At 38.1% G+C, this 51,450-nt stretch overlaps 1 protein-coding gene and 1 non-coding gene across 2 annotated transcripts; both read right to left on the bottom strand.

Annotated features, from left to right (window-relative positions):
• Positions 1-1,052: 1,052 nt before the first annotated feature.
• GTF2A1 (general transcription factor IIA subunit 1) lies at positions 1,053-46,347 on the bottom strand. The gene is made up of 9 exons (XM_053602812.1): positions 45,903-46,347; positions 42,012-42,113; positions 29,455-29,659; positions 27,426-27,490; positions 24,257-24,332; positions 22,914-23,047; positions 17,958-18,281; positions 10,481-10,570; positions 1,053-5,388 (listed from the first exon to the last, which is right to left on the bottom strand). The coding sequence occupies exons 1-9, from the start codon at positions 45,930-45,932 to the stop codon at positions 5,281-5,283; spliced, it is 1,134 nt and encodes a 377-aa protein (XP_053458787.1). The 5' UTR covers positions 45,933-46,347; the 3' UTR covers positions 1,053-5,280.
• Positions 28,099-28,242, bottom strand: LOC128595238 (small nucleolar RNA SNORA79). Its single transcript, XR_008382883.1, has one exon. It is a non-coding gene; the product is annotated as a small nucleolar RNA SNORA79 (small nucleolar RNA).
• Positions 46,348-51,450: the final 5,103 nt, after the last annotated feature.

The following is a 51,450-nucleotide window of genomic DNA, read 5'->3' as shown; positions in this document are numbered from 1 at the left end:
GTAAGGCCATTCAAACCCATTCAGGAGGCCAGAAAGACCTCATGACCTAATCACCACCCACAAGCTCCACTTTCTAAACTATCACTTTGGGTTAGAATTTCAGCATATGAACTTTGGTGGAAACAAACATCCAGACCATGGCAGTAATCCCAGGACATTTGCCTCTGGGTTTCTATATCCTCTGTTCCAGAAACAAAAAGGTTTTTGGGTTTTTTGGAGGGTTTTGGTTGTTTTTTTTTCCCCCAACTCCACTATTTTAAATTAAGCAAATAATTATAGAATTTAGCTAATAATTGTAACATCTGAGTGCTTACCACTACCAAGCACCACCCAAAGAGCTTTACGTGTATTACTTCATTTAAACCTCAAAATCTTATCCTTGTCATTTTACAGATGAGAAGTAAAGCCAAAAAGCTTACAATCAAAGTAGAAACTTGAATTAAACTGCAAAGATACAAGATTAGCTGGCAGTTAATAAGAAATCTTTATTATGATTATTTTAATAGTCAAAATTTCCAAGTTTCCTAAAGTAGTCTGTAACAGGATAAAAAAATTATAAAAATGCTTTTTATTAATGATTCAGTTGGATTAACTATAAAATTAAAATACCTGCTAATTATTTAATCCTTTCTAAAATAACACAAAATATATTCAATATGTAATACAAACCTCAATAATTCAATTTTTCTAATATGCAATTATTTACAAACTCTGAACTAAGAGAAAAAGATTAAGCTAACCACAGAAATAAGAAAAAAAATTATGTTCTCAAATAATTTTCCCCTAAATAACGTATACTTTGAGTAGAAATACTGATTTATTACAATGTATTAATTATATCAATTTTAGTTACACTTTGTTGGTGTAAATGTAGCCTAATCAAAATTTCTATGTGCCTGGAAAATACAACTAAAAGCTATTATTAAGAATTTGTAACAGTTTAATAATTGACACTGACATCCCAAGCTACTTATCTTAAAGGCACAGAATTTAATTATACCTTTTTGTTGCTGTTGCTGTTATTAAATGGTACGTATTAACAATGTAAAGCATTTTCCTTTCTAAACTGTTATGCTTTTATTCAATTATCTGTAACGATGTCATATGCTAGTAAGCAAAGCAAGCAACATTACTTTTTTTTTAAATAACATCTTTAATTAAAGTTTTGCAAAGGTAAAATATTAAACTTAAAATAGGTCTTAGTACAACAAAATACTAAGTTCTCTAATTGTATTCCAAGATGGTCTTTAAAACATAATATCCCGTATATCACAGAAGAGCAACCTTGATCTGCAATTGTACAGAATGAATTTTACAAACATAATAAATATATTTACGCCCTTACACATAACAGTATGTACAACAGCAGTTGACAATAGTAGCTCAGAACAGCAAAAAGGATTAGCCCCTCCCCAAAAACTGTAGCCCTGATGCATACTGGACTGATTTAAGGAACGCTGACTGGAAGAGTAGTTACTAACTCAATGTAGTTCTTCCCAATAAGAGAAGAGAAAAAATTCTTTTGTTCCTGAAACAAAAATATGCAGTTTGGTGTCTTTTTCCTTAAACCATAGAAAATGACAAAAAGAGTAAGGCAGGCTTAAAAAGGGAAGAATATAAACCTCAGAATAATTTCCATAGCATAATATAAGATTAAAATGCAAAACTACTTAACATAAACCCATGAGGAAACATGTGAAACAACTTTTTAACCAACAAATTCAAAATCTGATATAGCTGTTTTAGACAGGTAGGTGGAGAAAAGACATGAAATAAAATGTACAAAGATGGAGCAATAAAATAGTACATTGCACAAAAGCTCAAAAAGTTCAAGATGCAATAATCTGAAAATCCAGCTGAGTAATTCTCTCAGGTGGAAGAAAATGCTAAGTTATAAAGGGAACCCCCCAAAATGAAATTATGTCTGTTTTCCTATACAAGGCATATATACCCTCTGATAATAATGGTGACATTATTGCTACGAGATAATAAAATAAAAAATTATTCTTAGAGGGAGATAATTCTTTTCATTCCTCCATAAAAGGTAGGAAAAAAAACAACACCCTAATCTTTCTTTGACTTTCACTATAGCAAAAGAAAATCTTTATACAAAAGCTATTATATTTTTATGTTGTTTTCTAAAACCAGAATCTATTATGCTCATCAAGAACATTTCAATCACTACACACACTGCTCAGACCTTGATGTAATCCTATTAGAATAACATGAGAGTGGCTCTGATTTTATAAGAGGCAACAGTGTAAATGTGACATTATGATGGCATTTAATTAACAGAAAGAAATGTGAACATTTAAAAAATATAAAAGCCCAATATAAAGATAACCCTCTCATAACATTCATTTTACTCTAGAAACAAATTGCACGTAAAGAGTTGTTTTAGCCGTATGTGGCACTTAAAGAAATTAAATGTGCTCTCAGGCATTCAAGTGGTCCGATTATCCAAATGACCACTACGCAAGAGTTTGCGCAAGAGTTCATATACTGAAAGGCACACATTTCCTCACTTTATCTTGTAATTTTGTATGAATTTTCCTTAGCACTATTATTTTTTTTAAGTAAAAGGTGCCATCATCATCTGTGCAAATCTAAACAAATCCTCTTCAGAGACCATTACTTATTCTCATAATAACAGTCTAGACTATTTTTCTCCTTTGGATAAACATGTTATTTCATTTTAAAATTCTGAAAGCAGGAATCCTTTGCCTTTTTAAAGGAATGACATTATAAAGGAACCTAATATGAAATGGCTTGTTAAATACAATGTTAAAAGCATGATTAAAAATTCAAGTACAATAAAAGATAAGCAGGTGACATTCTTATAGCAAAAGCTACTATAATAAAACTAAAACATGCTATTGATTAAAAAGAAACACAATGCAATAATATCTAAGAGCACAATTTGGTATGCAGTGTCATTTGGACCAGCTTTCAAAATTTTTGCAGGTAAAAGAAAAGCATTTGCCAAGTATAACATAATTAATATGCAATACACAAGTGCAAATACAAATGGTTATTTCTTGCTTCAAAAATAACAAAATAACCACTCTGAAAGCAGTGGTTGTTCGTATTTGAAAAATAAAATTATAAAAACAGGCCAGTATACAATGTTATTATGAATATTTGTCTACATAGAGGGCCCAAGACATGAGCTGAATATCATACAGTAATCCAAGTTTCAGTAGCATAAAAACTACTAGAAAGCTGAAGGGTTTCACTTAAGCAACACTGCAGCACTGCTAAATTTTTATAGGTAGTTCAGGTCATTGACTTCTTCACTGAGTAAATATAAACCTACTAGCAACTATACTGAAGGACAACTGAACAACAGGACTTCTGTGATCTAACTCCCTCTCTTTTCCTCTTCTCCCAATCTCATTAATATTAACAACTAAAAAAACTTCTGTGTCTTTTGATAGTAGTGAGGTAAACAAATAAACATCCCCTCACAAAACTAAATTAATAAAACCAAAATAAAACTGTATTACCAGTTACGGCATCTAAATAATATCTGACTACTAGAATGTCAGACACCAACATTTACACACACCAAAGTTCAGAAAATAAGAGACAGAGTTGGTAAGTAAGCCAAAAAAATTGATTAACCTTTTTGAAAAATTTAAAGATTTGTTTTAAGAAAGAAATAAAAACATTATATAAACAGCTCACAGTTTTCTTCTTTGTTAATGTACTTTAAAGTGTTTACATATTACTTCTGGAAATACACAAAGGCAAATAAAAGGAAGACAAAAACTGAAGACTAAAAACAAATCAATATACAAGTTACTTAAACACACGAAAATTTTGTCAAGATAAAAACAGAGAAAGTCGAATTAGTTACAAGAACACAAAGGCGGAGACAAGTGTTCTTGCAGTTCTCCCAGGCAGCTAATTCACACTGAACATGGAAGTGCCATATTGTTCTTTAGAGCCCCTTACAGCCCTGCACTCTTAATACACATATTAAATTTCTATTATATTTAATATACAAGTCAAATTTCTATGTTTTCTTCCCAATGTGCAAACAGGAGCCCATGTCTGTAGTATCAATGGCCTGAAAGGGCCACCAAATGAAAGAGAGGTAACTGTGTACTTAGTGGCCCACACCCCTCTGTCTCCAAAATTTTTCCCTCAAATTACAAAGTTGCTTTTAAAAATTTGTTCAATTAGAATAGCTTTTTAAAAAATTCTTAACTAGTAAACACAAGAAACTTTTATAATTACTAAATTGTTTAATAAAAATCCAAGTCCTCACAACCTGTCCTATGCTTTAATCAATGCACCAGAATGTTATCTGAATGTTTATTTTAATGACTAACCACATGTAGAAGCACACACTTCAGCCCAACAGGAAAACCTACATTTACTCAGATAAATGTGAGTGCATACACTTTTAGCTAGATGGTACCTTTGTGAAATAAAACTGTTTTCCTGAGTAGCCAATTTGGGGTTTCTTTTCAAGGTGTGGGACTAAAAGAAACAAACACAGTTTTTCTGTAAGGAAATTAAAGTTGTCATTTTAATTCCACTCACTCAGACAAGACCTAAGTTATTATATTACATTTAATAAGTATGAAAACCTAATTAAAATAAATATCCATTCCTGGGTTAAACTTTAGTCTCCAAACTATGATCACTGGTTACTTCCTTTAAATTTTAAATAGATGTCTCATAAAGCAGGAAAGGAAGAGGTATATATATTACTGAGGGAGAATAGCAAGTAAAAATATTTAAGACCTATTATGAGAGTTTTAAATTGTTTCCTTATACAAGTGAACTAAAATTCAACACCATAATTCTTACCCTTTTGTAAAAAGCTTTTACGCAATTTTTACCAAATATAACCACATACAATAAGTAGTTTCAGTTCAATCTATCAAAAGGGAAGTTTCTTCAGTTCATTCAAACGAGTATCTTCTGGTTGAACCCAAGTTGGAAGAAGGAAATATAGACAAAGCTTTACATGCTAATTACCGGTGGCAGGTACCTGTATTTAAAATCAACAATTATAGTTTTCCTACACAAAACCTCAAAACCCCACCCCAACAACCCCAGGTGCTACAGTTCCATGGCTTGCCAGTTAGAAGTAGTGTCTATGTTGTCATGGTCTATCTTTGTTCCAGTAGCTTTGCTTCTACTGCACTTTTCTGACATGCAGAAATGAAGTTTTGGTTGATAAATGTCCCAAGTTTCAAATTGTCCACTTTACATTTTTTTTTCAAGTTTCTTTTGTTTTACTTATAAAAGAAAAGAAACAATACTTCACCATTCTGCATCTCCAATGGCTTTGGAAAATATATAATCTCTCCCATTAAGATTCATAATGCCATCCTTAAGATGAAATTTCCATTTGTTTTTACTTCTGTGTATCTAAATAGACAAAAATTAAAAAAAAATTAAGATACAACCAGAAAATAGAAAACAAACAAAAAACCTCCACAAGTCTGTCTTGCCAAATATTTGCCAGTTAGTTTGTTAATAAAATTCAATTTGACCAAAATTAAAATTAATTGCTAGGTAGAAATATATATTCATCTATAATTAGTATTATTTTACAGCATTATTATTTGTGTTCATTAACATAGTTAAAAAATATTTCTTTATAGAATACCTTATCTCTACCCGGTTTACATATGTATTTTCAAGGTCCACCTCAAAAACAACGCATCCTCCACAAGCTTTCCCTAATCTCACCAGCAGCGCTAAAACTATTCTGCTAAATTCCCAATGGCATCCCCAATGACATTACATTATTTTCTTAAGTAGTATTAATTACAGATTCATGTCTTCTACTAACATAAAATTTCTTATAGTGACTTAACATAGAACCTTATGCATAACACTATTTAAAATATACATCTAAAGAAATGCTGACCATCCAAGTTATTTACAATAGATTTCAAAAACTTATGCACATCCATAAGCAAACCCAAAGGAGAACAGCAGGCTTTGGGTACCTTGATCCTTGCCTTCACTTACAGAATTTAATTGTTTGCAATTCCATAGATTTGGAGGAGCAAATTGTGTAAAAGTTAATCAACTGAAGTGACCTTTGCTCCTTTTCCCCCGTACATAACACCTTTTTTTTTTTTGAGACCGAGTCTCATTATGTCACCCTTGGTAGAGTGCCGTGGCATCACAGCTCACAGCAACTTCAAACTCTTCGGCTTAATTCTCTTGCCTAAGCCCCCAAGTAGCTGAGAATACAGGTGGCCACCACAACGCCCGGCTATTTTTTATTATAGTTGTCACTGTTATTTAGGTGGCCTGGGCGGAGTTCACACCCGCCAGCCTCGGTGTATGTGGCTGGCACCAAAACCGCTATGCTATGGGCACTGAGCCCATAACACCTATTATTTGCTCAGTTCAAGTTCCACATCTTCGCAAATAAGGTCCCCTGCTTCTTCCTATTCCATGATCTTTTTTTTTTCACCACGCATTCAAGAATTAGGAAATTTTGTTGACTCTTCCTTCAAAACAAACCCAAGATCCAATACTTCTCACTAACTTTAATGATATCACCACAATCTAAGTCACTGTATCAACTGGATTACCACAACATACCCCTAAATATGTCTCCTGGTTTCAACCCCTGCTTCCTCCCTTACACCCTAAAGAAGGCAAAATAATCCCTTTAAATTTTAAATTAGATTGTATCATTTGTCTATTGAAATTTTCCAATAACTCTCTGATTCACTCAGAATAAGAACCTATACCCTTACAAATATCTACACTGTCTTTCCCCCAAGACTGAATCTAATACGCACTCTCCCCCTCTTCATCACTCCAATCCAGACACACTGACTTCCTTGGTGTTCCTCAGACACACAGGTGTGCTCTGCCACCAAATAATAGCAGGACTAACTCTCTCCAAGTCTTTGTTCAAATGTTATCCTCTCCAAAGACTTTCTATGACTACCCTATTTAAAACTGAAGGCTGGGCATGGTGACCCATGTCTGTAATCCTAGCACTTTAGTAAGCCAAGGAAGGAGGACTACTTGAGGTCAGGCTTTTGAGACCAGCCCAAGCAAGAGAGAGATGCCATCTCCACCAAAAATAGAAAAAGTTAGCTGGGCATGGTGGTAAATGCCTATAGACCCAGTTACGCAGGAGGATCACTTGAGCCCAGGAGGCTGAGGTTGCTATGAGCTGGGCTGAGGCCATAGCACTCTAGCCTAGGTAACAGAGAGAGACTCTGTATAAATAAATAAAATAGTGACTGCAACCTGAAAGACACTAGGATTACATAGAAAAAAAGAAGTCATGAGTAGCCAGGAAACAGAAATTCCACAGAGAAGTAAAGAAACTGACTGCATTCTGTTATAAGGCAACTTAAAAGTTTCACAGGTCAAATAATATTCCATTACTCAGTACTAAAGTTATATTGGGTAATCATATTTGAATAAAAGTACAAAGTACATTTGAAAAGCAATTCATTTTTTGGCCCTATGGCCTCCATCAAGGGCTGTCCCAAGTGCCAGGAGAAAACGCTCAATTTCCTAATGAAAATGTATTAAAGTAAAATTATTTTTTTTGAGACAGAGCCTCAAGTTGTCACCCTGGGCAGAGTGCCATGGCATCACAGCTCACAGCAACCTCCAACTCCTGGGCTTAAGTGATTCTCTTGCCTCAGCCTCCCAAGTAGCTGAGACTACAGGCACCTGCCACAACACCCAGCCATTTTTTGGTTGTAGTTGTCATTGCTGTTTGGCAGGCCCAGGCTGGATTCAAACCCGCCAGCTCTGATGTATGTGGTCGGCGTCTTAGCAACAGGCGCCGAGCCGTAAAGTAAAATTACTTAAAAACAAGTCTGAAGCCTCAATCTCAGACTAATTTCACCTAACACTGTTCTATCAGTTTTTATCCACCCACACTTAAGAACTCTGCCACAGAATTAGCATTTAAAACTAAGATTCTGATTTGACTGACAATACAAGTTTTATAATCTCTTCTAAAACTGACCCATTGTTGAAATTCTAAAGTTTAGGCTTCAAAACTACATTCCTGAAATTCAAGTTGGATCAAACCATATCTACTCCCATTTTATAGTCACAGAACATTACTATCCGTACCGTTGGCTAAAACATCAACCTATCCGTACCGTTGGCCACTCCATTCAACCTTTAAAGCAACTCAGCTGATTTTTAAAATTAGACCTCTGCAAATTTTTTAATTATTTACAATTTAATACATTTATTTAAAACTATATTCCATTTATTAGTTTAAAATATTAAAGTTGGGTCTCTGGGGACAAAACCAACTTTAACATTTTAAAGTATTACATGTAGTTTGTGCCAAAGGAGAATACAACTATTCCCATAAAACAGGAAAATACTTACAAGCAAATTCTTCAGTCAGGCTAAACAAAGGTCCTTTCTTGCCTAATATTCATAAATTTGTTATCTCATTATCACAAACCTGTGGCAGTTAATTTGGTTGGTAAGTGGCTCCCTTGAGACTGTCTGACGATAAAGATTCATTGGTATCTGCTGTTTTAACATCATACTGTTGCTCTACACACATCTAACAGGATATTACGTTTATCGTAATGTAATGGTACAGGGTATTAAGAATACTTACCCAAAAGTCATAATGCCCAAAAGTAGATGATGCAAAACTCTCGATCAGTGACCTCATTGGCTTTATTTTAACTTCACTGCCATATAAAACTAGCCTGACTTCACCTTTTCATTAGAAAATAAGATCCATTTTCATGGCACTCTCCCTGTAAATCTGTTTGCAAGCAGCACATCTACTTATCCCATTCATTTCTAGAAAAGCAACACAGATTTAAAATTTTCTTCATCTGTAAAGGAAATTTCTTTGTAGTGCATACTTGTTGCATGTTCATCACTACAGCTCAAGTGCCTATAACAGTGCCTAGTACACTAAAGCACTTAAGAAATATTTACTGAATGAATAATTACAAAAAAAAACCCCTTTGGCTTCTGTAAGAGTTTTCAGAATTTGATAAAGACCTATGGTAAAATTAAAAATTCTACGTATTATAAATTTAATGATTATAGCCCAAAAAATTTGATCCCAATTTAAATATCTTGATAGCAGAAATCTCAACAATAGTATCAATAAGCATAACAAAAATACTTTGAAAGAAGCATCCTGTTTGAAGTTTAAGAATTCAAGGAGTCAATGGTTAATTCTCATAGAACCTGGCTTAAAAATTCCTTAATGTGGACGGCGCCTGTGGCTCAGTCCATAAGGCGCCGGCCCCATATACCGAGGGTGGTGGGTTCAAACCCAGCCCCAGCCAAACTGCAACCAAAAAAATAGCCGGGCGTTGTGGCGGGCACCTGTAGTCCCAGCTACTCGGGAGGCTGAGGCAAGAGAATCGCTTAAGCCCAGGAGTTGAAGGTTGCTGTGAGCTGTGTGAGGCCACGGCACTCTACCGAGGGCCATAAAGTGAGACTCTGTCTCTACAAAAAAAAAAAAAAAATTCCTTAACGTTATCAAAGTACAGCTAAGTCATATTTTAATCAATTTTCAGTAAAAATTTATCTGTTAATTTTCAATCCTATTTACTGTGCTTTGGTCCTTCCTCTCCTTAGTAATAAAAAAGTTATAAAGATTCAATTAAACCTTCCTGGTTGACTTGAAGTCAAACAGAAGACAGGATTATTCCACTGAGTTAGCTACTAGTTAGTTAGTTGTTAAAGAACAACCCAGGGGCGGCGCCTGTGGCTCAGTCGGTAGGGTGCCGGCCCCATATGCCGAGGGTGGCGGGTTCAAACCCGGCCTGGGCCAAACTGCAACCAAAAACTAGCCGGGCGTTGTGGCGGGCGCCTGTAGTCCCAGCTACTTGGGAGGCTGAGGCAAGAGAATCGCTTAAGCCCAGGAGTTGGAGGTTGCTGTGAGCTGTGTGAGGCCACGGTACTCTACAGAGGGCCATAAAGTGAGACTCTGTCTCTACAAAAAAAAAAAAAAGAACAACCCAAAAGTGGCTTTGTTTACTTTGCTTACATGAGATAATCTCATTAGAAAAAAAAAGATCACACCTCTTTTCATTTCATTCCTAACTTATTTTTCAAATGTAAAGAAATTAATCTTTCATTCTATTAAAAGAATCTACAAAACAATAACAATTTTTTCACATTATTTGTAATGAATGTACGAGGCATTAATCAGCTGCCCAATAAAGGCAGAAAGGATAGGAAAGAAATTTTTTTTTTTTTGGTAGAGACAGAGTCTCACTTTATCACCCTCAGTAGAGTGCCATAGCGTCACCCAGCTCACAGCAACCTCCAACTCCTGGGCTTAGGAGATTCTCTTGCCTTAGCCTCCTGAGCAGCTGGAACTACAAGAACCAGCCACAACGCCCAGCTTTTTTGTTGCAGTTTGCCGGGGCCGGGTTTGAACCCACCGCACCCACTGAGCCACAGGTGCCACCCTAGGAAGAAATTTTTAACAGAAATAACATCAGTAATATGAAGATGAAGTCCTTACTTTATCATACTGGCATACAACAACATTTTCTGTGTCAAAGAGTTCCTGTCCTTCCTCATCACTCACATCATCTTCACTATTGAGAGGCTCCTACAGATAAAAGAGAAAAGTTATTTATTAACACATTACTATAAAATATGTAGAATGGAAAGCAATACAATGACTTTGATGCTCTTTGAGAACCAAATGCCACACACACAAAGAAGATAATATTATTAGCTATTAATTTAGAGTTTGCCAATGTTTCTGAAATGTCAGCAAGAAATTAATTTATAAAGTTATACAGCTTAACTATTTTAATTACATTTAAGTCCGAAAAGATGTTCAATTTTATTTCCCTTTATTCTTTATCACACCCTTATGATGGTTATGGCAGAGGCATGAAATATACTCAAGATTAGAGTTTTGGCTGGGTGTAGTACCTTACACCTTTAATCCTAGCACTTTGGGAGGCCAAGGTGGGAGGATCACTTGAGGTCAGGAGCTTGGCATCAGCCTGAGCAAAAGCATCTGAGACACCCTGTCTATAAAAAAGAGAAAAATTAGCCAGCCTTGGTGGCATATACCTTTAGTCCCAGCTACTTGTGTGGCTGAAGGACTGCTTGAGAGCAGGAGTGTGAGGCCACCAGTACTACACTCTAACTGGGCAACAGAGTAAGACTTAAAAAAGAATCAGATTAAAAATTTAAAAAGGCAAGGGACCAGATACAGTAGCTTATTCCTATAATCCTAGCACTTAGGGAGGCCAAGGTGGGAGGACTGCTTGAGGACAGGAGTTCCTCAAGACCAGCCTGAACAACAGACTGAGTAAGACCTTATTTCTACAAACAAAATTTTTTAATTAGCTGGGTGTTGTAGTGTGTGTCTGTAGTCTCAGCTACTCAAGAAGCTGAGGCAGGAAAATAACTTGAGCATCAGAGTTTGAGGCTGCAATGAGCTTTGATGACATCACTGCACTCCAGGCTGGAAGAAAGAGAAAGACCCTGTCTCAAAAAAAAAAAAAGAAAGAAAGAAAGAAAAGAAAAAGGCACAAGATGGAGTAGGAAATTTCATTATCAAAGAAAATTAAAGGTTAATCTAAAAACTAACTACCCTGTTTCCCCAAAAATAAGACAGTGTCTTATTTTAAGATGTGCTCCCAAAGATGCACTAGGTCTTATTTTCAGGGGACATCTTATCTTTCCTGTAAGTAGGTCTTATTTTCGGAGGATGTCTTATTTTCGGGGAAACAGGGTAGAACATAAAATGACCAACTATGTTAAACTTCACCTCAATTGCGGCAGAAGATAAAATATTTACAACTCAGATTTCCTTTTATTTTTAAAGTCAAACTTCTAATAAAGAGAAGACAAAAGTAGAATGAAAAATAATCAAAATGTTATTACACCTACACTTACAGACAGGTGATGTATACATGTTCTATAATTTAAAATAGATACCACCAATGTAAAACAAAAACAGTGTATTGGTAAAATTCACGTAACATATAATTCAAAATTTTAACATTTTATTTATTTATTTATTTTGAGGCATAGTCTCAAGCTGTCGCCCTGGGTAGAGTGCCATGGCATCACAGCTCACAGAAACCTCAAACTCTTGGGTTTAAAAGATTCTCTTGCCTAAGCCTCCCAAGTAACTGGGACTATGGGCGCCTGCCACAACACCTGGCTACTTTTATTGTTGTTGCTGCAGTTGTCGTTGTTTTAGCAGGCCCGGACTGGGTTTGAACCTGCCAGTCTTGGTAAATGTGGCTGATGCCCTACACACTGAGCTACGGGCGCCACCAAAAATTTCGCATTTTAAAATGTACAATGTAGGTTCACTAAGAACATTCAAAATGTGTGTAACCATCACCACACTATCTAGTTCTGGGACATTTCACTACCTTTACTCATTAAGTAGTCACTCACTCTCCATTTCCCCCATCCCCTGGCAACTACTAAACTGCTTACTATCTCTGGATTTGCCTATTCTGGACATTTCATATAAATGGAATAATATAACATATGTGGCCTTTTGTGTCTGGCTTCTTAGCAGGTTTTCAAGGTTCATCCCTATTGTAGCATGTTAACAGTCATTTCATTTCTTTTTATGGTTAAATAAAAAATCCACTGTACAGATTATACCACACTTTGTCCATTCATCAGCTGACAGACCCTTGTGAGTTGTTTACACTTTTTAAATAGTGTAAACAGCGCTGCTATGAACATTCACATACAAGTTTTTATTTGAACACATTTTTAATTATCTTGCATACATACTTAAGAGCAGAACTGCTGTGTCATTACGGTTAATTCTATGCTTAACTTTTGATGACCCACCAAACTGTTTTCCAGCAATGCACAAGGGTGCCAATTTCCCCACACCCTTGCCAGCATTTTTTTTTTTTTTTTGCAGTTTTTGGCCGGGGCTGGGTTTGAACCCACCACCTCCGGCATATGGGGCTGGCACCCTACTCCATTGAGCCACAAGCACCACCCTTTCTTGGTAATAGCCATCCTAGTAGGTGTGAAAAGGAATTTCCTTGTAGTTGTTCTGCATTTCTCTAAATGAATGATGCTGAGCACGTTTTTGTATGCTTGTTATTTATATATTACTTTTTGGAGAAATGTCTATTCAAATCCTTTGCCCATGTTTGAATTCAGTAGTCTTGTTGAGCTCTAAGAGTTCTTTATACATTCTAGATAGTAGATCCTTATCAAATAATATGATTTGTAAATATTTTCTCCCATCCTGAAAGATGTCTTTTTACTTTTTACTTTCTTGATAGTGTCCTTGGATGCAAACGTTTTTCTCTTTTTTGTTTTGTTTTTTCTTTTTTTTGAGACACAGTCTCACTTTGTTGCCCTCATTAGAATGCTGTGGCATCGCAGCTCACAGCAACCTCAAACTCTTAGGCTTAAGCGATTCTCTTGCTTCAGCCACCCAAGTAGCTGGGACTACCAGTGCCTGCCACAACGCCTGGCTATTTTTTGGTTGTAGCTGTCATTGTTGTTAGGCAGGCCTGGGCTGGATGCAAACCTGCCAGTTCTGGTGTATGTGGCTGGCACCCTACGAACCAAGGAACCAAGCTTGGATGCACAAGTTTTTAATCTATGGCACCCACTTTTCCTTTGATTGCTTGTATTATATCTAAGAAACCACTGCCAAATCCAAGATTATAAAGATTTGCCCCTATGTTTTTTTCTAAAAGTTTTATAATTTTAGCTTAGATTTAGGTCTCTAATCCACTTTGAATTGATTTTTGTATATAGTGTGAGATATAAAGTTCAACATAACTCTTTTCCATGTGGCTATTTCAATGCCCAAGCATCACACTTATTGAAAAAACTATTCCTTCCCTACTGAATAGTCTGTTGATATAAAAGTTTCTAACACAATAACATAAAGAGCAATATTCTACATAGCAAAAGATAGACCTAAAGAGTTTCAAAACCCAAAAAGCTTGAAAGTGAAAGAATAAAAAAGGGTAACTCTAACCAAACCAAAGCTGGTGTAGGTCTATTAGTATCACACGAACACTTTCAAGTTGAAAAAAAAAAAAAAAAATGCTAGAAATAAAGCAAGATACTATGTGATCATAAATGGTTCAATTCACTAACAGAAAAAAATAATTTTAAGCTAATATGCACTCTTTTTTTGGCTCTTAATATAAAAAGGAAAAATAACAGAAAAGCAAGAGGAAATATATCAACTATCACAGTTGGAGATCTGAACAGACCTAACTCAGTAATTGAAAATGGATCAAGCATGCAAAAAATATTAAGAAAGATATAACCTGTCTGAATAAACCTAATGACAATCTAAATCTAACAGACATACAGAAGAGCTCCAACCAAGTACAGAAAACACTCTTTTCAAATACAGAACATACACAAAATTGATTACATCAAGTAAGTCTCATCTAATTTCCAAGGATTCACACATCCTACAGATCACATTGTCTACCATTAAGTCAGAATACAAAGTAATAAAATGGGGAAAAGCACAGTTGAGAATAAACAAAGCTAAACACTGATTCTTTGAAAATATTAATGAAACTGACACACCTATGGCAAGACTGAACAGGGGAAAATGAATGACATGGTATAATACTAGGAATTAGGAAAAAAGGGAAATGACTACAAATGATTCTAAAATCAAAAATAATAAAATTAACTTTATGACAAGTCAAAAGCATAACTTATGGAAACTGCCTCAAAGAGAAACAGAAAACCTGAATGGAACAAGATTACTTTGCTTACTTTAACAAATATTCACAGAAGAATTAAGTACAATCTTAAAAAAAAAGTTCAGAGTAGAAGGAACACTCCTCAAAATTCATTTCACTCCTCAAACTGGAAAACCTGGTAAGGTTGTAAGAAAAGAAAATTGCAGACAGTAATTCATGAATATACATGAAAAAATCCTGAACAAAATGAATTCAGCAACGGATAAAAAGGGTAATATATAATGATCAAGCTATGCCATCCCAGAGAACACAAAACTGGTTTATAAATAGAAAATAAATTAATGGGATTCTTCCAACATAAAAGATTATGGTTGAGAAACTGTATCATTATTTCATAGCTAGAGAAAAGGTGTTTAATAAAACTCAACATTAACAAAACAAAGAAGAATTCCTTAACCCAATAAAGATATTCGCAAAAAATCTACCGCAAACATTATACTTAATAATGAAACAAAGAAAACATTACTTTTAAGTTTTAGAACAAGATCTAGGTAGCAGAGCCTGCAAGGCTGCTATTTTTCTCATGTGACATGATTGTCTACATCAGTGGTTCTCAACCTTCCTAATGCCACCACCCTTTAATATATTCCTCAAGCTGTGGTGACCCCCAACCATAAAATTATTTCATTGCTACTTCATAACTGTAATTTTGCTACTGTTATGAATCATAATGTAAATATCTGATAGGCAGGATGTATTTTCATTGTTACAAAGGGGTCTCAACCCACAGCTTGAGAACTGCTGGCCTAGAGATGGGATGATTTTATGGGTTGTGGGTCACCAACCGTATTAAAGGGTCAGCATTACAAAGGTTAAGAACCACTGGTCTACACAGAAGACAGAAAAGAGGTTCGGCGCCTGTGGCTCAAGAGACTAAGGCGCCAGCCACATACACCTGAGCTGGCGGGTTGGAATCCAGCCTGGGTCCGCCAAACGGCTGCAACCAAAAAGTAGCCGGGCATTGTGGCGGGTGCCTATAATCCAAACTACTTGGGAAGCGGAGACAGGAGAATCGCTTGAGCCCAAGAGTTGGAGGTTGCTATGAGCTGTAATGCCATGGCACTCTACCCAGGGTGACAGCTTGAGGCTCTGTCTCAAAAAAAAGAAAATAGAAAAGAATCTATAGATACATTACATAGATCACTACAAAGATTTTGAGACAGGCTAAGCTACGGTCCATTATTTCACTTCCAAGAAACACAGTTGACAGCATCCTATCTGATTCACCCATGCCTATTGCTACGAGGGCTTCATTTGTTTCTGTCCATGTAGATTTTATCTTGCTTGATTTTTATGTATCTCAAAATTTTCATAATGACCCACATATTAGAATTCACAAAGATATTAGGAAACTGGTTGATTCAAGGACTTTCAATATTAAAAGCTCTACATATTTTATAACCTAAAAGTCCTACTGGCCACAAGACATGTAACAAATTTGCACTTGTACTTCATAAATTTATATACCAATAAATAAATAGATAAATAAATAAAAGGCCTGCAGTCTCTAAACAACTCCATACTACCAAAAAACAATTAGAAAAATGTAATGAAAACAAGTCACTTGGGCCAGGCATGGTAGTTCACGCCTATAATCCTAGCACTCTGGGAGGCCAAGGCAGGTAGATTGCCTGAGCTCACGGGTTCGAGACCAGCCTCAGCCAGAGCAAGATCCTGTCTCTAAAAAATAGCCAGGCATTGTGGCAGGCACCTGTAGTCCCAGATACTTGAGAGGCTGAGGCAAGAGAATCATTTCAGCCCAAGAGTTTGAAGTTGCACAGCTATGATGCCATGGCACTCTACCAGGGGCAACAAAGTGAGACTCTGTCTCAAAAAAAAAAAGAGAAAATAAGTCACGTAGGGCAGCATCAAAACTCTAAAGAATTAAGGGAATTAAAATGAACAGGAGACCTGCATAAGCAGCTCCACATAAGGCACAAATAGCAAATAAATACATAAAAAGAGGTGGAAACTCATTAGTAATCAAGGAAATGCAAACTAAAACCAAAAATAAGACACCACTTTCTATCTATCAAACTAGCAAAAATTAAGAAGCCTAACAATCAGGTACTGGTGAGGATCTATGGACATATGCACAAGTATGTACTGAATGGCTAGAGTGACTTGATATTTTACCATAAGGTTGAAGATATGCATGCCTTAGGATCAGCAAATGTTTAGGGGTTAACACTCTAGCATATGTGCCTGCAGATGACACACACTAGAATATGCTATAACTGTTTATAACAGTAAATGATTAGAAACATTCCAAATGTCCACCAGATCAGTAAAATTATTCAATAAATTATGATGTACTCAGCAGTGAAAGTAAATGTTGCTCTAAGTGACAATTAGATGAACCTCAGGAATCTGTCTTCAGTAAAAGAAAAAAGCAACTTGCAAAAGCATACAGAATTACTCCATTCAGCTTATAAATGAACCTGTAAAACTAAACAATATGCTATTTAGAATTATAAATATACATGGTAATATAAAGGCAATTAATGATAAACACAAAAAGAGTGAGCCTGGGTTCTCTGATGGCAGAAGGAAGAGAATGGGACTAAGGAGAAGTATCCAGGGGGACTTTAAGTAATGGGATTTTTTTAAAACTAGATGTTGGGCACCAGCGTATTTATATCCTAAAATACTTTTTATTCATTTGTATTATTTAATACTTAATAAGAAATTATTTCTTTTTAAAAAACTACTTAGGTTATTTAAAAAACTTTATACTGAGATAAACAAGACAACTACATCTTAGTCTAAACAAGGCAATGATGACAATTGTAATGGGCAAATATCAGACACAAGTAATTAAGCTGAACAGTGAGGAAAACAAAGACATATTTAAATGCTTCTAGAATAAGACAGATAAGGTTATTAATGAATTGATAATGAATTACTGAAGTAAAAGATTAACCACATCAGTCAGCTCTACCAATGTCTTAGGTTTAAGCCACATTATAAATGCATGAACCAAAGAGTTACAATTATTTGCACATTCTTCGCTATATTAATACAATTTAGCTTGGTATACATTCGTTTTTTCAGCTATAAAAACAATTATATTTTATAAAGATAAATACAGCCAGATCAATCTTACTAAAGTCAGAACAATTTAACTTGATCTTTAAAATCCTGTTACACAAAATCAAATAGCCTCTGAAAAAAACAGGATAAAATTCATTAGTCTGATACCACGCAATGAGTAAATTATTTCAAATCTTTTTACTAGAAACTTACTTCTTCCACCTGCCCATCTTCGGCTCCATCTTTCTCTTTGTCTTCCTCTTCATCATCATCATCAAAGTCTTCTTCTTCATCTTCATCTTCTTCAGAAGATGTATCGCCAGTTCCATCAACTTGTAACACCAATGGAGCTTGTGTTTGAGCAGGCTGGGCCTGTGGTTGCTGTTGTCCAGTTGCAGTTATTTGTGCTTGGGCTTGTGTAGGTGCTGCCACTGTTGTAGGTATAACTTGAGTCTTATTTCCCGTAAATAAGATTTGCTGTGGCTGGATGATAACACCTGTCTGTGGTGAAATCCCTCCAGGAAGAGGAGCCAGTACCTATGGTAAAAGAAAACCACATATTAGGAACGAGTTAAGAGGATCAAATATGGTACAATAGGCTGAAGATTCACCAGAAAACTATCTCATACATAGTACAAAAGCAATGTTTAGCTTGTAGACTGACGCACTAAATTTCCATTTTTCATTCAAATTTCTGAAGGAAAAGGATTTTCTAAAGAATTATCCACCATATTAACAGAGGCAAAAATAAAGATCACATGATCTTCTCAATAGATGCAGGAAAAGCAATTGATAAAATCCAGCATCCTTTTCTAATTAGAACACTGAAGAGTATAGGCATAGGTGGCACATTTCTAAAACTGATTGAAGCTATCTATGACAAACCCACAGCTAATATTTTACTGAATGGAGTAAAACTGAAAGCTTTTCCTCTTAGAACTGGAACCAGACAAGGTTGTCCTCTGTCACCTTTACTATTCAACGTAGTGCTGGAAGTTCTAGCCAATACAATTAGGCAAGACAAGGAAATAAAGGGAATCCAAATGGGAGCAGAGGAGGTCAAACTCTCCCTCTTTGCTGACGACATGATCTTATACTTAGAGAACCCCAAAGACTCAACCACAAGACTCCTAGAAGTCATCAAACAATACAGTAATGTTTCAGGATATAAAATCAATGTCCACAAGTCAGTAGCCTTTGTATACACCAATAACAGTCAAGATGAGAAACTAATTAAGGACACAACTCCCTTCACCATAGTTTCAAAGAAAATGAAATACCTAGGAATATACCTAACGAAGGAGGTGAAGGACCTCTATAAAGAAAACTATGAAATCTTTGGAAAGGAAATAGCAGAGGATATTAACAAATGGAAGAACATACCATGCTCATGGACGGGAAGAATCAACATTGTTAAAATGTCTATACTTCCCAAAGCAATCTACCTATTCAATGCCATTCCTATCAAAATACCAACATTGTACTTTCAAGATTTGGAAAAAATGATTCTGCCGTTTTGTATGGAACCGGAAAAAACCCCGTATAGCTAAGGCAGTTCTTAGTAATAAAAATAAAGCTGGGGGCATCAGCATGCCAGACTTTAATCTGTACTACAAAGCCACAGTGGTCAAGACAGCATGGTACTGGCACAAAAACAGAGACATAGACACTTGGAATCGAATTGAACACCAAGAAATGAAACTAACATCTTACAACCACCTAATCTTCGATAAACCAAACAAGAACATACCTTGGGGGAAAGACTCCCTATACAATAAATGGTGTTGGGAGAACTGGATATCCACATGTAAAAGACTGAAACTGGACCCACACCTTTCCCCACTCACAAAAATTGATTCAAGATGGACAAAGGACTTAAATTTAAGGCATGAAACAATAAAAATCCTCAAAGAAAGCATAGGAAAAACACTGGAAGATATTGGCCTGGGGAAAGACTTCATGAAGAAGACTGCCATGGCAATTGCAACAACAACAAAAATAAACAAATGGGACTTCATTAAACTGAAAAGCTTCTGTACAGCTAAGGAGACAATAACCAAAGCAAAGAGACAAGCTACACAATGGGAAAGGATATTTGCATATTTTCAATCAGACGAAAGCTTGATAACTAGGATCTATAGAGAACTCAAATTAATCCACATGAAAAAAGCCAACAATCCCTTATATCAATGGGCAAGAGACATGAATAGAACCTTCTCTAAAGACGACAGACGAATGGCTAACAAACACATGAAAAAATGTTCATCATCTCTATATATTAGAGAAAATCAAAACAACCCTGAGATATCATCTAACCCCAGTGAGAATGGCCCACATCACAAAATCTCAAAACTGCAGATGCTGGCGTGGATGTGGAGAGAAGGGAACACTTTTACACTGCTGGTGGGACTGCAAACTAGTACAACCTTTCTGGAAGGAAGTATGGAGAAACCTCAAAGCACTCAACCTAGACCTCCCATTTGATCCTGCAATCCCATTACTGGGCATCTACCCAGAAGGAAAAAAATCCTTTTATCATAAGGACACTTGTACTAGACTGTTTATTGCAGCTCAATTTACAATCGCCAAAATGTGGAAACAGCCTAAATGCCCACCAACCCAGGAATGGATTAACAAGCTGTGGTATATGTACACCATGGAATACTATTCAGCTATTTAAAAAAAATGGAGACTTCACATCCTTCGTATTAACCTGGATGGAAGTGGAAGACAATATTCTTAGTAAAGCATCACAAGAATGGAGAAGCATGAATCCTATGTACTCAATTTTGATATGAGGACAATTAATGACAATTAAGGTTATGGGGGGGCAGAAAGAGGGACAGAGGGAGGGGGGTGGGGCCTTGGTGTGTGTCACACTTTATGGGGGCAAGACATGATTGCAAGAGGGACTTTACCTAACAATTGTAATCAGTGTAACCTGGCTTATTGTACCCTCAATGAATCCCCAACAATAAAAAAAAAAAAAAGAATTGCTTCGTTTATTTAGCATTTACTAGGAATATACCAGATACTAGGCCAAGAATTATACAAGTTTATTTGCTTGCTTAGATATTGCATGCTCAGTAACTTAAAAAACTTGCAGTCACTAAGCCTTTAAATCTAGGCTTTCTGGTCCAGAGCCCATGCTCTGTTATGCTACGCTACCTCCAAGCAAAAAACACGTGATTGACAATCAGAAGACCAAGGCCTAGTTTCGCCTAAGAGTCAATATAGTTACAGTAATGACAAGTTATTTAACCTCTCTTAGCTTGTATAATTTCACCATTAGACTAGGATCAATGATTTTCAAACAGGGCTGCAAATTCTAACCATCTAGTAGCTTAAAAAAGTGCTGATACTTAGGCTTCACTGCTAATTTTCTAATTTCATTAGTGTGAGATAAAAGATTTAGGTTTTATTTACAGCACTCCAGATGATTCTACCATGCAACTACAGCTGAGAACCAACAGACCAGTTCTCAGGTTCTGTATCTACGATTCTGAAGTAAACCAGAACTCAGAAACAATGTATTAACAAAAATTACTTTATGTATTATAATTCACTTATTTATAATTAAAGTTATAAATTAATAAAGAGCACTGAATGCCTGTTACTTGCCATTAAGATTCAAGGAATGCAAACAGCATAAGACACAGTATTTCCTTCAAGACGTTTATAAACTAATGGTAGACAGGTAAAGCAATAACAAATCAAGATAAAAGAAGTAACAGAAGTTATGAGAAACAGGAGAAGATACCAAATTCAGCTTGAGAACAAGGTCAGGGGACTCTTTCTAGTATATCTGAGTTTCTGTTTGTGCTCTAAAGAGATTTGCCAGGTTTTTTCACTGGTTAGTTGGTTTGGGGGCAGTAGAGGAAGTTGGTGGATGGAAAGCCAAAGGCAACATTCTAAAGAAAAGAGTAACAAAGTGAAACCCAAAGTGACAGCAGAACATAGTTTTACAAAGATTTAAGAAGGCTGGATTAATATTCCTGCTCTGATACTGCCTCTATCATCATACTGTTTACATAGACATTAGGTGTTTCTATGTTTGTCTCTTTTTTAAAGTATTTAAGTTCCTCAAGAAAATAATGATTTTTATCCTCACAGTACAGGAGTATAAACCTAGCACACAAGTAAACAGTAGCTGAAGCAAATAATTGGAAGCATGGCAAGAAATACCAGACACTCGAAGAGTACAAAGAAAAGACAATCCCAAAAGAGATTATATAAACTATGTTGTTTAGACATTTTCCAATAGGTAATGGGAAGTCACTAAAAAATTTTAGGTCTTTTTAGAAAGATGACTATAATCAATTGGATTAGGAGGCCAAAGACTAAAAGCAGGGAAATCGGTAAACAGGATAATACGCTATTTGTAACAAATTACGACAGTATGAACTAAGGAAATGACATGAAAAACTAAGAAAAGGAAAAAAAACAATTTTCAAATACAGGCATTGCAAACATGGCAAAACTGCAGTCCCCTACCACCACCACAAAAGAGAGGAGGAAAGAAGGGAGAGAGAGACTATTAAGAATTGGTAGGACTTGGCTCTGCGCCCATAGCACAGTGGTTACAAAGTCAGCCACATACACCAATGCTGGCAGTTTCAAACCCAGCCCGGGGCTAGGAGTTGGAGGTTGCTGTGAGCCATGATGCCACAGCACTCTACCAAGGGTGACATAGTAAGACTCTGTCTCAAAAAAAAAAGAATTGGTAGGACTTAATAATACATTGAATATTGGATGATTTCATATACCCCTTCCAGAAAATACATAGGCATCATGAAACTAGTCATGTCCTTGTTCACTCTTAAATCCCAGTCCCTTATGAAAACCCTCATACTGAGGAGCTATTATACTTGTTGAATAAAGGTCAAATGACCACCTTAGGAGGTTAGACTGAGAATGCTGCCACTAACAGTAAAGCATTCTCAGGGGGATGGTGAAGGATGGGCAAAGGTAAAAATAGTTCAGTTTCAAATTAAACATGCTCAACTATCAAGTATACAAAAGAAATTTAAAATGACAGATTCTATAATACTGGAGAAGAGTCTAAGAATCTGTGTACGTACAACCATAAGGAAAAAAAGAGACCCAACTAGGGAATCCATATATAAGAAAAAAGACCCTCATGGTGATCATCAGGGAAGACTGTTTTACCTGTTGTATAACAGGAGCTTGTACTCCACCTGGCTGCATTTGTGGTATAACCTGTTGTTGTAAAACCACGGACTGCTGAGGCTGAATGATATATTGGGCACCATTGGCTGCTCTGACCACCTGAAGAAGCTGGCCTAAATTAAAAAGTATATATTCCAAGTTAACAAATGAAGGCATAATAATTCATTTAATATCCTAAACCAAAGATCCATAGTACTTTGCTTCAAATATGATTAAAAGCAATAGAAGTTTGCTGAACTAATTATCATCACCACATAACACTAACTGTACCACTACCTTACTTCAAAGAACCAAATTCCCCCGCAATACGTTGCTTTAGAATGATCCAGAATCGTTTTGCCTAAGAATCTAGAATTAAAAAGTAAAAAAATTATCTCATTAAAATATATAAAGTGGCGCCTGTGGCTCAGTGAGTAGGGCACCGGCCCCATATACCAATGGTGATGGGTTCGAACTCAGCCCCAGCCAAACTGCAACAACAACAAAAAAAATAGCTGGGCGTTGTGGCGGACGCCTGTAGTCCCAGCTACATGGGAGGCTGAGGCAAGAGAATTGCCTAAGCCCAAGAGTTTGAGGTTGCTGTGAACTGTGATGCCACAGCACTCTACCCAGGGTGACAGCTAGAGACTCTGTCTTAAAAAAAAAAAAAAAAAAAAAGAGAGAGAGAAAAAGAAAAAGATAATAGAGGATTTTTTTTTTTTTTTTGGAGACAGAGCCTCAAGCTATCGCCCTGGGTAGAGTCCGGTGGTATCACAGCTCACAGCAACCTCCAACTCCTAGGCTTAAGCAATTCTCTTGCCTTAGCCTCCCAAGTAGTTGGGACTACAGGTGCCCACCCACAATGCCCGGCTGTTTTTTGGTTGTAGTTGTCATTGTTGTTTGGCAGGCCCAGGCTGGATTCGAACCTACCAGCTCTGGTGTATGTGGCTGGCGCCTTAGCCTCTTGAGCTATAGGCGCCGAGCCGATACTAGAGGATTTAGTTTGATATTAGTTAAAAAGTCAAGTTTAACTCACTTGGCAGGTTAAATATGTTTAGTAAAAAACTAAGTAAATAATGCTTTTATATAATCACACTTCCATTCAATAACAAGGTTTTCATTCATGGAACAAAAGCTCAAGTGCAATTCTCATCTTCTCTATTGCATCCTCAATAGTTACTACAGTTGCACATGCTATAGCCCTCAAAGTTATTTTAATAACCTAAGCCAAAAGGTAAAAGAAATAGTACTATTTCCTGTCTTTCAATAAAGACAAAACCTAAGAACTAGATGATATACTTTCCTAAATTATATTTTAAAATGGCTCCATTATTCCTAATTACCTGAGTTTGTTAATATCTGTTGAACAGGAGTCACACCTGCAGGGAGTGCTAAGGTAGCAGCTGTAGCAGCAGCACTCTGAAAGCACAAAAAAGGAACGAAAAAGAAAAATTAAAGCCACATATGTACATAATATGTATCTCATTGTTTATCTCTAGAATATTTTAGTAGTATATGAAATTGTTTGCTATATACCAAACTGGAAAAGTTCTAACAATAAGACTAAATCCCATTCTATAAATTGATATAAGACCAACCTAACCTAAATGACCTACTTAGTTATTTCAAGCAATTAAATAGAACAATATAATTGGTTTTTTCCCCCTAGAGAATGTGCTCTAGGGAAATCTCATGAGGAAATCTTACAAGTATTGTAGTTTTCTTTCGCCCTCCCCCTTCAAACTTCTTTAAAGATCAAACTTTCCTATATCCAATCTAACACATACATTTTTAGAAAACAGCTATAAGAACAAGTGTTGTGCAATACACACAAAGTACCTATTCCATTATTTCACCCTTTCCCACTCTTTGTTTCCTTACCCTCAAATCCTTGTTTTCAATCAATGTATCTGAGGAAAAGTATAATCATCTTTTTAGAATTCTTAACTTTTGGCCAAGCACAGTGGCTCATTCATGCCTGTAATCCTAGCACTCTGAGAGGCCGAGGCAAATGGACTGCCCTGAGCTTACTAACTGCAATACAGACCCTCTAAAGTAAGACTTTTTTTTAAAGGGTAGAGTTAATAAGAAATTTGGGACCTTACAGTGGAATCTTTTTTTTTTTTTTTTTTTGAGACAAGAGTCTCATTATGCCACCCTCAGTAGAGTGCCATGGCGTCACAGCTCACAGGAACCTCAAACTCTTGGGCTTAACCGATTCTCTTGCCTCAGCCTCCCAAGTAGCTGGGACTACAGGTGACCGCCACAATACCCAGCTATTTTTTGTTGCAGTTGTCATTGTTGTTTAGCTGGCTCGGGCTGGGTTCGAACCCACCAGCCTCAGTGTATATGGCTGGCACCGTAACCACTGTGCTGTGGGCACCAAGCCATTTTTTTTAAGTAATAAAAATTCTTGGGGCAGCACCTGTGGCTCAAGAAGTAGGGCATGGGCCCCGTATACGGGAGGTGGCAGGTTCAAACCCAGCCCCAGCCAAAATCTGCAAAAAAAAGAAAAAATAAAAACAATAAAAATTCTTGGCTGGGTGCCCACAGCTCAGTGGTTAGGGCGCTGGCCACATGCGCCAGGGCTGGTGGGTTCGAACCTGGCCCAGGCCTGCTAAACGACGACGACAACAACAGCAGCAATAACAAAAAACAGCCGGGCCTTGTGATGGGCGTCTCTAGTCCCAGCCACTCGGCAGGCTGAGGCAAGAGAATCACTTAAGCCCAAGAGGTCGCTGTAAGCTATGCCCCATGATACTCTACCAAGGGTGACACAGTAAGACACTGTCTCAAAAATAAAATAAAATAAAAGATAATAGTAATAATTTAAAAAATTCTTGTAAGAAATGGAAAGACATGAAGTTCTATGATTTTTAAAAGATTCTAGTAACTTGAACTGGACATTTATTAACTTAAAAAATGCAATTTCTAGTATCATGTAGAAACGTGTAATTCTGCCAAGGTATGAATTTGTGAGGCCAGCAGTATGTAGAAGAAAATAATTTGTCTAGTGAGTGAGCCGTTTCTTACATGGCTTATAAATCACAGTAAGCTTTCTGTTTCACTAATTATCACTGACAAAGGAGAAGTGATTTTTAAGAATACTGCTTTTTGGTTAAAAATAAAAAATCTCATGGTGGCGCCTGTGGCTCAAAGGGGTAGGGCGCTGTTCCCATATACCGGAGGTGGTGGGTTCAAACCCAGCCCTGGCCAAAAACCACAAAAAAAATAAAAATAAAAAAATAAAAAATCTCATTGCTAGCATGAGTTACACAGGCTAAGAGAACTTTTTAAGAGATCTTTTCAAATCATTATTTAAAATAATGATTCTTACCTTTAAATAAATTTTGGCTGAATTTAAAAATGAAGTATCAGAGCTGAGACAGCACTCTATTTATGAAATTAACAGTATGTTTTAAACGAAAAGTCACTAACATACACTCTTATCAGATTGTGTTTTAATATTTTATTTAAAAAAAAAAAAAAAAAAAAACTTCCAGGATGTAAGTAAAGATTTTCTAAGAATCTGAAGTTCTTCCAATTTTACAGTTAAATTTACCTACATTTGATTAGAAATATTATATAAGTGTAACTTGAGATATCGCTCAGAAATATCTATATTCTAATATAATTCAACTAGCTAAAATGTCATTTTTAGGTAGCAATTTACACAGAATAAGAAAATTTATTAGTCTATATATTATGATTAAGTCAGAACAAGTATTTTTATTTTATTTATTTTTTTAAAGACAAAGTCTCACTTTGTCATCCTTGGTAGAGTGTCGTAGTGTCACAGCTCACAGCAACCTCCAGCTCTTGGGCTTAGGTGATTCCTTTGCCTCAGCCTCCTGAGTAGCTGGGACTACAGACACCCGCCACAACCCCTGGCTATTTTTTTGTTGCAGTTTTGGCCGGGGCCGGTTCAAACCCACCACCCTCGGATATGGGGCCAGCACCCTACTCCCTGAGCCACAGTCACCACCCCAGAACAAGTATTTTTAAATATTTCATTTTAAAAAGTTATCCTGAACTATACAAATAGTTCAACTTCACTTTTTAAAAGTTTGTAATTCTTAACATTATTGACCTCTTATATAATTGATAAGTCTCCCAAAACAGAACTACAAGGGCTGCCTGACAAGTATCTAGCTGTGTCTCCTCTATTTTTTTTTTATTACATGGCTGGATAGTTCCAGACAGTCCTCACACACTTGGCATAATAGATTTGGTCCTAAACCTCCTTTTCATAGCAGAGGATGAAATAATTCTCACAAAGCACCAATCGTTTGGTTTTTTTTTTTAACAGAAGAACTGCATAATTTTATGAGCCTTAATAAATAAGCTTTAGATTTGCTGCTAAATCCAATATTCAGAAAATTAAATAAAACAGCTGTTTTGTTCAAGTCTTCAATGAACTTCAAGTTGTTAATATGCAATACACATAAGGGGTAATTTCAATTTGGGTTAGAATAAGCAGAGCTGAAGAAAGTGCTACATTCCAAGTCTTACCATGTTTGATGCATTCATATGCTGTATCAGCTTAGAATCAGGAACAATAACTTGTGGTGCTGCGGCTATAAAAAATAAAAATAAAAAAAGAGCATACGCATACAAGAAACTATGAGACTACTTTTTAATTACAAGAATGCTATACAATTCTGAAAACTTTTTTCATGTTTTCTACATTGTCTGCATTCAAATATCCTCAATCATTAGATATCTCAGAATATTACAAATTTCCACTGCAAATAATATCTGTGAGATACCCACCTTATACCGGAAAACATCAATAAAAACAATTTAAGTGACATTTTCTATGGATGCCAGAGAATTTAGGAACATGAAGTAGTGAGGTATTTAACACATAAACATACGCACTCCTACGCATTCCTAAGAATGCATGTTTGTGAAATCTGTACATTTCCCACACAATCTTGTCTTGCTAACTCATTAATAACGGTTTACTGATACAATGATACCACTGTTGAATTATTAATCCATTAAGAGTAAACTCAAAAAGCTATAACTAGTTTTTTAATCTATTAATACATAGTCCTTTTCTCCCTATATGATAGTTGCCAAAATAATGGACTTTGATTATTTTGGACAGCAACTTTCAACAGCTGTTTAAAAACTAACAAATCAGTAATAATGGTAATGTTATTTAATAGTAAAAGGAATTAAGTGTTTGATTCCGCAAATTTCAGAGAACAAACAGATAATCACATTATCCCAATATTCTCTGAGTGAAGAAAATCATATTTTAATTTATGATGACCTAAAATCCTAGTGCCAGGCCTGAAGGCAATAGGAGGAACAGTCATCAATAAATGATTAAAAGGATAAAATTATTTGATAAAAGGCATAGATTAAAATCTCATTCAATATAAGAGTAAAATAACCCAAATAGCTCTTCCTCCTATGTATCACTATATTTTAAATCTTACATCTACTCTGAGATGAGGCAAATGGTAACTAATCGATAACCTCAGAACAAACATTTCATTTATCTACACTGACCTTTCAAGTTAACAGTAGATTCACTCAATTAGAATGCCCCTAAAGTTTTATAACTGAATAGATGTTTGTCGTCAGGGAAAATACTGGCTATAGGTAATGGATCAAAAGCTTTTTCAGGGCCTGTATTTTCTTTAGCTGTGAAATGTAGCCAAGGGCTATTCTACAAGCCCTTTTACAAAGTATTCATTAAACAGTTATCTATAAAATGATTTGCAGAGTTCAAAGCACAAGGGGCTTGAACACGTGTTTTTTCTTACTTTTAAATCAAGTAATATAAATCAATATATGTCATATATCCACTCTCAACTTGTAAGAAATCTGTCACTTCAGATTTACATATACCATGGAATTGAATTTTCAGACTGCCAAAATATAGTACAAAACTCCATCATTTAAGATATATTCATAAAAACTGGCTGGGCGCAGTGGCTCACACCCTATAATCCTAGCACTCTGGGAGGCCCAAGAGGAAGAATCAGTTGAGGTCAGGATTTCAAGATCAGCATGAACAAGAATGAGACCCCATCTATAGCAGAAATAGAAAAAATAAGCCCGGTGTTATGGTATGTCCCTGTTATCCCAGCTATTAAAGAGCCTGAGTCAAGAAGATATAGCTTGAGCTCAGGCGTTTGAAGTTACTATGAGCTATGATGCCATGATACTCTGGGGCAACAGAATGAGACTCTGTCTCCAAAAAAAAAAAAAAAGAAAAGAAAAAGTAAACTACAACATATCCTTGAAGGAATACGTGTTTCACAAAAAAATGAAGACAACTATCTTACCACACAAAATAATAAAGGCCCCAGAAAAGAGAATCCACATATTATACAAATTTATACATATGCATGCCTCTCAGCTAACAGAAAGAAGAAAAAAACAAAATCGACGATCTTTTTTTTTTTTTTAATGTTTACCAAGTGCCTTTTAAAAATAAGACCCAAGAAACCCAGAATATTTTTCTTCTTTCAAAATGACAAATTCACCCAAGTAATTAAGTAGGAAAACACTCTGGTCTCACCTTGCTGCGATGCAGGAATAAGAACCTGCTGAGTTTGTGCTTGCTGAGGTACCGTTTGCTGAGGTTGAGCTTGCTGATGATGGTGATGATGGTGATGCTGTGGCTGCTGGGGCTGATGCTGCTGTTGAACTTGCAATAAAAGCTGTTGTTCTTCTGAATGAAATCCATCTACTGCCCTAGACTGCATTAGTTTATTCTCCCATAACTAAGGCAAAGAATATTAAAGATTTCTAAGTGGGAAAAAAAATCCTCTGGATATATAAACAGAACATTTTTAATTAATCTATTTATATAATTCTTTCATTTTAAAAACTGATACAGCCACAAAAATACAATTCTTACTCAAATGTAAACAATAATGAAAACAACATTTTAAAGCATCAAACTCGTTTTTACCATTTCAGATTACTGGAGAATTTCTTTTATATATATCATTGACAATCATTCTACAGTAATTCACTAATCAGATATTATTTAGTGAAGAATTTCATATAAACAACTTTTTAAGTAAAGATTATTCTCTGTAATATCAAAACCATTATTAAGCTACATTATGGAACTCCTTTTTTTTTTTTGCAATGTGAGTCTCATTCAGTCACTCTGGGTAGAGTGCTGTGGCATCATAGCTCACAGCAACCTCAAACTCCTAGGGTCAAACCATCCTCTTGCCTCAAGGCCTCCCAAGTAGCTGGGACCATAGGCTCCCACCACAATGCCCAGTTAGTTTTTCTATTTTTAGTAGAGTCACGGTCTGGCTTTGCTTAAGGCTGGTCTAGAACTCCTAAGCTGAAGCAATCCTCCCACTTTGGCCTCCCAGAGTGCTAGGATTAGAGGTGTGAGCCACCATGCCTGGCCTGTTTATGGAACTCTTAACACAAAATTTTCTGCCTCTTAAATAACATATACAGAATATAAAGTCATCTAGTCATCTAGAAAATAAGAAACAGGCAATTCCTGAATCAGAAAAGCCCAACTTTCCATCTGTCCAATCCTACATAAAAAAAAAAAGAAACTGCAATGTCTATAGGCCCAAAGGTTTTCTCCACCCCTCACATTCCTTAAAATTTCCCATTCTTTCATTATGCCAAAAATAATCCTTTGTTTAGCCACTTGTATTTTCTCATTTCACCCTTGAATAGCTTCTGTGATAGAAAAGTTAGAAATAGACAGAAATAAAAAGAAAACATATGCAACTATTTCATTCTTCTCCCTAACACATTTCCTCTATCCCAGGTTTAGTGTTCAATCTAGAGCTTTAACCCTGTAAGAAACTGCTTGAAAAAGTCATAAACTATTGCTTGAAAAAAAAATAGAAATTAATTCAGCCATTTTGCACACAAAGACCTACACACATTCTGTTTCCTCCTCCAGGATTTGCTCTTAGAATATTGCCTAAGTCTCTCCTCACCTGAGGTTTTTATCAGATCCTTCAAGAAGTTCCTGTTGCCATCACAAGGAGAGTTTTTTATATAATCTTCTGACCCTTCTAAACCATTTTAGACATTCTAGATTTGTGTCTACTTTCTAGTAAAAATTCCACATCTCTAGAGGCTAAATAAAAGAGTAAACTAAAGGTTAATTTCCCAGTACAACCATTCCAATCAGGAAACCAGTTAGTTCTGGTTTGGCCATTAATGTGACCAAATCATTTACCTTCCTCACCTAATACAGGGGCAAACTGAATTAGACTACTTCTAAACTCATTTGCAGCTGATAAATCTAAGTCTCTGCTAACCTCAGACTAAAAGCAGCTAGCCTCTTCCCAACTAGCCACATCACAACTAATACATATGTAAGGTTTCCAAACATTCTACTATCACCCAAACTTAGTATATCTTTTTCTCTGTTCCAAAACAAAACAAAGTCAGGTTTCTTGTGAGCCAAAACTCAAGGTAAAAAAAAGGCCTATTAATTAATGCTTTAAGTGGCCCGGCATCATAGCTCAGTGAGTGGGGAGAGAATCGCTTAAGTAAGCAAGAGAATCGCTTAAGCCCAAGAGTTAGAGGTTGCTGTGAGCTGTGATGCCACAGCATTCTACCCAGGGCTACATAGTGAGACTTTGTCTCAAAAATAATAGTAATAATAATAATAATAATGCTTTAAAAGTAATACTTTTTTTAAAACCATAATTTTCTAAATTTAATGCTTCACTTTTATCACCTCCAATTGATCTACCCATTGTAATCTGGACCCATCACCTCAAATGAAGCTTCTATGACAATGGCTAAGTACTGAGTACCACAACTTACCTAGCCACCCAAGTCAACAACCTAAGGAGTCAGAATCTACCCCACTGTATCATTATGTCTATTTCCCATCTGAAGCACTGTTCCAATCATCCCTATTATTATGGCTCTAGTCCCTTCTGCCCACCAGTACTACTGCAAAGTACAGTGATAGTGACTGAGCTCATTAAATCCTACATCAAGTCATGCATTCTACAATTACGGAGCATCTCTTGTATGCCATACACTGTTACAGGCACTGAGAGAGTGAATAAACCTGACAAAAGTTCTTATCCTCACAGAGCCTACATTCCAATGGAAACTTGTACTTCTAACCTGTAAGGAAGGAAGGAAACTTGTACTTCTAACTATAAAACAGTGCTCCTAAAACTGTGGTTCCAGAGCCAAAAACATCAGCATCACATGGAACTTGTTAAAAAACTCTAATTCTCGGGTGGCGCCTGTGGCTCAAGGAGTGGGGCACCAGTCCCATAGGCCAGAGGTGGCGGGTTCAAACCCAGCCCCAGCCAAAAGAAAAAAATAAAATAAAATAAAATAAAATAAAAAAACAGAAAAGTAGGGCGGCGCCTGTGGCTCAACGGGTAGGGCGCCGGTCCCATATGCCGGAGGTGGCGGGTTCAAGCCCAGCCCCGGCCAAAAAAAAAAAAAAAAAACAGAAAAGTAAAAAAAAAAAAAAAATTCTAATTCTCAGGCTCAGAGCCTGTAGCACAGTGGTTATGGTGTCAGCCACATACACTGAGGTGGTTGAGTTCAAACCTCTCCCGGGCCACCTAAATGAGGACACCTGGAACAAAAAATAGCCAGGCGTGGTGGCAGACACCCGTAGTCCCAGCTACATGGGAGGCTGAGGCAAGAGAATCACTTGAGCCCAAGAGTTTGATGTTGCTGAGTGGTAGACGTCGCAGCACTCTATCGAGGGCGACATAGTAAGACTCTGTCTCCAAAAAAAATGCTAATTCTCAGGTCTCACCCCAGACCTACTTAATCAGTAGCTCTGGGGATGAAGCTGACAATCTATTTTAACAAACTCTCCAGGTTATTCTGATGCATGCTACAGTGAGAATAGATGTGTGTGTATCTAATAACCTAAAATACTAATTTACATAAGATTTCCGTGTCCCACTATCAAATCAGACTCTCTGGAGTATGCTCCCAAATCTGCATTTTTAATTAGCACCCTAGATGATCTTTCTCACTGTAAACATCAGACTCCTTAGTATGACACAGATTATCATATACCAACTGCTACTATAATGTAACTTGTACTCTATTTCCACACAGTACCAAACTATTAATACTTATAGTTCCCTGAATATAGCACACACAACCTTAGACCAATGATTTTCAGCTGATATGCTGTGAAAATTTTTAAAAAACACTAATTACATTTTTTTTGAGACAGAGTCTAACTTTGCTGCCCTCGATAAAGTGCTATGACGTCATAAATCACAGCAACCTCAAACTCTTTTTTTTTTTGCTAGGGCTGGGTCTGAACCCACCACCTTCGGCATATGGGGCTGGCCCTACTCTGCTGAGCCACAGGCACTGCCTGACCTCAAACTCTTGGGCTCAAGTGATTCTCTTATCTCAGCCTCCCAAGTAGCTGGGACAACAGGCGCCAGCCACAACACCTGGCTATTTTTAGAGATGAGGTCTTACTCTGGCTCAGGCTGGTCTCAAACTCGTGAGCTCAGGCAATCCACCTGCTTCAGCCTCCCACAGTGCTAGGATTACATGTGAGCCACCATGCCTGGCCTTACATTATTTTGAAGAAAGTTCAAAGTACAGCAAATATATATTCTTTTTATTACTTTTTTTAAAAAGCAACAATCTACATGTGCCGTGGAAGTTTAACTATAATTATAGGTTCAAGTGTGTTGTGAGATAAAAAAGGTTGAAAACACTGACTCTGACTATTCCTTGTGATAGGCAGTTTTTCCTCACAATTCCCTAGATAAGTCAAATCAAAGTCACACAGCCTCAAAGAAAAACACTCACTGCTTCTATGCATTAGAAACATTTCTATTTTTGTACTTACCACACTAAATCCACTATTTCTACTAAAATACAAACTTCTTCTGAGTAGTGACTGTCTTTACTCAAGATGTAACTAACGACTAATAACTTACCAGTCAATTCATATTAATTTCAAAGATGAAAAGGGAAAACAAAGTATTTTTTAGAATAATGTTTTCTCCTTAAGGATGCTGATGCTAGGGACATTTCAGATAGGACAATTGTTTATCATACAGAATGGTCCTGCAGGAAATGCAACATATCCGGCTCCTGACTATTAAATGCTATCATGAAATATGAACAAGGCCCCAAACACTTCTAACAGTTTTGAAGCACAAGGGTTAAGGACAGGAAGTTTAAGGTATAGTCTATTGAGAATGAGTATTTACCAAGTACCATGTTAACATTCTAGGTAAATGTGAGAAATACAGAAATAGTGCAAGTACTTTGTATTAAGCTTCTAACATCAATATAAAGTTTGAATTAACTAAACATTTACAGCTTTCAATTTCATTTTTGTATCATTTTTATGTATCAAAATGTTAATTTCTAACATCAACTGTTTAAAATAATTGCTAATACAGTTTTGGCAACAGCAGTCACTACTAAAACTATTAAAGTCAATCAGGAATACTAAATTGTCATTTATCTATTTATTTTGCTTAGAAAATAGGAAGAATTTTTTTCCCTCATTTTCACAGTATTCCCTTTTCCCCCAACAAGTAACTATTTTACTGGCAGCTCTGCTTCAGTAATCTTTGCCAGGTATCTAGAATTAGGATGAAAACTCATCTTCTGTTCCCGAAATGATTCAGATGTTTACCATGTTAACTAGTCTCAGTTCCAACTACCCTGTAAGTATAGATTCATTTTTCACAAGAATCCTAAAAGCTAGGCATTATCATCTCTTTTTTATGGAAAAAGAACAAGGAGTTGGTAAATTACCCAGTAACACCAACTAATAGCAGGCCAAATGGGTACAGAAGCCAGACAATCTGATTCCAGTGTCCTGGTCAAAGCTGGTCCTTGAGCATGAGTATCTCTTTGCTTACTTCATCCTAATCCCAGCTCTAATCTAAACTTCTAATCTCTGAACTGTGTTCCTGCTAACAGTGCAGGTGACTGACCCTCAAAATCATCTCAGGTACGCAACTCTTGTACCTTTCCCTCGTTTAATTAACATTGTTTGTATCTCTATCCCTTCTAAGCTTGTCAGAGCATATTCCAAGTCTACTTTTTTCATTAAAATGTGATGAAAACTGTGTTAGAAAGTCTAAAGCCTTTTCCTACTTTCACAAAAAACATCTAGCTCTTGGATAAAACATATTCCATTTCTAGGTTCCTAAGAAGGAATACTGGAGAAAGAGCTTCCCCGAAGAGCAAATGAAATGAAACAACAGATTATTCAGTTTATGGTCTAAGTATTTATACATAATTATAGAATATCAAGTATCTATACATAACTAGAGTATATGTAGACTCATAAAAGTATATGTAGTCCTTGACTGAGGTGATTTATACCCCAGAGACATTTGGTAATGTCTGGAAGCACTTTTGGTCACAACTGAGGGGTGCTACTGGCATCTAGTGGGCAGAGACAAGTTATGATGCTAACATCCTACAATGAATAGGACATCCTACAATGAATACCTGCAACAAAGCAGTCCAAAATGTCAACAATGTCAAGGTTGAGAAATCTGAAACTACAGGCAGATAAACTGAGTTTCACATTTATTTCACAGTGAGGAAACTTTCCTCATTGCATTTGTTTTATATTTATAGCTCCCATAGTACTTGCTGTTTGAATAAGGTAGGTCGGACAGCCTAGAACAGTGGTTCTCAACCTTCCTAATGCCGCGACCCTTTAATACAGTTTCTCATGTTGTGGTGATCCCCAACCATAAAATTATTTTCGTTGTTACTTCATAACTGTAATTTTGCTACTGTTATGAATCGTAATGTAAATATCTGGTATGCAGGATGTATTTTCTTTTTTTTTTTTTTTGTAGAGACAGAGTCTTACTGTACCGCCCTCGGGTAGAGGGCCGTGGCGTCACACGGCTCATAGCAACCTCTAACTCTTGGGCTTACGCGATTCTCTTGCCTCAGCCTCCCGAGCAGCTGGGACTACAGGCGCCCGCCACAACGCCCGGCTATTTTTTGTTGTTGTTGTTGCAGTTTGGCCGGGTCTGGGTTTGAACCCGCCACCCTCAGCATATGGGGCCAGCACCCTACTCACTGAGCCACAGGCGCCGCCCTGCAGGATGTATTTTCATTGTTACAAAGGGGTTGCGACCCACAGGTTGAGAACTGCTGGCCTAGAGATAGGATGATCCTGTCATCTCCTTTGAAGAGAATGACTATCATTCCCATCCACGGTAACTCACCGATCTCAACTACGTCTTATAGTCGAATACAGATTAACTGGCCTGGTGATGGCACATGCATGTAATCCCAGCTACTTAGGAGGCTAAGGTAGGAAAAGCACTTGAGCCCAGGAGTTCCAGGCTGTAGCATGCTATGCCAATCAGATGTCTACAGTAAGTTCGGCGTCAACATGGTGACCTCCCAAAAGTAGGGAACCACTAAGTTACCTAAAGAACAGTGAACTGGCTCAGGTCAGAAACGGAGCAGGTCAGAACTCCCACACTGACCAGCAGTAGGCTCATACCTGTGAATAGCTACTGCATTCCAGCCTGGATAACATAGCAATATGGAGGTCTCATTAAAACAAATAAACGAATAAATTAAAAAAAACAGGCTGGGCCCAGTGGCTCACTTCTGCCATCCTTGTACTCTGGGAGTCTAAGGTGGGTGGATTGCCTGAGCTCAGGAGTTTCAGACCAGCATGAGCAAGACCCCCATCTCTACTAAAAATAAAACAATTAGCTAGGTGTTGTGGTAGGCACCTGTAGTCCCAACTGCTTGGGAGACTGAGGTAAGAGGATCACTTGAGCCCAGAGTTTGAGGATGCTGTGAGCTGACATCATGTCACAAGAGCAACAGAGCAAAACTATCTCAAAAAATAATTTTAGGGGGCGATACCTGTGGCTCAAGGAGTAGGGCGCCAGCCCCATATACCAGGGGTGGCCAGTTCAAACCTGGCCCCAGCCAAAATGGCAAAAAAAAAAAAAAAAATAATAATAATAATTTTATTTTTATTTTAAAATATAGCCAGGGACAGTGGTTCACGCCTGTAATCCTAATATTCTGGGATGCCAAGGCAGGTAAACTGCCTGAGCTCAGGAGTTCAAGACCAACCTGAGCAAAAGTGAGACCCCCATCCCCAAGAGTTTGAGGTTGCTGTGAGCTACAATGCCACAGCACTCAATCTCAAGGAGACTGAATGAGATTCTGACTCAAAAAATAAAATAAAATATATACATACGCATATATATATATACGTATATATGGAATTATTGAAAACCAAGACTATATATATTCTCTTTCTATCTCCCATAGTTCACACATTAAAGTAGGTGTATAGTCGTTTAGAGGTTCAAGAAATAATACCAAGAATTGGGATGGAACTTTTTTTATCATCTTCCTTTCTGCATTATCTAATTAACTCTCAAATTATATGCATTCTCATCACTTATCTTACTTGCTAATCTAATTCACAAGTGCATCCTTTATAGCCTTCTGTAAAATTTTGAGAAAAGTTTATAAAATGACCCAAAAAGGGGAAGAGGAAGATAGACCTAATAACAAAGTCCTTCATAAACCATAAAATGTAAAATAAATGGGCTCAGCACCTATAGCTCCAGTGGCTAGGGCACCAGCCACATACACCAGAGCTGGCAGGTTTGAATCCGGCCTGGGCCCACCAAACAACAATGACAACTACAACCCCCCCCCCCAAATCCGAAAAAAATAGTTGGGTGCTGTGGCAGGCACCTGTAGTCCCAGCTACTTGGGAGGCTGACGCAAGAAAATCACTTAAGCCCAAGAGCTTGAGGTTGCTGTGAGCTGTGACGCCATGGCACTCTACCCAAAGTGACAGCTTGAGCCTCTGTCTCAAAATAAATAAATAAATAAAGTAAAATGTTTTGTTACTACGAATGCTTAAACTTGACAGTCCAATATGGCAGTTAACAGCCACATGTAATCATTTAAGTTTAGATTAATAAATAAAAATTTATTTCTTCACACTAACCACATTTAATAGTCACATGTGACTAGTGGCTACCATACTGATGTACACAGACACACAACATTTTCATCACCACAGAAAGTTCTAATGGACAATGCTAGCTGTCTGGTTGTTAAATCTAGGGCACATTCTAGAAATTTTAATGAGATCCTGAAGAAATTCAGTGCAGATAATTAAAATAACAAACTCATTTTAGTCTAACAGTTTTATTTTTAACTCCAATTACAATCCAAGTAAAAGAGTATGGCCCATTTAAAAACAACAAAAATATTAAACTATTTTGTTCAGTAAATTCTAGAACCACGTTTGTTATTAATCAGTTCAATTAAATACTTAACAAATGGCAACTATATATGCCATACATTGTGATAGAAACTGAGGATTCAAATTTGAGTAAGTCACATTTTTGTCATTAAAAATGAACCATATGGCTCACACCTGTAATCTTAGCACTCTGGGATGCTGAGGCAGTTGGATTGCCTAAGCTCACAAGTTCTAGACCAGCCTGAGCCAGAGCAAGACCTCACCTTCAAAAAAAAATAGCTGGGCGTTGTAGGGGGCACCTATAGTCCCAGCTACTTGGGAGGCTGAGGCAAGAGAATCGCTTAAGCCCAAGAGTTTGAGGTTGCTGTTAGTTGTGACACCATGGCACTCTACCAAGGGCAACAAAGTTGAGACTCTGTCTCAAAAAAATAAAAAGAACCATTAAACTAAAATTCACTTCCTGACCTATAAAATACATGCTAAGAAAGTAAATAAGACAAATATAATAAAAATGAAGACAGAGACATTTGGTCTTAAAGACATTTGGTCTCTAGATTCTCTAAGAGAGAATGTCTTGATTATACTGAAACCAGTAGGAAAATCAATTCTCCAAATTTTCACTGTGAAAAGCAAGAGTAGGTAACAACCTGGAATTAGAACTACTTTGACCTAAAGAAAAATAATTAAAGTCTTTAGGATAGATTTTCTACACCTAAATGTATCTTCTACCTAAGGTTACAAAACTACAGGGACGACCATTGTTAAGAATATAAAATAGGGCGGTGCCTGTGGCTCAAGGAGTAGGATGCCGGCCCCATATACCGGGGGTGGTGGGTTCAAACCCAGCCCCAGCCAAAAACTGAAAAAAAAAAAAAGAACATAAGAATATAAAATAAAATGCGAAACACTCATTCCGTATAACATTTAATCATAATAAGCTTGTTGTTATTATTCATATTCCTGATACTCTTGCTCTTGCTGCTTGAGCAATTTCTATTGTTGTTCTTCTAGAGCTAGCATTCTTAATTTGTTGTTTTTTTTTTTTTGGGGAGACAGTCTCAAGCTGTTGCCCTCAGTAGAGTACCATGGCATCACAGCTCACAACAACCTCAAACTTTTGGGCTTAAGCAATTCTCTTGCCTCAGCCTCCCAAGTAACTGGACTACAGGCGCTTAATTTGTCTTTTTAATTTTTTTTTTTTTTTGAGAGAGAGTCTCACTTCGTTGCCCTTGGTAGAGTGCAGTGACATCACAACTCACAGCAACCTCAAACTATTAGGTTTGTCTCAGCCTCCCAAGTAGTATATTTTTAATTTTTTTCAGATAGGGTCTCTCACTCTATCAGCCAGGATAGAGTACCATGGCACAGGCATAGCTCACTATCATCTTGAACTCCAGACTCAAGCAATCCTCCTGTCTTATACTTCCAAGTAGCTAGTACTACAGCCACTCCAGCTAATTTTTTTTTTTTTTTTTAATTTTTTGTGGAGACAAGATCTTACTATGTTGCCTGTGTGGGTCTTACTTGAGCTCCTGGCCTCAAGCAATCCTCCCATTTCAGCCTCCCAAAGTGCTAGGACTGTAGGTTGTGAGTCAGTGCATCAATACCATTTGTATTTTTAGATACCTATTCTTTAATATCAGCAACGTTTACATTTCTCCCAAACTAAATATTTCCTCATCTTACTTGTACCCATATATTCTTCCTTCCTCACACATTCAGATTCTTATTGAAAACTCTAGAGAAGTTACCTCTAGATGCCTAAACATTTTTTATTGCCACAATAAAGATAAGATTTGCTTTATTTAATATGAGTTTGTTGGGCAGGGTATGGCGGCTCATGCCTGAAACCTTGGTACTTTGGAAGGCCAAAGTGGAAGAACGGCTTGATGTCAGGAGTTCCAGATCAGCCTAAGCAAGAGCAAAACCCCATCTCTACCAAAAAATAGAAAAATTAGCCAGTCATAGTGGCAAGTGCCTATAGCCCCAGCTGCTTAGGAGGCTGAGGTAGGAGGATTGCTTGAGCCAAGGAGTTTTAAGGTGCAGTGAGCTACGATGATACCGCTGCACTCTAGCCAGATTGACAGAGCAAGAACTTGCCACAAACAGTGGAGGTGGGAGGGTGGGCTCAGCACCCATAGCTCAGTGGTTAGGGCGCCAGCCACAGACACCAGAGCTGGTGGGTTTGAACCTGGCCCGGGCCTGCTAAACCATAATGACAACTGCAACAGGAAAATAGTGGGGCATTGTGGCAGGCACCTGTAGTACCAGCTACTTGTGAGGCTGAGGCAAGAGAATCGCTCAAGCCCAAGAGTTTGAGGTTGCTGTGAGCCACGACACTCTACTGAGGGCGACACAGTGAGACACTGCCTCAAAAAAACAAGAAGTTGCAATCTCTACACCAATGCTGAATGAGACCACAACAAATGTTCTTTAGCAGAAGATGACTGCTTATTTGTACATAGCCCTAATCAAACTCAATATACAATTTCCAGCAGTTCTAAAACTTTGATTTCAGAACCTTCAAAAATTACTGAGAACCTCAAAGAGCTTTGGTATGTGTTAATTTTATCTACCTATATTCATTCACAGTAATAGAAATTATAAAATTATAAAAGTTTTTTTAACATCCCCTAATTCATTTGGAAATAATACATTCATTACATGTTAACAAACATGTCTTTTCTGAAATAACCAGATTTTCAGAGCAAGAAATAGGCGAAACAAAATGACTTTTACCAAAGGATTTTAAGTTCTTGAGTCATATCCTTCACGTGAGTCAAATGTTAGGCTTTTGTATTTATTTTACTTTGGGAGCTGGTTTTCTGTCTTTTGGATATAAGCAGAAATATTTAGATTTTTTTTTATTAGCATTTGTGTTTTCCTGGTGTTGTAATGACTCATGAAATTGTAGAATGTTTTCACTCTGTAAGTTAGAATAGTGGTTCTCAAAGTATAATCTATGTACTCCTTGGTTCTCCCCAGAGGCTCTGAGAGTCTATAATCTAAATGCTCAAGTCTGAAAAATCAGACCTATAATACCAGCACTCTGGGAGGCTGAGGCGGGAGGATCACTTGAGCTCAAGAGTTCTAGACCAGCCTGAGCAAAGCAAAACCTTATCTCTACTAAAAATAGAAAAATTAGCCAAGCGTTGTGGTGGGTGCCTATAGTCCCAGCTACTTGGGGAGGCTGAGGCAAAAGGATCCAACCCCTTGAGCCCAAGAGTTTGAGGTTGCTGTGAGCTAAGCTGATGCAATAGCACTCTAGCCTGGTGAACAGAATGAGACTCTGTCTCAAAGCAAATAAATGAAAAATAAAATCAGCATCCTTCATTAAACTATACTGTCTCCTTCAGGAATGTCAAACTTTTATCCTAGGGAAAAACTATAGGCCAGGGGGTGGATTGCTTTAGCTGAGGAGTTCAAGACCAGCCTGAGCAAGAACAAGACCACATCACTACTAAAAATAGAAAAAATCCACTGTCTCCTTCAGCAAAGTCAAACTTTTATCCTATGGAAAAACTATAGGCCAAGGAGTAGAGTCCTCTAGATCAGGAGTTCAAGACCAGCCTGAGCAAGACCAAGACCACATCACTACTAAAAACAGAAAAAACCCAGCTGCGTTGTGATACATGTCTATAGTCCCAGCTACTGAGAAGGCTACGGCAAGGGGATTGCTTGAGACCAAGAGCTGGAAGTTGCTGTCAGCTATAATGCCATGGCACTGTACCAAGCGCAACACAAAGAGACTCTTTCTCAAAGAAAAAAAGAAGAAGGAGGAGGAAAAAAACATAAAAAAAACTATACATTTACTTCCAACTAGAGAGAATTTGGAAGGGGATTAGTATAAACATTTTTAAAAAGAGACAAAAACTCACAGTTTTTAGTTCCATCAGGACTTGTTCATCCACTCCGTCATCCAGAAAGATGTCTCTCACATCGTTAATAACATCTTCAATCACAGATCTGTATAATTTAGGCTTTAAAAGAAAAATTAAAACTATTGAAAAGGTTATTATGTGTTAAAAGGTTCACAAATTCAAAACAAATAACGTTTTTTGCCAATTATCTAAAACTAATTTCAAAATGCGTGACTTTAAAGATGTGGCCATCCTATAAACAACATTTGCCCTAGCTAAACTGGATTTTATAGCTATGTACTTAAAGGTGAAGTTTTAAGACTATCTACTGGACTTTTATATTCAGAGGTTAAACAGAAGGTCCTTATGCATACTAGGTCCAAACAATTTCCGGTTATAATTCCCTATGGTGTAATTAAAACACCTAATGTGATGTCTGATAAAAGCTTTTTGGGTTGCGTATGTCTGGCTCGTGTTATATACCTCCTGGTTTGAAACCTGTTAGATCCTATAACCTCGCCACTAAATCTTAAGACTTTGGAAAAATGTCCAGCAGTCATTTGCCTACTAGTAAATCTGCAACCTAATGACTATTCAAATTAAAAATCACTCGTTTCAGCTACTTGTCTGTGTCTTCATGCTATACCACTAAAATGCTCACATTTTTATACCCAAAATAACAGGTTTCTGGGTCCCAGAGGAACAGAGTACACTGATCGTCTTTCCTATGATCTCTCTTCTTCTACTCCTGCCCAGGTGACACTATGGAACATTATCAGGAAAACCTCTGACGTTCATTTTATTGTTATTACAGTTGGTATTACCTGAAGGGGGACATGGGGTGGGGGAGCAGAGGATCTATCTACCTTTTAGAAGGTTGCCAGAAGGATAAAATGAGAATACATGTGAAAGAATTTCAAAAGCATAAAGTATTTTCTAAAAACCAAAAGGTAGGAGATAGAACAATTAGCCTAATCCACACCCTAAGTCTAACCTGTGAAATTTCCAAGTTTGATGATAAAACTAGAGCTGCTTCATTTTAAATCCTACCCATTATCACAGGACACTTTCTTTAACGTTTTGTCGTTATTTTCATGTTTTATACCTTGCTTAAAGTAAAGGTTGCTGGCTAGCTAATAAATCCAGGAGTTTGCTCTTATAAACAACTCTAGAGAGAAATAAATATTTGGTTACCATCTCTCTCATTATAGGGAAACCTTTAAGAAAAAGTGGCCTTGCCTAAGAAATATGTCCTTTTGCCTAGTCAAAGATACAAATGAGTTTTCCAGTACAATTTATCTCAATTATTAAAAACTTTTCATTCCCCTTTCATTACGTCAACCAAAAAAGAATCTAGGCTCATTTCCTTACTATTTCTCACTAAGCTGCTTTCTGATTTTGCCAAATCTTCCTCTGTGAACTTTGACTCCTCTGTAAAATGTGCACCTCTTCAGTGCTTCTTTAACATTCTAATTCCATGTATAAGGAAAAGTATATCTGACTATGGATGTCATCTTACCTAAAGCAATTTAAATACTAAATTACAAAAATATATCTATAAATTGCTTTTTACCAATAACTCCTCAAGGCATTAACAAGAGAAAATGAATCTTAAATTGGCAGTATAAATCTCAAACAACAATGTGTATTTTTTTTCCTGCAAACTGTATGTTATTTCACCTCTAAATTTCTCTTGCTCAGACATCCCAACATTTGTAGGTACAAATCTGCTTTTTTCTTGCTTAGAGATTTTGTCTTTTGTGTCTTAAAGAACCTAATTTGACCACAAGCACTATAGTTGAGAGAAGACTTTATGAAGTACACATTTAGCAGAATTGGTCAATTTAAAAGTCCTCAAAATACTAATTTTACAACTGTATATAGGAACACAGGCACTATTTGTAATGGTAATTTTTTAATTAATACTTAAAATTCTACACATCACTTGAGGCAAAGTTTTTGTCTTTTACTAAGTGGAAAGTTATTTAGACTAGCTAATTTTTAAAAACAAGACAGTCCTAATCTAAAAACTGGTAAATTCGAGGGTCACTAATGGCATTATCGTGTGACTAGAAATTCCTTTCCAAAGTATTAGTTCCTCCATGTAATGTTGGAAGACAAACTGGATTAATTTTTATACCTGATGTGATGTTAATATCCAATGCAATAAAATTCTACCCAGAATTTTTATTTTTTTAAATCCAGTTCCCAAAAGTCTCCTCAGTCTAAGTACTGGCAATTTCCCTACACATGAATGTGCTGTGGAAAATAAAGTACTATTTAAAGCTTAAGGCACTTAACTATTTCTTTGAAATGCTTTGTGCCTTTTATGTTTATTATAGGAAAAAAATAGAGATATATTAGAAGCTGTATTTCTAGCATATTTCCTGAATACCTGATGAACAAAATACTACCAAACCAACTTCTATGCAGCTTACACTCTAATGTAGAAAGCATTTTTTTAATTCCTGAAAATAATGCACACATTTTCCAATACAAGAAAAAAAAATCACATAGAACACCTGATCTAAAATTTTCTTTTTAAAACCGTTAAAGAAAAAATTTTAAAACAAAATGAAAAGACAGCACGGCAATTCGGTTATCTTTCTCCTAACAAAAGAAGGTAAATCCTAGCGGCTGCACCAAAACAAAAATTGGGGGCTCTAAACGTAGCCCCTGTCGGATGCCAAAGAGGAGCGCTAAGAAAAGGACCTGGAAATCCCTAGAGCTCTGCACGCGCCCGCCTCTCGCCTCGGGAGCACGCACCTCCCAGCCCCGCGCTCAGCAGCTCTCACTATTTAAAGCCGGATCTGGTGTTTAAATGGAGAGGCGGTGACGTAGGCCTGAAAAGCACCTTCCCATCCTGGCAGAGTCTATATTAGAGAGCGGCAATGGCTCTATATAAACAGGGCAGCCAAAGGGAGGAGGACCACAAGGCTCAGGGACTGAAAAGCAGGGTAAGCGGACGCAGCCATGATGGATCGCCCCGAGTCGCCAACCGACGGCGCCGGGCGGCCGCGGGCTCGGATGCGGCACTGGGACCGGGCAAAAACGTGTTTTATTGTTACAATAAAAATAAGAGTTGGGTGGACTAGTGATCACATTGCGTTGGTGACTGAAAAGGTTATTTTATGTGACTGCTTTTTGCAAACCTACGTGATCGCCAAGTAACCAAAAAGGGACAAACGGGAAGTAGGCAAATTTCAAGGCGAAAGCAGGGGCACTTTGATCACTGTAGGCTTTTTTGGTTTGTTTTGGTGCTTTTGCTAGTCGAAGATACGATGGGAGTTTTGCTTCCCCTTCGCCATTTTACCCTTTCGGAAGGAACTGAGATAAGTGCTTTTCAACCTTCGTCCTTTAAAAAAAAAAAAAAAACTAAAATGGCCCCAAGTGAAGGTTCCCAAAGCACAACCGCCAGGAAAAACCCCAACTAACTATTAACCTTCCACTGCATTTAAGTGGATCGCGGTGGGTCCTGGGGATTCGCCCAATTCCCCAGACACGGTTTTTGTTCTACAGCTGCTCAAGGAGCCATCGCCGAGTCAGCGCGGACGGGCCCTTCGGGGAAGCGGCGGCTCCCCGCCCGCCCGGCCGCTCGGCCGCCGGGGTTCGGGGCCGGGGCCGCGCGTCTGCCCGGGCCCAACCGCCTCCGTGGCCCGGCCCGGCCCGCGGCGGCCCCAGGCCCCGCCGGCGCCCCCGCCCGCCCCGCCGCCGCGAGCCCTCGGCGCCCCCCCGCGCCCGCCGCCCGCCGCCCCGGCCCGCTCCGCCCGAGGCGGGAAGCGGCGGCGGCGGCCGCGCGGGCGGCTCAAGAGTCGAGGCCGGGAGTCGCCGCCTTCCCCGCCCCCGCCCGGTCCGGCCGTTGCTGCCGCCTGAACGAAGCCCCCGCCGGCCACCGAACCACGTCCTTACCACGGTGTTTGTATTTGCCGAGTTCGCCATTTCCACACACAACACAAACAAGAGGGGGCAACCCCGAGAAAACAAGATAAAAACAAAACAAAACAAAAACTAAAACACCTGGAGGGTGACCCAAGTCACCGCAAGATTGAAGGGGGGAATTTAACAAAATCGATCCTGAAGGAGTAGGGGGAGCGATGAGAGGAGGAGGGGGACACTCCTCCCGCAGCTAAAAACCTCGAGAATCGCCTTTAAAAAAAAAGCCACGACCCTTCAGGGGTCCGGGGGGCGTTGCCCGCTCCCCACCCGGCGCGAAGGAGGGAAACCACCACCAGTAGCCGCTCCCCGCGCCGCCGCTGCCGCCACCGGCTGCAGCTCCAGCCGTCCGGTCCGCCCGCTTCTCCCCTTTATATAGCGAGCCCAACAGCGCAAGCAGTCGCCGCCGCCGCTGCCGCCGAGAGACAGGGCGGAGGGGGAGGGAGGGGCGGAAAGGGCGGGGGCAGAGGTGGGCGGGGCTGAGCGCGAGACACCGCGAGAGCCGCAAGCGCAGGCGCGCCAGGGCGGAGGCCGCCGCGAGCCGCAGCGTCACGCGCCGTGGAGGGGACTGGAGTAGTGAAGGCGGACCTCCGCCTCCCCAAGTCTCGCGTGATCACGTGGTTGGCACCCAGGCGGAAGTCTCGGCGGTTCTTTGCAATTAGGGTTTTGCAATGAGGGGTTTGCAAAGCCTTGCTGGAAAAGACGTGAGTTCTGGTGTCACTCGAGTGCAAAGCTGGCTGGGACCGCCTCCTATCAGACGTCTCCGTGCCGTCCCGCCTTGGGGAAACTAGGAATTGTGGGAGGGGCAGTGGTGAATGCCTCACTAGGAATGGCCGCGGAGTCCTGGTCACGTGGCGCATCTTCCGGCCACTGGCCCGTTGGGACTCCGCTCAATTTAAATGCGGAGTCATCTCTCGATTTGTGAGCTAGATTAGCACGGTGGGCTTGGCATTTTTTGCGCTTCCCGCTGAAGGTGGGCCTTTCACTTACAGAATTACAGGCTTGTTTTTGAAGGGCGTAAAAGTTGATCTGAGCCCACTGTATTGGTAACCTCTGAACAGTTTGTCCACATATTGAGTCCAGCTACGAAGTCCCGGAGTTAAGTTCCTCAAAGGCTCAACTGCCACTAGTCTATGAACTTAAAACTACTTCTCACCATGGTGGAAATGCCAAAAAGGAAATTCTAACCCCTAGATTACACCAGCACGATAATTTCCCCTAGTTTCTAAAAATATTGCTAAAATACTGTTGACTCCATGTGGCCAGCATGTAGTGACAAATCACGTCTTCAGTACGCCCTTGACCCACCAACTTCACATGGCCTCTAGCTGCAGAGCAAGCAAGCATGTTCGCATCTCGGAATGCAATTCAATAGGCCTTTGACCTGCTCTGCCCAAGCAAATCCTGCCTTTATATCAAGTTTGCGAGCAAAACAGAGAATGCTCTGTTTAGAAGGTAGAACTCATAGTACCTAATTTTCTTGTGCTTAGGAATTTTGAGATTTGGAAGGGAGTTTTAACTCAAAAAGCAAAGCAAAATAAAATGTGAGACCAGATTCGAAGAATATCAAAAACGTCTTACCGGGAAAGATGCGCCCTAGCGTGACCTGAAGGAAGAGTTAAAAGCAGGGGCCGTTAATACTTTAAACATGAGAGTGAATGAGTGTAAAGAATATCTGTCAACCTTGAGATCCCGTAAACTCCATTCTCAACACTTAATTGCTTATCAGTTCCCTGTACAGCTGCGTGGTCTGGAGCACAGATAAGGGGGGTTGAGGGGGTAAGGAAATTAGTGATTTTTCTCTGGGAAGCTGAGGCCGGTGGCTTGCTTGAGCTCAAGACTTTGAGACCAGCCTGAGCAACAGTGAGACCAGATCTCTAAAAATAGCCGGTGGCCTGTAGTCCCAGCTATTCGGGAGGCTGGGGCAAGAGAATCACTTGAGCCCAAGAGTTTGAGTTGCTGTGAGCTATGACGCCACAGCACTTTATCCCAGGGCAACCGGGTAACACTCGGTCTCAAAAGAAAGAATGAAAGAAATTAGTAGTTTTTGAAATTGATACAGGACAAGTGGCGTCCCAGCCAGCTTGTGGAGCTGGGGAGAGGGGTGCAGACCTGCGGCCTCCCACTTGGCAGTGTTGATGCCGTGGCAGCCAGCAGAGGAACCAGAAGGTTGGAGGGTAGGCAGGGGGCCCCTGCAGGAAGCTCCAGTAGCCAGGGGGCTCAGACAACTGCTGGGGAGACACCGGCACCTTAGGCTGAACAGGGAACCCCCATTTTCTAGGCCTGGTCAATTTCATGTAAGTTTCCTAGGCCTGGGAATGAAAGGGATTGTAGCCATTTATTTGCGACCCAGACATGATGTCCCAGACATGTTAAATGCTGAATGTAAGAGGGGTGGGGGGCCAGACACAACCCAGACATGATGTTCCAGACAGGCTAAATGTAACTACCCAGGGCCCCATGCAACTATATATACCCCTAGATAAAGAATCCAGAGAGAGATATACAGACAGAGAGCTTTTCTCTCCCGACTTGGGTTTTCTCTCTCTGCCAGGAACTCTGGCATTTTTGTATTCTTTTCTGTAAAAAAATCCTGTCTTACCACTGATCTGTGGTCCATGGGATTCATTCTTTGAATCACCAAAACCAAGAACCTTCTGAAGAGCGAAATTCTGGTATCAAAATGAAATTAGTGGTATTTGTATAAAATTGTGATTGCATCAACATTTGTAATTCATGTAATATTCACCTGACAATTAGCTCCAAAAGGTATACTAAACCATACTACTGGTAAATGTCATTGCATATTATTTTATGAAAACTTTAAAAAAAAAAAAAAAGACATTACTTCCTTGTAGACGTAAGTCCTACTGTATGCACAAGAATCCCTTACTTTCCACCTAGTTTTCTTCCCTACCACTTGGTATTCTTTTCTGTTTGTTTTTTGTTGTTGTTGTTTTGTTGATGTAGAGCCTCACTTTGTCACCGTCAGTAGAGTGCCCTGGCATTATACCTCAAACTCTTGGACTTCAGCGATTCTCTTCCCTCAGCCTCCCAGTAGCTAGGACTACAGCCATCCAACACAACACCAGACTATTTTTTTAGAGAAGAATCTTACTCTTGCTCAAGCTGGTCTCCAACTCCTGAATTCAAGCAATTCACCTATCTCAGCCTCCCAGAGTGTTAGGATTACAGACGTGAGCCATCGTGACAGGCCTCACTTGGGGTATCCTTAATTAAATGGTCAAGTGTTTTACCCTCAGTTAGGGTTAAGGCCAGTGCGGACAGGACAAGGAAGAAAACTTATAACGTGCTTTCCACGGAATAAATTGTGTTTAAGGGGATCGAGGACACAGATGTGCTCTGATGGGTCTGACTTGTGAAATAAAGGAATAGTATTGGATAAAAGGCAGAAAACTCAATCCTAGCCTCCTTAAGACTTTCAGACTACCTGAAAGCTCTGAGTTGACCTCTCTCTTTACAGGTTCTAGATTGCAGCAGTACTTAGCATTTGATTAATATCTACCCAGGTACCTTCACATTCCAATATATATTCCATATGATGACTACTTATGGATGGTAGCCATCATATAGATTCCATTCAAATATATTGGATTTTCAATCTCTCATTTAGATATTATATGTGACAGCCAATTTAGTTTTTAGAAAGAATTTTCTGATCATCACCAAAATTGTAGGACTGAATATTTGGGACCTATCGCTCTTTAATTCACAAAACTGAAAACGTGTGAGCAGAAAACTTCTCCCTTGTAAGACTAGATTTAACATCCTATTTAAATTTTTGTCTGAACTTTACATTCTTTGTAACCTAAAGCTTGAATACAGTTTTGTACCATATGAAACATTTATGCTTGATTTCTGGTTTGTAAACTTACATTTTGTAACAGCCTATTTAAACAAATAGATATGTCGGTGGTGCCTGTGGCTCAAAGGACTAGGGCACCGGCCCCATATCCTGGAGGTGGTGAGTTCAAACCCAGCCCCAGCCAAAAACTGCAAAAAAATAAAAATTAAAAAAAAAATTAAAAAAACCAAATAGATATGTTATAGTGCTCTCTTTTCTTTGATGAATGTTTGTGTATTTTCACTTTACCATGTTTTATGTTAGAGATAAAAAGTTGCTTTCTTTTAATACTAATATGCAGCTAAAACATTGAACTACAAAAGAAGAAAAGGAAAAATCGATATATAAATTTTCAAAATTTATATGACAAAATGACACAAAACTTTATAAGGCCGAACATTAAAATATTTCACTGTCCAAATGGTTGTTTTAGCAACAATACTAAGAACAAAAGCTAAAAAGAGTGATCACAGATAATGGCTTAAACAAAAATCTCATGACTCCCCTTTAGTCTCTATTTTTTAAATAAGAAAGGAAGTAAGAAAAGGACAGAAGAAAGAAAAGGAAAGAAAGCTAATTTTCAGGCATATTGCACAACCCCCAGTGGTTCTCAACCTATGGGTCGCGACCCACAGGAACTGTATTAAAGGGCCACAGCATTAGGAAGGTTGAGAACCCCCCGCCTTACATGCTCAGTTGTATTAGGCAGTTTTGAAGGATATGAAAGTGAAGAGGGAAAATCTATCTCAAGCTTACTAATTCTAATAAAAGTACCTATTGTAAAGTGTAATGTATAATCACAGCATCCGGGCGGTGCCTGTGGCTCAGTCGGTAAGGCACCGGCCCCATATACCGAGGGTGGCGGGTTCAAACCCGGCCCTGGCCAAACTGCAACCAAAAAATAGCCAGGCGTTGTGGCGGGCGCCTGTAGTCCCAGCTACTCAGGAGGCTGAGGCAAGAGAATCGCTTAAGCCCGGGAGTTGGAGGTTGCTGTGAGCTGCGTGAGGCCACGGCACTCTACCGAGGGCCATAAAGTGAGACTCTGTCTCTACAAAAAAAAATCACAGCATCCATTTACTTTTTCGAAAATAGATGTATTTCAGTACTACCCCACCAAAAGTTATACATATTCAAATTTCACCTATTTTTTAGGCCTTCACAAAAACTAAAAAAAAAAAAACCTGTCCCTTTCTACATCCACTAAGTTTTGGTGTGGTGGCAATAAGAAGGAATTGCTGACTACATAAATTACTTTTATGCATGAAGAAGAGATTTAAAAAAAAAATTTTTTTTTAGTATTCTCTTCCTTTCTTCTACCTTAGAGTTTGAAATTGCTACTTCATGTCTTAAAACGGCAACTTATTAGTAATTATTTTCTGTGTACTAAAATATAAGGCAGCTTATGGTGACCAAGGGAAAATAATTTAGTGAATTAACTTAGTATGGAGTTTTGATGGAAACAGGCTAGACTGCCACTAATTTACTCCATGACCCTCTACCATGACTAAGTCTCTCTGGGTAAATAGGTGAAATTATTGCCACCTGTGTGGTTACTGGGAAAATCAAAGATACTAGAAAGTACTTTGACAAATACTTGACAGACATTTTTATTATTAATGGTAACTATAAAAAGTTAAATCAGTATCATCAACACAGGGG

The sequence above is a fragment of the Nycticebus coucang genome, chromosome 9, assembly GCF_027406575.1.
Source record: "Nycticebus coucang isolate mNycCou1 chromosome 9, mNycCou1.pri, whole genome shotgun sequence".
NCBI lineage: Eukaryota > Metazoa > Chordata > Mammalia > Primates > Lorisidae > Nycticebus > Nycticebus coucang.
Note: the sequence above shows the minus strand (reverse complement) of the source record. Positions and strands in the feature narration are given on the sequence as shown.

Coding starts and splice junctions, on each gene's coding strand:
- GTF2A1 (XM_053602812.1), bottom strand. CDS start 45,932: ATGGCGAACTCGGCAAATACAAACACCGTG. Junction 27,491..29,454: donor TATTCCTGCATCGCAGCAAG/GTGAGACCAGAG, acceptor TATTTTTTATAG/CCGCAGCACCACAAGTTATT. Junction 23,048..24,256: donor ACAGATATTAACAAACTCAG/GTAATTAGGAAT, acceptor TTTTTAATTTAG/GCCAGCTTCTTCAGGTGGTC.